Below are 72,089 nucleotides of genomic sequence, written 5' to 3' on the forward strand. Positions count from 1 at the left end.
GATAATATCATCTACATACACAACAAGTATTAGCAATTTGTCATTTTCAATTTTTATATAAAGATTGTTATCTGTTGATCCTTTTGAAAAACCTTGTTGATGAAGATATTTGTCCAAATGATAGTACCAAGCCCTTGGAGCCTGTTTAAGACCATAGAGAGCCTTTTTCAGTCTGCATACAAGATTTGGATCATTTCCAAGAATGAACCCATCTGGCTGCTCAATGTATACTTCTTCTTCTAAGTCTCCCTTCAGAAAGGCTGATTTTACGTCCATTTGAAATACTTTGAACTTTTGAAAGCTTGAGAGAGCAAGGAACATTCAGATGGCCTCAAGTCTTGCAATAGGAGCAAAAGTTTCTTCAAAATCTATTCCTTCTTGCAGGGCATACCCTTTACAAACAAGTCTGGCCTTGTTTCTAATTACTTCCCCATTTTCATTCAACTTATTTTTGAAGATCCATTTTGTCCCTATAACATTCTTATCCTTTGGTCTAGGAACCAACTCCCAAGTGTTGTTCTTTTCGATCTGCTCAAGTTCTTCATCCATTGCTTTGACCCAACATTCATCTTTGCATGCCTATCTTACATTTTGTGGTTCAATGGAGGAGAGTAATGCCAAATAGCTTGAAGCTTCTGCAATTTTTCTTCTTGTTTGAACACCTGCTTCCTTCTGCCCAAAAATCTGAGATTCTGGATGATTCTTCTGAACGTACCTGGATGGAGTCTTCTCTTCTATCCTTATCTGTTCCTCTGGTGCTTCTTGAGGTTCTTCTTCATCATCAGTCTGTTTTTGAGAGTAGTCTTCATCTTCTTCAATATTTTCATGATTTACTTGCCTAGGAATGTATCCTTTTTCATCAACCACTACATCAATGTTGGGAAGTCCTGGTTACCGGGTGCAAGCCCCGGAAGTGATGATTGATGCTATGTGATTCGTTCTCCACATTTCACTAGTTTCAATCCCACTTCTTCACCCCTGTGAGCATCACCTGATGCAATGAGTGCTAAGTGAACTTTTCAAAAATCATGAGAAATTAGTCAGTTACGACTACCTCTCATGGAAATGGTCATACGTTTGAATGACTTACTTAACACAGTTGAATCCCAAAAATGATATCTAATATAATACACTATGTAAATCCCCCATACTTAAATTCAAAAAGAGTCAAGGGATCTCTACTTGAATGGTTCATGAGGCACAATACTTGCTAAGGTTTTGCAAATGGGGTAGCAAGCTAAGTGGGCTTGATTGTGGGGAAAACTCCACAGTTAAGCGCGCTTGAGCCAGAGGAGTTCTGGGATGGGTGACCTCCTGGGAAGTCCTGGTTACCGGGTGCAAGCCCCGGAAGTGATGATTGATGCTATGTGATTCGTTCTCCACATTTCACTAGTTTCAATCCCACTTCTTCACCCCTGTGAGCATCACCCGATGCAATGAGTGCTAAGTGAACTTTTCAAAAATCATGAGAAATTAGTCAGTTACGACTACCTCTCATGGAAATGGTCATACGTTTGAATGACTTACTTAACGCAGTTGAATCCCAAAAATGATATCTAATATAATACACTGCGTAAATCCCCCATACTTAAATTCAAAAAGAGTCAAGGGATCTCTACTTGAATGGTTCATGAGGCACAATACTTGCTAAGGTTTTGCAAATGGGGTAGCAAGCTAAGTGGGCTTGATTGTGGGGAAAACTCCACAGTTAAGCGCGCTTGAGCCAGAGGAGTTCTGGGATGGGTGACCTCCTGGGAAGTCCTGGTTACCGGGTGCAAGCCCCAGAAGTGATGATTGATGCTATGTGATTCGTTCTCCACATTTCACTAGTTTCAATCCCACTTCTTCACCCCTGTGAGCATCACCCGATGCAATGAGTGCTAAGTGAACTTTTCAAAAATCATGAGAAATTAGTCAGTTACGACTACCTCTCATGGAAATGGTCATACGTTTGAATGACTTACTTAACGCAGTTGAATCCCAAAAATGATATCTAATACATCAATGCTGTCAACAATTCTTCCAAGACTTTTATTGTAACACTTATATGCTTTGCTGTGGGGAGAGTAACCAAGGAGAATGCCTTCATCTGCTCTAGGTTCAAGTTTGCCTAGCTGTTCATCAGTATTATTAATATAGCATTTTCTCCCAAAAATTTTAAAATGCTTTACCGAAGGAGTCTCACCATACGAGAGCTCATGCGAAGTTTGAGTGCTGTTCACTCGGACATTTGTTTTGTTGAGAATAACAACTGCAACAAATGCAGCTTCTCCCCAGAAGGTTGCGGGAGTTCCAGACTCATCAAGCATAGCACGAGCCATTTGTTGAACCGTTCTGTTCATCCTTTCCACCACTCCATTTTGCTGAGGAGTCCTAGCTGTAGAGAATTCCCTTCTTATTCCATGTTCTTCACAGAAATCGAAAAATTCATTTGAGTTGAACTCCCCTCCTCTGTCAGACCTGAGGCACTTAATTTTGTAATCTGATTCGTTTTCGACCAAGGCTTTGAAAGATTTGAATTTTTCGAATGCTTCATCCTTGTGTTTCATAAGTCCCAACCAAACCATCCTGGAGAAATCGTCAATGAATAATATGAAGTATTCTTCTCCTTGAGGTGACCTTGTCCTGAACAGACCACATACATTTGTATGGACTAGTTCAAGAGGCCTGCTGGCTGATCCTTCCTTCTCAGGGAAGTTGGTTCTGGTTTGCTTACCAAACTGGCATGATTTGCATATGGTGTTGTCTGGAATTTTGATTTCTGGAAGACCACGAACTGCCTGATATTTGCATGCCTTCCTTATTTGTGAAAAGCTTAGATGCCCCAACCTCCAGTGCCATAACCAATGTTCATCATCCTTGCTCAAATAGCATTGTTGTTGTCCTTCTTCAAATATGTATAGATTATTTGGAGTTCTTCTGCCTTTGATCACTGTTTTCCCTGTATCAATATCACGAACACTACATCCATTTGATCGAAATATTACCTCGGTTCCTTGATCGCACATCTAACTGACACTCAGTAGATTATGCTTCAAGCCATCAACATACAAAACATTTCCATCTTTGACCTTTTCTTTCAACTGAGCAGTGCCTTTTCCTTTTATAGCTGCAGAAGTATCATTTCCAAAAGAAACTTTCTTTCCCTTTTCTAAAGCAGAGTATGATTCAAGGTTTTCTTTATCACCTGTCATATGCTTCGAACATCCATTGTCGATGTACCATAGATTTTCCTGTCTCTCTGCATAAAAGGCTATCCCACAACTTTCTGTTTGTGGTTCCTTTATTCTCCATGTTTTGGTGCTTGAGGCTTGTTCCTTTGTCTGCTGAAACCTGCTCCTGCATTCAGAATCTTCATGACCGAAGTTATTACAAATAGAACATTCAATTTCATTTTCAAGAGCCGAAAAGTTGTTATAGGTCCTTTTTGTAATCCCAGTCATACTTATTTGTTTTTGAGCTTCTCTAGTCATGATTGTTTTATAGGCAACACATTGAGCTGCTTTGTGACCAAAGTTATGGCAAGAGAAACATTGGCCATTGAAGAAACTTCTGCGGTTATCAAATCTACTGGCCAAATTATTGTAATTTCTATTGTCATCCATTCTTTAAGCAAATTGAGAATATTTTACCTTTGGCTGGTTGTAGCTTTTGTTCACCCTTAAGACGGATTGCCCTCTTTGTTTGTTCTTGATGTAATTCGTCCCTGCTTTACCTGGTGATCTCCATTGTGCTTTTGGACATTCCTTCTTGCTGCATCAAGATACCTCTTTGAGGTGGATGCTTGAGATGTTTCGCCATTATACCCCAGACCTGTCTTAATTAGCGGAGAACGTTGTACATTGATGATCTCATCCAGAGTTTCAGATCCTTTGACAAACTTGAGATTAAGAGTCTTTGTTTTCTCAATTTCTTTTCTAAGGCCAACAATTTCACATTCTAACTTTTCAAGAAATTTTTCTTTTTCATCAAGTTGAAATTGCAGAGTATCAATGATCATATTCGTTTCTTCTATACATGTCTTGAGTCTAGAAATTTCTTCATAAAAGCTATCCACATATATAGCATCCATGTAATCATCATCTTCAAAGGCCATTAAAAGTTTATAGTCATTACCTCGTTCATCTTTATCACTATTTGATAGTCCATCACTGTCTTCATGAGTGTAATAGCTTTTCTTATTTTCATTTTGTTTCTTGTTCCATCTAATAGGTTCCTTTCCCTTGTCGATCTTATCCTTATGAGGAAATTTGGTAGCATAGTGACCTACTCTTCCACAAGCAAAGCATTTGAAGGGTAGCTTACCTCTGAATCGTCCAACACCCCGTTGAAGATTTATGACAAAATTTGATTCTTCTTCTTCTTCTGACACGTGTCCTGATTCATAGTACTCTCCTTTGCCGGAAGCCTTGAAGGCAGCTTCTCTCCTGTCTGATGGACCTCCTTTCCTCATTTCATAAGCAGTTAGAATTCCATGCAGCTGTGACATTTTAAGATGTTGTAGATTCTCCTTTTCTTCTATAGCAGAAACTTTAGATTCAAACCTAGGTGACAAAGATCTTAGAACTTTTTCAACCACAACAGCCTCTTTTATTTCTTCACCCAAATTTTTCATACAATTAAAAATCTCATCCACACGAAGAAAATAGTTCGCCACACTTTCATCATTATACACCTTGAGATTTTCATATTGAATCCTAAGGGTTTGAATTTTTGCACGTTTTACCTGATCATCTCCTTCAGAGCTCAGAACAATCTTGTCCCATATTTCTTTTGTGGATTTATACTGCATAACTTTCACAAATTTTGATTGAGATAGACATCCTAGAAGAGTATTGACCGCCTTTGCATTTGTTTCATATTTCTTCTTCTCAGCTGGATCTGTAGGAGTAGCTGCTGGAAAAGTATACCCTATTTTTATGATGTTCTAGACATCTGTACCCAGAGATTGAAGATAGGCAGTAACTCTTACCTTCCAATATACGAAGTTTGTCCCATCAAAAATCGGTGGCCTGATTGATGCTTCCCTCTCGTAGTTGCTCATGATGATAGATCTTCCTTCAAGCGATCAAGCTTCTTCAGAAGGACCTGCTCTGATACCAATTGTTGGAAATAATACTAAAAGGGGGGGGGGGTGAATCAGTATTATCAAATTCTTTTCAATATATCTTTCTTATTTATCCTTCAGATCTTGATCATTAATTTGTATGTCAGTACCATATAATAATGAGCATGAACTAGAAAAACAGATAATCACATCAAAGAACACCAGATATAAGGTGGAAACCCAATGTGGGTGAAAACCACCTGCTGCAATATGTCTCTATCTTCTTTCAATTAGAAACTTCTTTTACAATGATTTTGTACTGGTCCAGTCCTTTACCAGTACGCAGGCTACAACCTGCAAAGAGCTATAACTCTCTCTCATTTTCCAGTCTCTCTTGGAAGGGAGCTACAACCCCCTTAGCTCTTTTACTTCTTTAAGGACCAAGTTTCATTAATTCTCAGACTGGATCCAAGAACATCAAATAAACATCAAGTACATGTGAATCAACCAATCTCCTTATACAATCAATCCAATGAGCCACCCAAACTTCTCAGAATGCTGTAAACATAAAACCAATACCAGTAACCTAAACCCAGAACACAACAGCAAATAGAAAACAGGTAGCCAACAAATATTTCAAAACAGGTCCGCAACTTCACCAATATAAACCTGCGGATATCCGCAGTATCTCTGTGCCTGAACTGCGTATACTCACTGCGCCTTCTTTTGTACTGCATACCACGCACTGCGCCTTCTGCTGCGTTGCGTGTACCCGCACAGCGCTTTCCTCTGTGCTGCATACCCTCGCACTCATGCCGTAGATCGCCTGCAAACCTCTGATTAGGGCCAAATTAATAGTCCTCCAATGTGCCACAGACAGTCAGATCCACAGATCTGATCATGCGCCCGAGAGATCACGACTTAGCAATAGATTCGCCTTTAAATTTTACCTTGATTTATATCTAGCTTTTAAAACCGATAACCCAAAATTCAGATCTTAAGATATTTAAATTTCAAAGATGTCTTAGCCAAGTGATCTCTTTCCCTATTTATAGTCAAGTCCTTATTCACACCATGGGACAAAACCATCAAAAACCAATACAAGGGATCCAAACCGGGGTTCAATAATTTAGATCCTATACCACGAGCCAAAACCATAGGATCATGAACGACGGGATAAATACCACAGGACAAACATAGGAAACCCCACGTGAGTGCGCTTCTCTGCCTTGAAGTGAGTGAACTGGGGGACCGCACCTTCTGAACGATAACCTGTGGGTATGACCGCACTTCCTTGATGAAGAACCTGCGGGTCTATACCTTTTGAACCATTCACCTGTGGACCTCTTAATTTCCATCATTTTGAGAGCCTAAACAGAGTTTTGCCACTTGAGTGAGTTGCCATCAAGTACAACACCTGTACCATAGAGCCAAACCAGAATCATAATGCCAACACAGGCCCTCGTTGCAATGGTTTCCTATTGAATTGCGAATGGTAAACCAACAAAATATCCTCGCGATGGGAAGATTGCAGGGAATAACGGTAGATATCGAAGGTGCGAGCGCGCTTGCAGATTTTGAAGTGATAGAGCTTGTTGATGACAACAATCCCTATCCCATGGTACTGGGGATAGATTGGGACACTGACATGAATGGAGTAATAAATCTAAAGAAGCGCAAGATGATTTTTGAGAAAAAGTCACTACGCATAGTGGTACCTTTAGACCCACTTGGGAGCAGGACTGGGTGAATCCAACAGTGGATGGCAGGATTTCATGGGAGCGCGAAAGCTCCTGCACATCAGATTCAGATGAGGAAGTAGAACGATGCCAGAATCGGTTACACGAGGTAACCACACTCAATTGCAACATGATGGTAAGATCACTGCGTTGCGTGACAACAAAGGTAATAGATATGCCTATGTATGACGGGTTGAGCGAAGTGGATGATTTCCTGAACAAATTTGAAAAAGAGTTGCCAGAACAACAGCGTTTCGATGCTTTGAAATGGGTATTGCGCGCTATGCCCGCAAGATGGTGGGGTACGCATCAAAGGAGTTTTCAGGACTGGCACAAAAGCAGAAGGATGATGCTCATACAGTTTGGAAAGACTCATATGCGGATGAAAGCCAGATATAATGGATGAAACAGCCTACACACCCACCTCTCCAGATAGGTATAGGCGTATGGTACGCAACCTTCACGAACACACACCGTCCTCCCGATCGAAAAAAGGACCAACAAGCAGGAGCGGGCAAGACGAGGGTGTGAACGACGAAGTGTGATAAGACCAAGCGCGCCAAAGATTATCTACGTGGAAGCCTTTGACAAAGTGTGTGAAGTACTGAACGCAGTCAACCAGGTGGGATGCACTGATTGGGACCTGCGCGTACCAACGGTTTTATGGGCTTATATGACCATGTGAAAAACCCTGACTGCACGAGCACTTCCGACACCGAAGTATGAAACAGAGGTTATAATCCCTATGGAGCATGCAAAGCCTAGTCCGCGCATAGTAGCACCCGTAAATACGACGGTTTGCGAAGCCCAGAAAGAAAGAATCACACAGCCGCAAGAAACAGAACACATAGGACATGAGGAAGAAATCCAACGGGGAAACTTTAGACTCCACGAACTTGAAAAAGAAAGGGTACGATTAAGGAAGAAAAGCGCTTTGATGGACGCGGAGGTCAAGAAGCTGGAGGATGAGATAAATGAAGCAGTTCTCGTCGAAAAACCTAGGATGGTAAGGCAAGGTGCGTACGATCATATTGACAAGTTTCAAAACTATCGTCGTGAATTGGTTAGTCTACTACGTTGGCTTGGACCGCATATCGCCAAGTGTAGTGACCAGGGTAGCGCGTTGCAAATGATGAAGTGCGCAATGTCAACCACAACAATGGAAGGTGGGGATTCTCCACGAACCATGGTAGAGAACGGGGTGAAGCCCCACACGGGTGGTGTGACCACCTAACTAGCTGCGGGAAGGACAGTCTTAGCGCTCCAAGCAGTTGGAAGGGAGCACGGGACTATAAACTATTTTACCTAGGAGCTGCATAGTATTGGGGATGCGCGCAGAAGTAGAGAGTCACAAGGTCCGCGACCGTGCATGGGGGGTTGCGCTGTCGCGCGAATTGGTCAAAAAGTGACCGTTGAGGTCACTATTCACGATGGGATGTGCGACTTGAGGCTAAATGGAGCAGGCGACGGGCATTTAAGACATGATTTATGGGCAAGATTTGGGAAAATCTGCCGCCAAGAAAGCATTAATGGACCAGAATTGGGGGGAATGATCGAATTTGAAATCAAAAGGCGCTATAAAACACAAAGGGCTGCCCAACAAACAACACTTGGTCATTTGAGAATCGGGCGATTGAGCAAAGCACCAAGCATTGAGAGCCAAGAGATAATTGACCCCCTGAGTTTGCGACTGACAGAATATAGCCTAAATATGATGACAACAACCAAGGATGGTTTGGGAATTGAAGAGGTAACCACCGGCGAGGCCATGCAGACCCCAATGGTGGAGGATGTTCCAGAAGGTGCGGGATTGTGGCAGAAATCCCCAAATCACTGCGTATGCCACGACCCGAGAATGATAAACAAGGAATGTCCCCCGTACGTGTGTCCCTGAGGAACCCATTATGTGGCAAACTATCGATGGCAAAGAAAGGGAAATTTATCACGATAGAAACAAATGAGGAAGAAGAAGATTTGCAGGCCCTTATCATCGTTGAGGAAGAAGATGAAGGCATGGAGGAGGATATTCAACCTACATGCTTTGTGACAAAATTTCCCGCATATGTCCCCCCACAAAAGGGGAAGGCCAAAGTGCCCAAGGACTTGGACGAGACCAAGAGTTCACTCTAGACCCCGCTCCTCCCAGACGACATTGTGTTTGAAGGCACACACTTGGGTGCGTGACAACCATGAAGTTTGAAGATTGGGACCTCACTGATTGCAAGAAGTTCCCCCACCTGGAGACCGGGAATCTAATGAAGCAAAATAGCACGGGGGTGGTGACAACCTTAGAGCCGCGGAAGTGGCTGCGTGGAGTGGAAAAGGCCAGGCTACTGAACCTGCAATGGGTGCCGCATTTCCACTGCACCCCAATAACCATTTTCATCATGAGGCAGCTGCTCTGCCTGGTGCATGATGGATATCTATGGCTGGAGGAGCCGATCCCCATCACAGCAGACCTAATCCATCGCATTTCCTAGCTACCATACAAAGGAAAGGACCCTGCGACCATATCAGAAGGGAAGGGTAGTGATTTGGCCCTCACGGAGGCCATGAAGACAAAGTACAAGCTGGAGAAGAAGAAGAGGGGCTACGCTATCTCCAACATTAAGGACAAAGCAGTATGCGTAGCTACCCAAATCCTGGCTGGAAAAGTCATGTGAAAGTGTCGTGCATACGAGTTCCTTGCACCGGTGATCACACTGGCCGAGCAGTGCGCGGAGGGGATCCAGTTTAACTGGGCTGAATTCCTCTGTACTGAATTCCTCTGTACTGAATTCTTGAAGAATTGTCGTGAAGCCTAGGAACAGGTAAAACCTTCCACTACACATGGTTGTTGCTATCCATAGTGCTCGTAGCGGGGGAACTACTGGAGGACAGTCAATTCCCCCAATTGACAGAGATTTACTAGAGGCCGCGAAGTACGCTTCGCTCTAGGCCACGAAGGATGCGAAAAGAATATGCGACAACAAGATCTTCTTGGTTCTCATAGAGATGAACATCCGGATGTGGATCAATCGGAGGTCGTGCTTGTCGCCCCCGGTGTACAACAGTCTGTAGAGTTTTGCAAAATTCAAAGCCGACATGCATAATATATACATCAGGGCACGCAAGGACACAATGAGGCAATGGATGAAGCTACCTTTTATAGCCACTGACGACACCATTTTCAGTGTCTTGGAGGCATGCCCTCAAGAATGGTGCACCCTAGATCTTGCAGAACTCGAGAGGGCGGTAGCACAGAAGAAGAAGGAAGATGCCAAGTTGCGCGTCACATAGCTGGCCGAGAAAAGGCGGAAGGAAACAGTAGAAGCTGAGGCATGGGCAGCGCGGGAAGCAGTGCAGAAAGCCGCCGAGTAGAAAAAGGCTGTAGAAGCAGCAGCAGCAACACAAGAGGCAGAGGAAGTGACTGAGAAGGTGGACGAGGGCCAAGCAATGCCCTTGCAGGAGTAGGAGGTAGAGGAAGTAGAAACAGTAGAAGGGAGCGTGGACCCAGGGACCACATCCACACAGTTAAAGTGCCCACACATGGCAGAGAAAGCAGGACCGAGGAAGAAGGTCAAGGTCTCGAAATTGGCCATTGACCCGATCACCTTAACTGAAGGTGATCTCCATGACATCGGCGAGACGGTTCGCGATGTCACAAATGAGGCTCTTCAGGATTTTATGCAAGAGCACCAGATTGTGTTGGGGGCCCTCAAAGCGCAGTTGCAGGAGTTACAGGTGCATCCCCCTCAGGTGGGTACCCTTTCCACCCACATCGCAGTAGGATCCTCGGCAACAGAGCAGATGCTACGCGCACGGATGGAAAACACAATAGTGTCACTGGAAGGAGCCCTAGTAGCAACGAATGAGGCTGATAAATTTTTGGTTAACATGATGAATGGCCTTGGCCTTAATCTGGCTACCCTTCTGCATCAGACACTGTATCTACTACAGGATGGGATAACAACAGAACTGCGCGCTAGGGAGAGCCGCGCGATCCAAGTTCTTAGCGAGCAAAAGATAAACATGGAACAACTCAGTTTGCAGCGTGACGAATTGGTGTCGCAGAATCAATAGTTGGTGTAGGTGGTAGATGACGCTTGCTGATGCATCCCGGAGCTGGCCATCCCAACAGATCTACTAGTAGAGGTGTGGATCCATACGTTATCAACCAGAGTCCATGAGGCTAGGGAAGAAATGACCAAGGTTTAGCTAGAGCTGAATCTTCAGATTGCTGAGTTGCAGTTAAAGGCGCAGCCCTCCACTCCCCTGGAAGTCAAAGAACAACGTTCTAGCACTATCACAACGGGATTGGAGGAAATGGGAAGTGTAGTGCGAGACTACACTAGCATGCTGGAAGACACACTTGAGGTTCTCACGACTCTACAGGAGGACCCCAACATCCAGCGCTTGGAAACAGAAGCGCGAGAACTCTAGCAGCAATATGACAGTGTCCGAGGAACTGCGCAAACAGTGGTCCTCACCCAGCGGCTTGCCAGGATGCAACAGGCTAAGGCACTAAAGGAGCAGGTGGACACGGCATGACACAAGGAGGCAGTTCTCAAAGCGCGCGTTCAGCCTTGGATTGATGAGGCCTTCACTATCATGACAAATATCGAGGGGAAGCTCGCGCACATACAGGGGATGCACGCGCAGATGCAGAGAAGCACGTCGGATACAGAGGTCTCAGAATAGCGGATGTAGCAGATTTAATAAGCAGCAGCTCAGTGCGCTGCAGATCTCAGTACAGTTAGAGAACAGTTGGAGGGACTTCGTCCCAACATCGTCACGCTGACCGAGTGACTCGAGGGTGAGCCATGATGTTTGTGTTGGGGGACCTGTTGCGCATCGAATCCCCCCACGGAATGTTTTAGGGCTCAAAGACCAAGTTTTGACCTAATCTTGTTGTAAAGACTCCACGAATTGCGGGTGCAGAGCGCGAAATGTATGATAGAGTCACAGGGTTGTCCGCCCTAGTATTGTAATGTAATGTCGGCCTACCCATGGTCTGCGGACCATGGGATTGTATAAATAGAGCGAGGCTCTAAGTGTAAAAAGGAGAGAAGTAATAGATAGTGAAGTAGAAGTGAAGAGCAAGAGTCTAAGTGTGTCATGGGTCATGGGGTAGGAAAAGGTTCTACAGTTGAGTGCGTAAAGGCCTAGTATTCCGCAACTGAGTGCACAGACCCCTGCAGCTAAGTGCGCAGGGTGGAGTCGAGTCTGTAATCGGGGAAGAAAATAATAAAGATAAGTTTTATCTTAATTCTGTGTATCTGTTCTTGGATTAATGCATGGTTAATGTGAATCGCAAATATATTGTTTATTTTTTGCGTGCACATGTATGACTGGTTTATATTGCTAAATATAAATTAGTGCATACAAATAAGCTAATTTAATCAACTTACAGTGGAATACTAGTAAGGACTCGGATAATAAAAGTGTTTAGCCTTCGATTAGGATTGCGCAAAGGCAACATCTCAGGCTGCGAGGTACGGGTAGGTGCGCGTAGCGACATGCGCGCAGGGTCAAACCACGGACCACTTGAACTCATTAGACATCTCCAAGGTGTGGAAACGTGGTTCTAGCACCCTCCCATACTACTTCAGGTGCGACCTGAGTCCGTGCTCCACGGACTATTGCCGAAAGGGCCAGTAGTACCGGGATTTGCTTGGCTAAATCACCTCTGAACCTAGGTCAGGCCCCAACAAGCCAACACCCTACAAGGTTAATTTCTCTTCCTCTGGTTCCTCTATTAATGGTATGTGGGAGAGAGGTTCTAGTTCTTCTTGACTAGATATTCTTAATTCTTCAACTAAAATATGTTCCCCTGTGGAGGTGGAAAAGGCTACTCCTTCTGTTGGAGATCCAAGATTTTCCTCCTCTAGGACTGCCTCAGTAGATGAAGTAGGATATCCTCTTGATTGAATTTCTGACCTTAGAACTTCAGGAGGTCTATGACTAGGAATATGAGCTTGAGATGGAGGTGTATCTCTTCTTAGTCTTGGTGGAGTAGATGGTGTTGTAGGAATTGAACTCCTGCCTCTAGCTATAAATCTACCCCTAGAGTCTCTTTCTCTACGCATATCATTTTTTTGAATGTAAGAGATAAGGTTACCTAATTACACTTCCCCGACAATGGTGCCAAAATTTTTAGTCAATTTAGTGTCCTAAATTTCTTGCATGAATTATCAACCGAGGTTTGTAGACTAATGAAGTGTGATGCACTACATGTGCTTAGTTAACTTTTCTCTTACTTCGTTGTTTGTATTTTATGTTTGTTTTTGGGGGTTCCTGTTCTTTGATGTCTAAGGATATACAGTCTATGAGAGACTTACATGGATCTAATGAGTTTTTAAAGAAAGGATAGGTTCCTAAGTTAGTCTAAACTCCTAAAAATGGACCAAGAATCATTTTTAACTAGTTAAGACCTAATCAGAGAAACAGAGCATCTATCTTGTCTACCATTTAATCCTAATCCATGGATCTAATTCTTAAAACCAAAAGTAATACTAATGCAGAAGGCAATTCAATAGTTGCATTCATTAGCCATTCAACCATTAAATTTTGGAACATGATAGAATCAATCTCCTTGAAATGATATTTTGGAATGTCAAGTGATGCAACTGAGTAATGACTTGAAAACAGAAAAGAAAAGATGACGGTTTGTAAAACTAACAATGTGCTGAGTAAGATCAATCATTGCATGCATTAGATATTCAACCAATTAAGTTAGAATTGTCATCATTTTGAAATAGTTTTGAGAACATCTATTAATACAACTAATTGACAATTCTCTACTAAAATAAGTAACCAAAAACAGTAAGAAGCTAAGCAACTGTGTATTCTCATTTCTCCATTTTTGATTCAGTCATTTCTCATACAATATCTCAGAAGAATAAGACTTGCATAGTTGTGATTTTACCCTTACACTATTGGTTACAAAACTAAAATGAAACAAAACTAAAGAAAATGGACTTGCAAGAAAAAATAGAGTAGTAGAAATTAAAATGAAAACGACAAGTGAAAAACCTCCTTCAGTGCAGGGGCCCTTTGCAACTGATGTGGCTAGATAACAGCTAATTAAAGATGCACTTTTAAACCACCATTGACAAAACAGAGTTTGTATTATCAACAAAACGAAGTCTGAACAGAGTTTTTAACAAAAAGCCTATAATCCTTCCTTAACTTCTAACTACTTCTCGGTCTCATTTAATCGATATTTATAGAAAAACAACATAACTGTCTAAGAGAAAATCTTGTTACAGGTGGCTTAATCCGAATCTATCATGACTGTTTATAGAAAGACATGCTACAAATGGCTTAATTTGAATTGTAATGAGACTGTTAAACTTCTAAATAGCTACAGGTGGCCTGATATGCATTAACTCCTCAACTCCTGATCAGCTACAAGTGGCTTACTCCGCATTAACTCTTCAATAGAACCGTTAGACTCTTGATCAACTACGAAATATCAAGAGTCCTACTACTACTAGATAATGTATTTGACTCCATCTTTGAACAAGACTTTAGGCATGCTTTTCTGTCGATCTGGGTCGAGTGAGTAGGATAGAATCCATGTAGAGATGATTCTAGAGATGCCTGTGTGGCCCAGTTCTTCATTTGACACTTGTAACCTGCCAAACCATGGGAGTAGCTACGGAACCCATAGTTAGCTATAAAATATGTAACGTTCTATAGATAATTTGAAAAAATTTATTAAAATAGCAAGAACATGAAAATATAATATGGTGATCATTTTAATGCTTTCCTAAGACAAAATCTAGCATTTATCATTGATTGGATCTGTATTCTTGTGAGAAATCAAGAGAAAAAGGTGAGAAAAAATGTCAAGGGGAAGGTAATTCTGAGGTTCAACAAAAGTCAAGCCAAAGCATGCAAGAGTACACCATAGAATTCAGAAATATGGCTATAATGTTGGGCATCTCTCCAAAAAACCTAGATGTACTTCTCAAGTATTTGGGGGTCTACACTGCCATCTACATGAGCAAGTGATGTTGTTCAAGCCCAAATCGGTGGATGAGGCTTGTGTATAGGAAGAATACCTAGAAAACATAGGCCTAAAAAGAGCACAATCAAGTGGATCGAAGCAAAGGAGCAACAAGAAGCTTCTAAGGAGGGGAAGAAGAATAAAAAAAGGGGAAATATAAAAAGATGACTGCCACAAGACACCAGTGCAAAGATCTTAGCAACCACTACAACATTGATGGCCATATAGAGGAGAAGTGTTGGAAGTTGTGTCCAGAGCTAAACTCGAAGAACAAGAATACAGATAATAAGAAGAATAATCTCATGGCTATGGATTCGAGAAACCAAGTGGAAAGAAACTCAGACGTGGATGAGAAGATCGTATGCATGTTAGTGAAGAAGGAGGTGAACCTAAGTAGCCTTTATCAATAGGAAGAGAAATAAATGATCAAACTCTTCCATATAAAGATATAGGTCAAGAAGACAAAGATTGATGCTCTGTTTGACTCAAGATCGTAGGTGAATCTCATTGCAACATCGTTGGTCAAAAAGTTGGGGTTGGAAGTTCATGATCATCCAAACCCATATCTATTGGGATGGGTAAATAAGGATGTAGAGTTGAAGGTAACTACACAATGAAAAATTAGATTTGTTATTAGTGTTGATTTTATTGATGAAGTAGATCTAATTGTGGTTCCCCTTGATGTATGTGGAGTTGTGTTTGGGACCTCATACATGTACATGCGAGATGCAATATTCATAAGGAGAGACAACAATTATCGGCTTTTCAAGGATGGAAAATCATTCATCATCAATGCACACAAAGGAAAGTAAAAAATTTCACTAGTAAGCGCCACCCAAACCAAGGGATTGATCAATTCTAGAAAGAAGTATGATTTATTGTTTTTAAGAGTAAGATAGTCTGAAGAGGAGTCAATAAGAGGCAAGGCATCCCTAGAGGGGTGTACTAAGAAACATACACAACAATTGGAGGAGTTTTTATAGGAATACAAGGATGTGTTTCGAGAGCCTAAACGGTTACCACTTAAGAGAGAAGTGGAACATGAGATCCAGCTATTGCTAGACTCTCCATTGCCAAATATTGGGTTGTACAGGAAGTCTGTTATAGAATCAAGTGAGGTGAAGAAACAATTGCAGTAGCTTCTAGAACAAAGTGTCCTTTGACCACGTACATCGCCATGTGGGTCACCCATCATCATTGTGCCAAAGAAGGATGAGACTTGGTGAATGCGTATATATTATAGGGCATTGAACAAAATCACGCTCAAGAAAAAATAACCCCTGCCTAGGATATATGATCTGATAGATTGGTTGTAGCAAGAAAAGTACTTCACCAAGTTGGACTTGAATTCTGTATCTTAGCAGGTTTGAGTCAAAGAAGAAGATACATGGAAAACCATCTTCAAAACCAGGCGAGGTTTATATCAGTAGTTAGTCATTCCATTTAACCTATGTAACACACCAAATACATTTATGAGATTAATGAATGATGTACTTCACCCTTTATATATTCATTTGTTATTGTCTGTTTGGATGATATACTGGTATATAGTGCCACCTGGGAGGAGCATATGTCACATTTGACGCAAGTGCTAAAAGCATTGAAGAGGCACCAACTGCTAGAAAATCTCAAGAAGTGTGATTTTGCACAATAGTCTTTGGTGTATCTGGGGTATGTGATCAGTGGAGGAGCACTGAAGATATATCCTTCTAAGATGGAGGCCATCATGAAATGGTCGGTGCCTACTAATGTTTCTGAGGTCAGGAGTTTCATTGGGGAAGCAAATTACCTGAGGAAGTTCATAGCCTCATTTTCAACAGTAGGAGCATCACTCCATGCCATAACAACAAGTGGAAAGAGTTTCCAGTTGGGGAAAGGTCAGCAAAGGGCTTTCAAAGAGCTAAAGAAGAATATTATCCAAGCACCAATTCTAGCATTAACAATCTTACAGCGACCCTTTGAAGTGGAGATAGATGCGAGTGGGTATGTTATGGGAGTTGTCTTGATGCGAAGAGGAAGGCCTGTATGCTACCATTATGAAGTATTTCATGGGGCAGTTCTTAATTACCCTACCTACGACAAGGAGTTATATTCCATGGTAAAAGTTGTGAAGAAGTGGAAGAACTATCTAATGGGAAAGGAGATAGTAATCCACATAGATCACTAGCAGTTACAGTACTTTCTGGCCTAGAGTAAGCTACAATAGACCATGCATTACAAGTGGATGGGGTTCTTTCAACAGTTTCATTTGGTGATCAAGTATAAGAAGGGAAGGAAAAATAAGCAAGGCCACCCACATCAAAGATCACAACTTTGGGGACTCTTATGCACTTGGAGCCATTCACCCATGATGCATACAAAGAGGCATATTCAGAAGATGAGGACTTCAAGGAGGTGTATCAACAGTCGCAGAGTCAGAGTCATGCGCATGCTGGTGATAACATGATTGACTACCATCTCCAGGATGGGTTACTCTAGAGGTTGGATAAGTTATGTGTTCCTAAAGGTGAGCGATTAAAACGGATTAGAGAGGCTCACACTTCCAAGGTTCCAATCACTTTGGTTTAGGTAATACCATGGCTTACTTCCAAAGGTATGTTCATTGGCCCAAGATGCAAGAGCAGATAGCTAGGCTCATAATAGGATGCATGATTTGTTTTACCAACAAGCCTAGAAATAGGAAACAGGGTCTATATCATCCCTTACTTGTACCTATTCGTCCTTAGGATAAAATTTCCATGGACTTTGCGGGATGGTTTACCAACAACTTTAAGGGGACATGACTACTTGTTCGTGGTAGTTGACAGGTTCAACAAGATGTATGTTTTGATACCCTATAAAAAGACCATCATTGGACAAGAAGCAACAAACTTTCTCTTTAGACAGGTTTGGATTCACTTTGGGATACCAAGGAGCATCATTTCAGATAGGGATACAATATTTCTCAGTGCATTCTGAACTACATTATGGGATAAGATGGACACGAAGTTGAAGAGATCTACAACATTCCATCCACAGACAAATGGGCAGATAGAAGTAGTCAATAGGACTTTGGTGCCTCTTCTAAGGGGATACTGTTGGTACCATTCCATTACCATCTTTTTCTTCTAGAAACACCATCATTTGTCTATCTTTTTCTTCCATAGACCCCTTATATCCATCGAAATTGATTAATTAATAGCATTATAGCTGTTAGTTTGCATTAAAGTTAATTTATGAATTTTTATGTTAGAAATTAGGAATTTTCAATAAAAAGATTACAGGAAGTCATAACATCCTGTAAATGGTTTATCATCTGACACGTGGCATGACAGGCAAGCCAAAGAAATGGATAGGAACGAGACTTGGAATGTACATGCATGGTGAAAAATCGATTCTACAGCAAATCAAAAGCTCTTGGTTATGCAGTCAACGCTGGTCAAACCCCCAACCTTTTGGTTACAAAGGCAGTAAAAGCCATGGTTTCCCAAACTGGTTTCGTTTTGTTTTTTTTGGAAATCGGTTTAGATTAGAAATGACCAAAAATCATTCCATTGTAAAAGCAGAAACATCTGCTTAATGAATGTACATTCGATTCAGATAGGGACAAGCAGATAAAGACTGCGTATTGTTTTGTTTCAAGGACGATTATGATTACAGTTACGATTATTATCTCTGTGTATTGTTCCAGAACATAACTCTTGTATGTGATTGCAATCTTCAGCGCTTAAATATAGTCACGGTTTTACTCCAGCAGTGTTTATTCGTTAATACTCTCGTTGCTTGAGTTTACTTCAGTGTACCATTGAAACGTGGACGGGCCCTGCGTGGATTGGTATACTGTTAATTTCATTTCCTTAGCAGTTTTTGAATTTGAATAGAACGCATAGTGTTTAGTGTTATTTCCATGTTTATGATTTTGTCAATTGTGGAGCTGTAACAAGGGTCTTTTTCACCTCTAGTTATCTCACATTACAAGTCAATCCGAGAGCGTTTTGTTATTGCAAAGGATATCTCAATTTGAGGCTATTTGTCAGGATAATGATTCGTAGTATAGATCTAAAAAATACAAGAGTAAACGGATGCTAATGCTAAATTACTTTTGCATAAAGAAATCACACACGCAGCAACTTCGTCGGTCGAGGGTATGGAATTAGTAACCTATCCCCCTAGCAACTGATGAAGGAGTATGGATCATGATCTGGGAGCATTATAGCGTCCGCTGTATCTCACAACAGCCTTGACCCTCCTCTCATGCCACTTCAATAAATGCAAGCGAAAGGAACAGCAAGAAAACAGAATGGAACAGCAACTTCAGAAATGGAACAGCAATAAAAAGAACAGCAGTAAATGGAACGGCAGTAAAGAAACTAAGTCTCGCGAGGTCAACACTCCCAATCCTTGGCACACACTTACATACAAAAAGGAAAGCAATCATTTATACAGGTTTGCAGCTTAATAAAATGGAACAGCAAATTATTAAAGACAGGAAACGTCAATCATATATATATCAATTGGAACAGCAAATCATTAAAGACAGGAAACGTCAATCATATATACACGATCTGCAATAGTCACCAACAATCCATTACCCCCAATCACCTGTAGCTGAAATATTCTACTTATGAATTCTGTAATTGATGCAAACAACTCAGATCAACAGTATGCGAAGAATCCTGAAAGTATGATATGAACTTGTTACAGAGATTTATAACAGGAAAGCTACAGATGAATAAATATGAAACAACATGCAACCATAACAGATTATGAGAAACAAACCACACAAAGCAGAATTGTAATGGTACAATCAGCCAGTGTCCGTTGGAGCCGGGCCCGAAGCTTCCAATGGCGCACTGCCGTAAACTACTTCAGACGCACGGAGAAATTAACACCAAAGATATTATATTAACGCATCAATGAGAGTACAAAACTAAGTCTCAGAGAGACTCAATAGTCTGAGTTCAACTGACAATAAAATTCGTGAACAGAAAGTTAAAGATAAAAAATATATCTCTCCTTCATTTCCAATGCTGCCCCCCTTTTATACAATTAACGGCGGAGTTCTCCAGACAACAAAACAATTGAACATAGCGATCCCTCAGGATCGAAGATCCTGAGTGATCCGCTAAACTGTTAGCGCCTTCCTTTACTTGGCCTGTATTTCCGAACTGGCAGTCCTTCATCTCGTTCCGGACTGATCTTCCTTGATTTACTCGACCTGGTCTGAACCTTATTTAGAATCGGAGGGACAGCCATTATCTTCTCATCAAATTCCCGTTTTGCGTTGCGCTTTCCTGCTTTTACCTTTCCCTGCGTAGAGAAGACAACTATTAGTGATTGGATCATTTTGGACTCATTCTTATTGTGTTTACCCTACTCTATAATAAAGAAAAGATTACAACTATTGCTTAAAACATCACTAAATTATTTATTAAAACATACCTTCCCAATGCTCTACACACCCCCCGACTTACTCTGTTTCATGGCCTCATGAAACCGTTATAATTAACATGGAGAGCAGTAAGAGAATAGGCTGGAGAGGGTACTTCATGAGGGGGTCTGCAACCATGATAGGCAACCAGATTATCAAAGAAGTAATGCAACTGATCTGCAGGCATATTATACAAGGCCTGGTACCCCGGAGCAGGGTGCCAGATAATTGGGCTACGGAAACGATATCCTAACCATGATGGTCCAGCTTGCAGAATGCACTGGCCATAAAAGGGCAATCGTTCAGCAGCCAGCTCAAAGTTCTCATATTTGAAGGGCTCCCTGAGCTGGACGCTTGGGGTGGAAATCCGATAACGGAATTTGGCAGCCTCCAAGGCGGAATCTTTAATAACCAGGAAGTATTCTAAGCTATTTCGGATCAACTCCTCATGCATGGGTCCTAGTAGTTTTATAACGCCAGGGTTTCTCATAAGGCTTTTGTGTGATTGCCATAGGCGAACTGGATCTTGAGGCTCAGCCCTGACCCATAGATCTAGGCTGTGCTCCTGCCTCTGAAAGGCATTGTAAGCCCTGAGCCACTTTAACTGATTGACCCCGAATGAAACAAAGGCTTGCAGCTGTATATCCCCCACAAAGGGACCAGGGTTTAGGTCAGTTTCCTGCTCAAGCACCATATTGTGCAAATAAAATTCGCATAATAATCGTTGGACCTTAACCCCATAATGTTTGCAACAATCAATGAAATCATTAACAGAATTAATCTGAATGGGGGCACCTGCCCTGACAGCTTTTATTTTCAATCTTAAGTATCTTTCAAGGAGGAATAAAGCATAATTCTTCGCGGGGGCCCTGCAAGTCAAAACATCATCATACAACGAACATACAGTGTCCAATTGTTTAATAACAGCATCTAGTCGACGTGTTACCTTAGCAACCTTTTCCTGTTCCTTCTGCCATCCTTCAAAAGCCTGACTCTCCGATTGACTCATGTTTCTCAGCTGCTGTTGCAGTTCTTCATGTTTTTCCAGAGGGATCCTTTGTTCCTCTAACTGCTCAGCCCTCTGCTGCAATTCTTCATATTTTTCTCGAGGAATCCTCTGCTCAACTTCCTGCTGCAGCTCCTCATATTTCTCTCGAGGGATCATTTGTTCCCGTAGCTGATCAGCCTCTTGTTGGGCCTGTCTTATCTCGCGGCGCAAGGCCTTGGTTTTTGGATCCCTTTCCCATGATTCCTTGGAGGCAGGAAATTTCGCTTGGACCTTTACATTTCGTCGCTTAATTTTCCCTGAAGGTGGTGTCTCAGTGTGAACTACTCTATTTTCCCCTTCCTTCTTGACATGTATAAAGGGGTACGGTGGTCCTTCTGTAACTGGGATGTCGTCTTGTGGCTCAGTTTTAATTGGAACGGCAGTTGGTTCTAATGGGTTGTTTGGAATATCAGCCTGCTCCTCTATGTCAATAGGAACGGCATTCTGGTGCTCTGTTCCAGATGGAACAACATTTTGTTCCTCAGTATTAATTGGAACAGCTGCAGGTTTGTTAGCAGAGTATCGACCTACTAGATGTCTATAGGTGCTCTGTCTTCCTCTCTGAGAGGACCTAGCTGTATTTGTCCTTCTTTTTCTTCTTACAGTCCTCTTTATTCTCAAACTGGCTTTCAGACTTCGAATTTTCTGCCGAAGCTGGGCTATAATATTCAGCAATTTCTGCTGTTTTCTTCTCAACTTCTTAATTTCTCTTGCCTCGGCTGTGGGCACATGGGCGGCCCTCAGTTCTGCTCCTCTTTCATCGAGGGTTTCTTCTATCATTCGGGGAACGTCCTGTTCCCGACAAACATTTTCATCCCCCCCGCCATCAGCGGGTGGATTTCCTTGTGGTGTTTTGGGAACGGCTTGTTCCTGATTGGTATTCACATTTTCTTTGTCAATGACAGGGGGGTTTTCTTCCCCTGCCATTCCATCATGCAATTCGTCACGCGTCTCTTCCTCAGAAGGTCCTTCGGGAGGCTTTGCCGGACTGGAGGGTGAAGGATAACCTCTAAGGCTGGCCAAGATGGTGGCCAGCTCTTCTTCCTCCACAGGGGTTTGTGGATGGCTACCCCCCAATTGTTCCATCTCCTTCTCCCGAATTGGCTGCTCAGTAGCTGCCTCTGGATAGCTGGTCTCGGCCGCAGAGTCGTCATCCCTATCTCCTTCTTCAGCTCCTACTTCAATCTCTGTTTGTTCCAGGTTTTCCCCAGGTATTTGTTCTGGAGGGTCCTCTATTATTTCAATCGGCTGGCCAATGTTTGGCTGGATTTTTTCCAGCCTACCTCTTATATTTGCCAACCGAGTTGACTTTCTAGGCCTCTCGGGCTGTTTGGGTGTGCTGGCCACCTGTTCTTCCACCTCCACCTTTCTGCGTTTTTCAAACTGTTCTGGCGTGCCAGAGGAATACCTTCGCTTTAAGGTAGCACGTCTTTCTTCGGGCAATTCCTTACGTTTTTCTGCATGTCTGGTTGCGTTAGGGGTACATTTTTGTTTCCCCAGCTCTATGCGTTTCTTCATTTGCTCGGTTGTGCCCGAGGGTTGCTTAGGTTTTGGCGATTCTCTGGGTTTTTTAGGTGTTTCAAAGGTGCTAGCGGGGTGCTTCGCCTTTGGGGATGGTGATGCTGCTTCCCCTCCAATTGCTGTAATAAGTTCCCGCCAGCTAGTCTGCTGCTGAGCGAGACTGTATGTCACTATCAGGCGGATCAACCCGTGGTGGCTAACCACTGCGTCTTCATGGTGTGCCTTTTTCAGGCTCCGAGAGGCATCATACAACAATGAATTTAACAATGCAGGGAGATTCACAGCACATTTTCCTTTTAACACAGCTAAGAGCTTAAGGTGACGCGGCCTTACCACATCTTTTCGTCCTTCGCAGGTGATGTAGCTCTGTACTACCTTTGCCAGTTCGCTCCAAGGTTCTCCCAGTGTTGCCGGCAGCACTCCTTTTCCCTTCACCGTCAGCTTCTGCCCTTCATCTTGGAAGATTTCTACGATCTTTTGCAGTCTTTCTTTCTTTGTCGTCCATATTGGACCTGAGTCTGGTAATCCAGTTACTTCCGTGATTATTTCCTTCGTGACTGCTATCTGCTTCCCATCTACCACTGAGTGTTCTTCCTGCAAATTCTGCAGGAATTCCATGGCCACTATTTCGTTTGATTTGCGCAGGCGGCCAAAATAAGTTAACCACCCTGCCTTTTCTAAGATCTTCCGAGCGGCTTCGGAGACTATGAGCTCGCTCGACTCGCTTCTGATAGACTTTCCCCCCATGGTTCTGTTTCAGGGTCTAGATGGAACAGCAATGCAAAGAACGTAATTGCGGCAAAAAAAGAAAAGACACAGAGCATGCATGAATAATTGATCATAAATAACAACTTTTGCAAAAAATAGCATTGTCATGCCGTTAACGCATATCGTACCTTCGTATCATATCATTTCCGAATGATGTGTTAACACGTGGCCGGCGGAGTAATGAAGTCACCTCCCCCCCGCGCGAAATGATAGGCTGCCTCAGCCGTCAAATAGAAGAAGGCGGTCATCCCATCACCGAGTCATAATGGAACAGCTTATAAAGTTTTGCCATGTTTCAGATTAGACAAAGAAATACCGAGATCGATGCGACAGATAGATCGCGTTTAACATAAGCCTTCGTGATGTGATGCAGAACATAAGGATAGGATGTCTAGCACTCATGGAAAGTCTGAGATAGTCATAGTCAATACCTTTGCCATAATTGGTAATGATAAATGTTCATGTGACGTATCCATTAAGGTGTAAGATATAATTATTACGAGGATAGAAAGAAATATTTAATAAGATCCAAATTGGTGTATATGTTTTGACTCCGATACCATTAACAGAGCTCTGCTGCCGACCGGTGTTTATAACCGTGGCAGAGTTGTTTATTTCACCCCGGAACCATAGTCCTTTGTGTAGTTTTGAAGAGAAATTCTTGTCAACATGCAGGCCATCATGCTGGCTTGGTAACCAGATAACCATGACGCCATTCACCAGAGAGGCGCGAAACATGGGCAGGCTGGCTCGTGATGAGACCTCCTGTTCCAAGGTTTGTTTATATAATGAACCTGTTGGACCATATCCCTGGTGTGGTGGCCATGATGGGAATGCCACTTCGCTTCCAATCTTATGATCATAGTAGGCTGGTTCTTTAATGAAACCCCCTATCCTGCATTTGACAAATAATTTCTTTTGGTTCTGCTTTTTCTTTTTTTTCTTTTGAGATGGACTTTTGCTCTTGTATAGTTACACATAAGGGTGGTTCAGCCCTCCTTAAGAGTGGGAATGGCGGAAGAAGTCTTGTTATCCCAATAGGAAGATATAAATTTTCTATTCTTATTTCCAAGTAATAATAAAGAAAATTGTAGGAACGTAACATGATGAAATTTTCCAACAAGGCAGAGGAGGTAAGACTTATGGCTGAAAAAAAATGATGAGTGTATGGATCCTTCCTTTGTTGCATCAATACTAGGGCTGTTATAGATAGCGATTTTTGATGTGCTGATCTCGATATATCATGCCTTTTATATTTGTTGCATAAATATATAGCTGCTACTTATGGCCTCGGGACAATGTTTTCTTCTTATAGAAAGGACGAGGGCATACTATTTCTTTCTTACAAGGGAGGGTGGGAGAGTTCTTTTGATGCAATGTCCTAAGATAACAAAAGCACTCAAATGCTGCTTGCTAAAAAAAGAATTGAAAAAAACACACAAATGTTGCTCCTTCTAAAAAGAAATAAAAAAAATTCAAAAGTGTTGTTCCTTTTGAAAAGGAACAGCAAAAATTCAAAAGTGTTGTTCCTTTTGGAAAGGAACAGCAAAAATTCGAGAGTACTGTTCCTTTTGAAAAGGAACAGCAAAACACGCAAGTGCTGTTCCTTTTCAAAGTGCTGTTCCTTTTGAAAAGGAATAGCAAAACACACAAGTGTTGTTCCTTTTGAAAAGGAACAGCAAAACACACAAGTGTTGTTCCTTTTGAAAAGGAACAGCAAAACACACAAGTGCTGTTCCTTTTTAAAAAGGAACAGCAAAACACACAAGTGTTGTTCCTTTTGAAAAGGAACAGCAAAACACACAAGTGCTGTTCCTTTTGAAAAGGAACAGCAAAACACACAAGTGCTGTTCCTTTTGAAAAGGAACAGCAAAACACACAAGTGCTGTTCCTTTTGAAAAGGAACAGCAAAACACACACTCGAAACATATATACAAAATTTACAATCTTATATACAAAATGTGGTAATAAAGAATGAACTGCTTACCAATCTATAGGGGAGGAAGTGTTTGCTTCCTCTCCCATCATCTTGATGTTAGTATCTTGGCGTAACTGCTGGAAAAATGATTCCCGAGTGAGCGGTTTGCGATACAGACGAACTCGGTGGCCGTTTACCTTAAATGTATATCCAGATCCATCGATTGTAATCAAAGTAAGGGTCCCATTGTCATGGACTTTTTGAATCTCGTATGGTCCCAACCATCGAGTCTGAAGCTTCCCCGGGAAATCTTGAAATCTCGAATCATATAACAGAGCCCAGTCTCCTTCGTGAAATATCTTGTTTTTGATGAGCGCATCATGCCATTTGGCTCGCTGCTGCTGGATGAGTGCTGTATTCTGTAATGCAGCGAGCCTTGTTTCGTCCAACTCATTAATTTGCTGTAATCGATTTTTCTGTGCTTCACTTAAATCCAATCCGACTTCTTGGGCAGTTCGCAGGGTTTGGATCTCAAACTCTATAGGAAAAATGGGTTGCTTTCCAAACACTAAGTGATATGGTGAATAGCCAGTGGTACTTCTCCATGTGGTTCGATAAGCCCACAGTGCCTCCGGTAGTCGGGCGGCCCAATCGCGGCGGTGTGAGGCAACAGTTTTTGTCAAAATTGACTCTATTATCTTATTACTGTTCTCGACTTGCCCATTTGCCTGCGGATGGTATGGGGTAGTAATTTTGTGGTGGATGTGATGGTTATTGAGTGTTGCAGCTAATTTATGTCCCACAAATTGTGGTCCTCCATCTGTAACCACTTCCCTTGGAAGACCATAACGTACAAACAAATGGAACAAGAACTGAATTACCGACTCCTCTGTAACTCTGGGTAATGCCTCCGCCTCAACCCATTTGGTAACATATTCAGTTGCCACCAAAATGTAGGTTTTTTGGTTTGATGGGGGGTTGATGGGTCTGACAAAGTCCAGAGCCCAGCGTTCGAAAGGTTCGATCACTAATTGAGGCCGCAAAGGCATTTCGTCTGCTGGGCCAGGTCGTCCTACATGCTGACAACTATCACAGGCCTGGACAAATTTTTTAGCATCTTTGAAAATTGTAGGCCAGTAATATCCCGTTTGTAATACTTTGTGTGCTGTTCTGCGTTCAACGAAATGTCCTCCACATGGCCCGTCATGGCAGGCTTTCAAGATATCAAAGATTTCGTCTTCTCGAATACATCTTCTGATTTCCATATCTGCGCCTGTGTGAAACAGATAGCCCCCAACCCACGAAAATCGATTGCTTTTCTAGACGATCTGTTTCCATTCATTGGGAGTTAAATGTTTTGGAAGTTTACCTACTGCGAGATAATTAGCCACATCGGCGTACCAGGGAGTCTGAACAGCGACAACAAATAAGTGTTCATATGGGAATTGGTCCTCAACTGCTGCTGTTTCAACTGATTTTGGTATTCGTGAAAGAAAATCAGCTACAGGGTTCTCCTTCCCTGGTCGGTCTCTGATTGTAATGTCGAATTCCTGCAACAAGATCAACCACCTGGTTATTCTTCCATTTGTAACAGGCTTGTTTGCTAAATACCTAATAGCAGAATGGTCTGTATACAAAATAACGGGATAGCCTGTAATATAGTGTCTAAATTTATTAATAGCATGTATCACAGCTAAAAATTCTTTTTCGGTGACAGTGTAATTTAATTCAGCCGGAGCCAAATTTTTGCTGATGTAATAGATAGCGTATGGTCTTTTCTCTTCTTCTTGGCCCAAAACTGCACCGATTGCTGTGTCTGAGGCGTCGGTTGAAATTTGGAATGGTAAGTTCCAATTAGGTCCTCTGAGAACTGGAGCTGTAGATAGCAACTTCTTTAATTCTGTGAAGGCTCGATCACATTTTTCTGTCCACAAAAAATCAACATTTCCAGTTAATGCATGTAGAGGTGCGGCAATACGTGAGTAATGTTGTATAAATCGTCTATAATACCTAGAAAAACCAAGAAAACTGCGTACCTCTGTTTGATTAGTGGGGGTTGGGATAAACATGAGTATTTGAATTTTAGCCGGGTCTACCTGAATGCCAGCTGCTGAGATGTAATGTCCCAGAATGAGTCCTTCTGTCATCATCATGTAACATTTTTCGTGACTCAAGCAAAGCCTGGTAGCGATGCAACACTCTAGAACTTTTTCGAGAGTGTCCAGGGCTGGATCAAAGTCATCTCCATATGGTGTGAAATCATCCATATAGACTTCCAATCCATCATTAATTAAATCTGCGAAGATGCTGAGAACAGCCCGTTGGAATGTGGCTGGAGCATTACATAATCCAAAGGGTAAGACTCGGTAGGCGAACGTTCCCCAGGGGCAAGTAAAGGTAGTCTTGTCCTGGTCTTCAGGGGCAATCTGGATCTGGTTATATCCACTGAAGCCATCCAAGAAAGAAAAGAATTTCTTGCCTGCTAAGGTGTCCAGTACCTGGTCTATGAAAGGGAGAGGGAAGTGATCTTTTTGTGTAGCTTTGTTTAATTCTCTGTAATCGACACAGATCCTCCATTTCCCGTTCTTTTTAGGTACTACCACAAGTGGGGAGACCCATTTGCTGTCAGAAATAGGATAAATAAAATTAACGTCTAATAATTTCTGCAGCTCATCTTTTACAACATCTTTTAAATGGGGATTGAGTCTTCTCTGTGGTTGGCGAACCGGTCTTGCATCTTTCTCGATATAGATACGATGTGTACATAGCTGGGGATCAATCCCCTTCATATCGGGATAGTCCCAAGCAAATGCCTCCTGATACTTTCGTAGGAGCTGGATGAGTTTGGTCTCTTGCTCAGGTGTCATATTAGCGCTAATGTTTAAAGTTTTGCCCGGTTCAATTTGTATTACTTTGTTGTTAGCAACAGAGGTTACAGGTATATTTGGGTCATTGTCATCTTTTAGAGGATCTTCCTCTAATTCGTTATCAAATGCCGCTTTTATCATAAAGCATTGTGTATACGATGTGGATTCTGTTTGATTAATGAATTTATTGATGGCGTCATCTTTCGTTTGATCTTTAAAATCTAGCGCTTCCTGGACTGTTAATGGTGGTCTAATATTATCAGTAATATATGAGGCAGGGCGCAGATTGGTCAGTGATATATGAGGTGTGATGCTTGGCTGGGCTGGCGGGTACAAGATTAAATTTTTGATATCCGGTCCTCTGGTTATGGTCATGTTTCCCTGCCGGCATCCAATGTAGGCGTCAGCAGTAGCGAGCCATGGTCTACCTAGAATTAGCGGATGTCCATCTAGTCGGGTTTTTGGATTAATCACCAGAAAATCGGTCGGGTATTCCCAAGAGTCCACTGAAACCATGACATCATACAAGGTGCCTTCTGGTCTTATTACTGATCGGTCAGCTAGCTCTAGTAAAGTGGAAGTAGGCTCTACCGATGTGATTCCAAGCTTCTGGCAGGTTGATGTTGTCAGGATATTAATCGCAGCCCCTAGATCTACTAAAACGTTGGTCAGGGTCTGCCCACGGACTTGAACAGTGACAATTGGGTTTCCAGGATCCTCATATTTAATTGGTGTTTCTTTCCCTGATAAGAGGTCGGATAAGGTGCCGACTACCTGGAATCTAGGGTTAGGGGTTATATTTCTTTTTGTTTTTCTGCTACACAGGTCTTTTATGGTTTTTGCATATATGGGGATATCCTGTATAGCCTGAAGGAATGGAATTCTTATATACAAGGTTTGGAGTTCTCCCAGAATATCAAAATCCGGATATTGCATTTGTCTCGGAATGGCCAGTCGTTCTGGGAAAGGTGGAGAAGATGTAATTACTTGCTGATGAACCTGGTCTTTACTTACATCTTCTTGTTGTGACGGCTGTTCTATCGGTAACTGGTTTTCAATATGAGCGGTTCTATGTCCCTCAGTTTCTATTATTCGCCCAGATCTCAACTGAAGATCATTGCACTCCTGCAGAGCAGATTCAATCTCGGAAGATTCTATAATTTGAAGAGATTGAACTGGTCGATTATTTGGGTTAGGGTTGGGTTGGGCTGGGAGCTGCGGTCTTAGGTTGGGCTGGGGATTTTGTTGCAAGGCTGGCAGAGTTGGTTGAGGGAGCGGAATTGATCCTGGTGTTTGATATGTCGATCTTGGCCAGTTGCTCTGCCAGGGTGAACTTTGCGAAGTGGAAGGGGTCCACTGCGGAGGATATGAATTATTTGGCCAATATGGCGGAGGATAAGGAAAGTTTGGCCAACCAGCTTGGTTCATCCAAGGGTTCGGAGTAGGAAACATTTGAGGCGACCAATTTGAAAACGGGTGCTGAGACTGATTTTGCCACATATTCTGTTGCTGAGCATTAAATTGCGGAGATTGAAAAGAAGAGGAGGGATCTTGAAACATACCAGATTGCCTAGGCTGCCATTGACGACGCTGGTTAATAAAATATGCCGATTCTGGTTCCTCTTCTGCTTCTTTGTACACCGCCTTCAAACCAGGAAGCGAGGGACAGCTTTCAGTCGGATGGTCCTTGGTGCAAATAGCACATATTTGAACTGTATCGAGCGGACATTCTTTCTGGCTATGTTTCTTTCTGCACCGAGGGCAGAAAATTGCCAGATTCTGTTCCACCTCTGCTTGCTTTTGTTTAGCCTGCACAATATCAAGCTGTGTAGTTAATGTCCCCATGATATCAGTTTTAAAATTCTCTAGCAGATTTCCAAGTTCTACTCGTGATACTCCTTCTATTGATGTTCTATTGTCTCTAGTGAAGCGATCATATTCTGCTGGTTTGATCCTTGTGCTGCCTCTTGAGCTCCTGATACACAGATTAATGATTCAACAAAATTTTCCTGATAAATGTCTCCTTTTCCCATAATATTCAACGTTTCAATCCATTGCTCTTTCATACCTCTAATCAATGCAGTTTTCAACACGTTATCGGGCAGAGGTAATGATGCATAGGGAGATCTTTGCAAGTTATATTGGAAACGTTCTACATATTCTTCTAAAGTTTCGTTTGGTCTGGCTGACATTTGAAAGATTTCATCCTTTAGTTCTCTTGATCTACAGTAATCCTGATATTTTTTTAAGAAGGCCACTTTCATTTCTTCCCAATTGTTTATGACTCCACCACCTAGACCCATGAACCATCTCAGAGCTGCTCCCTTCAAAGTAGAGGGAAACAGCTTTAGCTTCTGGGGGTCGGTGGTGTAATCGTATCCCCTGCATAACACATCAAATTCGAATAAAAACGCATCAGGGTCTTCTGATGTGAGTCCATGAAACGTTGGGATATGTTGAAGCGGAATTGCCTTCATCGGTGCATTCACAGCGGAATCTACTATGGGATATTGCAAAGTAGAGGTTTGGGTATTTGGCTGATTCTACGCCATGGAATCAAATATATGCCAGTAACCTTCAGGAATTTCTAAGAGAGTATCCCTTGGTTGAGGAGGGGTAATCTTAGCGGGAACTATTTTCACAGCACTCCCTTTATCAGGGATAATGATGGCCCCTACTGTCTGAGGTGAATGAATTCCTTCAACAAGGATTTTTGCAGCGCTTCCTTTATCCAGACTATTTAAAGGCTGGTTTGGTTCAATAGGAGATCTAGGTTGCTCGATTTCCCCTGTTTCTCCTTCTCCTTCGCAAAGGTTGCTAAAATTTCCTTCGTGCACTGGTCCAGGAGTCGAATTGTCAAGTTCTTGAAAGTCCTGCTCCTCTGTCTGACTGTGCACATCAGCAAAGGCTTCAGATGGTGATTCTGAGGCCTGAAGGGAACTAGCAGGTTGTTTAGAGTTTACTTTCCTATAACCTACTGATGGCTGAGAGTCGGCTTTCTTATAAATTTCGTCTATAAAGGTCTTTCGTCCAAGGGTCGCCGACCCCTTGGCTTTTTCGGTTTTGGATGGAGGCTTTTGATTCTTTTCTGGCTTTTTCTGCTTAGTCATGCACTCCAATTAAATTACTAAATCAATTCTGCTAGGAAAGCGGACGGTGGAGCAGGGCTTTTACATGCTCCGCACGCAGGTTCTTACCTTCCGTTTTTAAGATCCAGTTCTCCCCTAACAGATTCGCACACTACCCTGTTAAAAGACAAATGGCTATACCCTTCCCCGGCAACGGCGCCAAAATGTGGAGTTGTAACAAGGGTCTTTTTCACCTCTAGTTATCTCACATTACAAGTCAATCCGGGAGCGTTTTGTTATTGCAAAGGATATCTCAATTTGAGGCTATTTGTCAGGATAATGATTCGTAGTATAGATCTAAAGAATACAAGAGTAAACGGATGCTAATGCTAAATTACTTTTGCATAAAGAAATCACACACGCAGCAACTTCGTCGGTCGAGGGTATGGAATTAGTAACCTATCCCCCTAGCAACTGATGAAGGAGTATGGATCATGATCTGGGAGCATTATAGCGTCTGCTGTATCTCACAACAGCCTTGACCCTCCTCTCATGCCACTTCAATAAATGCAAGCGAAAGGAACAGCAAGAAAACAGAATGGAACAGCAACTTCAGAAATGGAACAGCAATAAAAAGAACGGCAGTAAAGAAACTAAGTCTCGCGAGGTCAACACTCCCAATCCTTGGCACACACTTACACACAAAAAGGAAAGCAATCATTTATACAGGTTTGCAGCTTAATAAAATGGAACAGCAAATTATTAAAGACAGGAAACGTCAATCATATATATATCAAATGGAACAGCAAATCATTAAAGACAGGAAACGTCAATCATATATACACGATCTGCAATAGTCACCAACAATCCATTACCCCCAATCACCTGTAGCTGAAATATTCTACTTATGAATTATGTAATTGATGCAAACAACTCAGATCAACAGTATGCGAAGAATCCTGAAAGTATGATATGAACTTGTTACAGAGATTTATAACAGGAAAGCTACAGATGAATAAATATGAAACAACATGCAACCATAACAGATTATGAGAAACAAACCACACAAAGCAGAATTGTAATGGTACAATCAGCCAGTGTCCGTTGGAGCCGGGCCCGAAGCTTCCAATGGCGCACTGCCGTAAACTACTTCAGACGCACGGAGAAATTAACACCAAAGATATTATATTAACGCATCAATGAGAGTACAAAACTAAGTCTCAGAGAGACTCAATAGTCTGAGTTCAACTGACAATAAAATTCGTGAACAGAAAGTTAAAGATAAAAAATATATCTCTCCTTCATTTCCAATGCTGCCCCCCTTTTATACAATTAACGGCGGAGTTCTCCAGACGACAAAACGATTGAACATAGCGATCCCTCAGGATCGAAGATCCTGAGTGATCCACTAAACTGTTAGCGCCTTCCTTTACTTGGCCTGTATTTCCGAACTGGCAGTCCTTCATCTCGTTCCGGACTGATCTTCCTTGATTTACTCGACCTGGTCTGAACCTTATTTAGAATCGGAGGGACAGCCGTTATCTTCTCATCAAATTCCCGTTTTGCGTTGCGCTTTCCTGCTTTTACCTTTCCCTGCGTAGAGAAGACAACTATTAGTGATTGGATCATTTTGGACTCGTTCTTATTGCGTTTACCCTACTCTATAATAAAGAAAAGATTACAACTATTGCTTAAAACATCACTAAATTATTTATTAAAACATACCTTCCCAATGCTCTACATCAATTTGATTAGAAATTCTCACAAATGGTATTTATGGTGATAGCTTGAAGATTTTATCGTTAGATCATTGAACCATATCTTGTAAGAGATTTGACCCATCATTATATTTTAAAGCATCTCCATAGACTTTGTTTTCATGCATTTAAACTTTAGTGTGCTTTTGATTTTTCATTAATGCTTAAGTGTTAACTAGACAGAGATTTTGTGCATAGCATCCTTGTAAGAGGATTAAAATCTCAATCTATCAATACGCTGTATCCTTAGGACAGTTAGATAAGTTAGGTGATCTGAGTGTTAAGGTGAGAGGAAACATACCTTAACCTTCTATAAAGGAGTATTGTAACCTATCACAATAAACACTTAGTTAGGAAACCTTTATGTCTATAGACTGTAGACACATGACTCGAAGTTTACTTACCCTGGTTGATAATAAATCTAGTCTAATCTAGCACCCTAGATTGGCCACTACATTTTGGCGCTGTTGCCGGGGAGGCGTAGTTAGAGGATTTCGAAAAAAATCAAAATATAAAAAAAAATTAAATAAACAAAAACAAACAAAAAAAAACACAACATAGATTTGATTGTCACTTTAGAAGTCATGTTTGCTTATGCCTAGATCTAGAGATAATAGGTAGATTCACAAAAACCCCCCCCATCCAAAAACTAACCTACCATCAGGAGCAGACCCTTTGGGAAAAAATGAACACACAACATCAGCTGAGGAAACCACCATACAAACATTAGAGGATAAACAGAAATCAGGACAAAGACTTACACTCATCGAGAGGCAAATTCTATTAGCACACAAATCACAAAAGAAACATTTCCCTAAATCCACTATAAAAAGAGAAAGTAGCACAGTAACTCAACAATCTTTCCTTGAACTTCTCTTTGAAACAAGTGACATTGAACAAGAAATTAAATCAACAGAGGAACCTATCAAAATGGCTGAGGAAGGAGATGGATTAGCACCAAATCAAGGTCGAAGAGACGAGGAAGAGTCAACCTTTAAATTTCCTATTCAAGAACCACAAGAAGATGTTGAAATAAAAATGAAAAAGATACCTCCATCTGTGCTACCAAACTTTTATGGCATGGCTTCAGAAGACCCAGATTCATTCTTGTTTGAGTTTGACATTGTATGTCGAACACATGGTTACACAGATGATGCCCATAGGCTTAGACTCTTTCCAGCAACATTAAAAGCATCAGCATTAAGATGGTTCATGGGGCTTGGTGAACATGCAATAACTGATTGGGATGGCATGAGAAGAATATTCCTAAAGAAATACCAACCTTATTTTAGATCGAAAGATTCCAAAGATGATATCTTTAGGATGAACCAATAAGAGGATGAAAATTTAGAGGAGTACTTAGAGCGGTTTGTTTACAATTTACAAAAATCAAAACACAGAACCATGTCTCTTGATCTGATTCGAACAGTATTTTTGAAGGGCATTCAAGAGGAATACTTAGATGATCTTAATTTGATGGGCAAAGGTGATATTTCCACTTTACCTTTTGAAGAAATTGCTGAGTTATGTGAAAAGTATTCTAGGAGCAAAGCCAAAATTGGAAAAAGAACCATATCATCCAAAGCCACAAAATCTGCTTCAGCAAGTGTCACAAGAGCTAAAATAGGAAATATGTTAGAGGAATTCAAAATAGATCTATTGAGTACCTTAGGAACTCAAATTGAAACTCTCAAAGCTAAGAAAAGACAAGAAGAGGAAGATCAAATGATGGCTATCTTTTGTCCAAAATGTCGGAACAAACATGCCTTAAAAGACTGCCCATTAGAAAACATTCAAGTTTGTGCCTTTTGTACTGAAAATTATGATATATTTCATTGCTCTAAAGTCAAGGTTTTGCAGAATTGTAATGTGGCAGCTAATACAGATATGGAAAATGTGTATTTCATGGGCGCAAAGAGACCATGGCAGCCAAGGCCTCCACCTCAAGGTATGTTCCCAAACCAGAATTTACACTTTCCTGCACATGATCAGATGTATGCTCAAAATTCGTGGAATGTACCCATGCCATGGCAGCACCAAATTTACCCACAACAACAATGGAGACCATCTCAGCAATACTCTCAACAATATCAACCATATCCTCAATCATATCAGCCATATTTGCAGCCATATCAACAATATCATCAGCCATATTTGCCATATCCTCAACCATATCAGCAATATCCTCAACAGCAAGTTGTTCACCCACATCAACCCCAACCCACTCAACAAGCATTGCCTGCTCCTCCACCAATAAATCCACCACAATTACAACTTCCATCTAACCAACAACCTCCTAGACCCACTCAAATTCCTGCTCAGCCTGTACCAAATCCAAATAACAGAGCAGAGAGACCAGCTTATAATGTAGATGAGGGACCATCATATCCCACATTACCTTTGCAAAATATCAATTTGAGGTCTGGTAAGGTACTTCACAAAGAATCTCCAATAGCTGATAAACAAGAAGAAAACGAAGAAAATGAAAATGAAACTCCAACTCAAAGGAAACAAAATGATGACATCAAAAATAAACAAATGCAACCGTTGCATCCACCACCTTTTCCAGACAGACTGGTCCAAATAAAACTTCCCATGTCTATACCACAGTTTGATGTTTTAGATGGGCTAAAGAATGCCTATATAAAAATTCCACTACTACAAGCCATAAAAGACATTCCCATATATACTAAAGCCATCAAAGAATTGTGCCTTAAGAAGCCTACTAGGAAAAGAGTTGATCCACAAACCATTCATGTTATCGGACATTTAGCTGGCCTTATGAAAAACACCATCTCAATGGAAAAGTATGTTGATCCTGGTATTCCCAGAGTCACTACAATAATTAAAAACATACATATTCCAAACACTTTAATTGATCTTGGGGTCGCAATAAATGTGATGACTCTTGAAACCATGAAAACACTCCAGCTCACAAACTTGCAGCACACAACAATTGTTCTAGAACTCGCTAATAGGTCTAAAGTGATTCCTGAAGGGATTTTGGAGGACATAATTGTTTCACTGGACTCTTGGGAGTATCTAGTGTACTTTTTAGTTCTTCAGCCAAAGTCCAATTTAGGAGGACACCCTATCATCCTTGGTAGACCATGGTTAGCAACCGCTGATGCATTCATAGGATGTAGATCGGGTAATATGATTATTTCACGAGGAACTAAAAGAAAGCAACTCACTCTTTACCCATCAGCACAATCACTAGCAGTAGCACACAATTTATGGCTTGACGATAAATACAATGACAAGGAAGAAGTTCAATCTGTTTTTAGCATCAACCAAATCTATGATTTTCAAGAACATAATAATAATGATTTGGTAGAATTGTTCCTTTCTCAACTTGATGTTTCCGAAGAATTGAGAAATGGCCAATACCATGCTACAGATGAAATTTTGGCACAAAATTTTCAGGAAACATGCACCATTCATTCTTTGAAAACAACATTTCACAACATTTTTCCTATCCAATCTATCACAAACACACAGAGAAAGACCATAGAGATTAGTCCAGAAAAAACTTTGAATATTGGCACTCACCTAGACTCATCTCAGGAGGAAGAATTGATTCAATTATTGAGAAAATACCAGAAAGCATTTGCTTGGGACTACACCAATATGCACAGAATTCACCCTGAAACATGCACTCACCATATTTATACCGATAGTAATATCAAACCAGTGAGGCAACTACAGAGACGAATGAATCCCATGCTTCAGGATATTGTTAGAGAGGAATTACAAAAACTGTTGAAAGTCAATTTTATCTATCCTATCTCTGACAGTCAGTGGGTATCCCCATTGGTAGTAGTGCCTAAGAAAAATGATAAGTGGAGGATTTGTGTTGATTACAGACAATTAAACAAAGCAACCCTCAAAGATTATTTCCCACTACCATTTATTGACCAAGTGCTAGACACATTAGCTGGGAAATCATCATTCTCTTTTCTTGATGGTTTCAGTGGCTACAACCAGATCAGGATAGCCTTAGAGGACCAGGACAAAACCACTTTTACTTGTCCTTGGGGCACTTATGCTTATAATTTTTTACCATTTGGACTTTGCAATTCTCCAGCTATATTTCAGAGAGCTGTATTAGCTATTTTTGCTTATTTAGTTCATGATTGTGTTGAAGTTTACATGGATGATTTTTTAGTGTATGGTAATTCATTTGAGCATGCATTAGAGAATCTTGAAAAAGTTTTGAAGAGATGTATTGAAGCTAATCTGTCCCTGAGCAATGAAAAGTGTTTTATGATGTTAAATGAAGGGATAGTATTAGGCCACTATATTTCTTTTCAAGGCATTAAAGTTGATCCATCAAAAATCCAGATCATTGTCAATTTGCCAATTCCGAAGACTCAAAAAGAGGTAAGAAGTTTCCTTGGGTATGCAAGCTATTACAGAAGGTTTATTGAACATTTTAGTAAAAGAGCTTCACCTCCATTTAAACTTCTAGCAAAAGATACACCTTTCAACTGGAATGAGAATTGTCAGCAAGCATTTGAAACACTCAAAGAAAAGTTATCAACCACACCAGTCTTAAAAGGACCTAACTGGAACCTACCATTTCACATCTTTACAAATGCATCTGATACTACAGTAGGTGCCTCATTAGGCCAAAAAGAGGAGTCTTTTCATTATGCCATCTATTTCATTAGCAAAAATCTAACACCTGCAGAATTAAACTACACAGTCACAGAAAAAGAAATGCTTGCCATCATACATGTTGTGAATAAATTCCGACATTATATAACTGGTTATGAGGTTTTTGTACATACTGACCATTCTGCCATTAAGAATTTAATGAATAAACCAGTAACTAGTGGCAGAGTTACCAGATGGTTGTTATTATTACAGGAATTTAACATCACAGTGTTAGATAGACCAGGTAAGGAGAATCAGGTGGCAGATTTTCTTTCTAGACTGCAAAATCAAGGTGAGGTTGTTCCGGTTGAAGATTCTTTTCCAGATGAAAATTTATTTGCAATTTCAATAGTGAATCCTTGGTATGCTGACTTGGCCAATTATTTTTCCACAGGAAGAATACCTCCATACTTTACTCCAAAGGAAAAGAAGAGGCTAGTCAAACAAAGTGCTCGATACTCATGGGTTAATGGCGATTTATTTTACACTGGTTAGGATATGATTATTAGAAGATGTGTAAGAAATGATGAAATAATTGATATTTTAAAATCTTGCCATGATGAACCGTGTGGTGGGCATTTTGCAGCTAAACGAACAACATTCAAGATTCTTAGTCTTGGATACTACTGGCCATCTATTTTTAAGGATTCCAAGAAGTACGTGAAGAGTTGTGATAGTTGTCAAAGAATGGGTAGGCCAACAGCTACAGATGAGATGCCACTTCAGCCTCAAGTACACTTAGATCCATTTGAAAAATGGGCTCTAGATTTCATAGGACCCATTAATCCAACTTCCAATGGTAAGAAGTACATCCTAGTATGTACTGATTACGTAACAAAATGGGCTGAAGCCAAAGCACTAGTCTGGGCAACTAAACAAACAGTGGTAAACTTCCTTTTTGAAGAGATTTTTGTAAGGTATGGAGTACCAAGGGAGAGAGTGACTGATCAAGGTACTCAGTTTACTTCAAAGTTAGTTAAGGACATCACAGAAAAATATCAAATCAAGCACAGAAGAAGTACACCTTACCATTCACAGGCCAATGGCTAGGTGGAATCCAAAAATAAAACATTGGAAGGAATTATCACTAAGACCGTAGCAATGAACAGAAAGAATTGGGAGGAGAAGCTCAAAGATGCACTCTGGGCTTATAGAATCACGTGGAAGAATACTACAGGATTTACACCATATCAGTTGGTGTATGGAAAAGAGGTAATGCTTCTTATTGAGTTTCAAATACATACTTTTAAGATGGCTGCAGATTTGGGAATTGATCTTAATGAAGCACAACAAGAAAGAATTCAGTAGTTGAACCAGCTGGATGAAATGAGGCAGCAAGCAGAGGAGACAACACTCCTCATGCAGAAACAAAGGAAGCAGTGGCATGATGCACATATAAAAAAGAAACAGTTCAAAGAAGGAGACTGGGCTTTACTCTTTGACTCTAAATTCAGAGATCATAAAGCCAAATTTACCACACATTGGATCAGCCCATATGAAATAGTTCAAGTTTATGAGAATGGATCAGTCCAGCTTATTACCATTGATGGAGAAGGTCACCCCTTTCTTGTCAATGGCCATAGGTTGAAACTCTATCATAAGCCCATCACCAAGGAGGATTTTCTTCAAACTGTATCTCAGCAAAGGGAGGTTGAGATATTGCAGCCTTCAGCTGTAGTATCTCTACCTTAGTTCATTTCATTTCAATTTAGAAATTAAAAAAAAAAAACTTAAAAAAAAATTAATTAAAAAAATAAAATAAATAAATAAATAAAATAATAATAATAATAATAATGGTTTAGATGTGAAAACCAGAATCTGGCACAATCTAACCCGGAATTCTTACTTGAAAACCAATTCTTTGGCTGCTAATAATTCCTTTTCTTTTTGTTTCCTGTTTGATTCATTGATTCAATAATGACTTGAGGACAAGTCAAAGCTTTAGTGGGGGAGAAGCATCAACATTTTTGTTTTTATCTCATCTCCTCATTGTAAATTCTCAAAGAGTTTGTTTCAGCACTTCAATATTTCAATAAAGAAGTTGTTTTTGTCTTTGTTCTAATCAGAGGGACCTGTTTAAGCACTATGCAGTGGGACCTGTTCAGAAGACCATGTTACCAACACCAACATTAGAGGGACCTGTTCAACAAACATAAAAGGGACCTGTTAGAGATTGCTATCTCAAGCTACTTCAGCAAAGCTTCAACAAAGATTCGAAGGTTGCTCGTCACCGAGGCTCCATCAAACACCAAAGATCAAGGAAGCTGCACACATATAGTTCTTTTCCAGATTTCAAAGAAGCTGCACAAACATTCTCCAGATATTAGAGGGACCTGTTGTATCCAAATTCATCTCAGAGGGACCTGTTATGGACAACAAATATTAGTCATATTTGAACAAGAAAGACCAGTCCTACCTATGCATGCCAACTCAACTCTTGATCAACCAACATAGTGTAATGTATTGTTGTAATTTCTATTTTTAACATTTAAATTCTTAGATTATTTTAGTGTTAAATGTGATGACTATGACTGCTTATGATCAATTTCAAAAAAAACACCCACATATCCATCACCCTTGTCATATTCCAAATTCCTATCATTTCCCAACACTCTAGCCTATCCCCATACTCCTCCTACGATTTTTAAATCCTCTATTATACCACCATCCCAGCCTTGTTATTAACTCCTTATCGGCCATCAAACCTTACTATCGGTCCAACATCTCCCTATTCGGCCAAGTACCAATGAGCAAGGGGCAGGTGGTGAACTATTGGAAATCCAAATGTTACACGGTTTCATTCATTGTTTTTGAATCGGCTAAGTTATAACATGATTGTTCGACCAAGTCGACTCATGCAAACAATTATCCGTTATTATACTCCAGTACTCCATACATGCTTACGGCGTTCTCATGATGGTACTCATACAACCCAGTACAGCTACTCCTCTATCATTGAAATATGAATATGCTCTGTTATTATTATAGTGAATTGGGTCAAGTCGGTTGTTAAAATTCCATTTCATTCTCAGTTGTAAAAAGGGCATTCCATACTAGCAATTCAAGTGCTATGATTTCAAAAACAAAGGCCGAGAACAGCAAGTGCTACGAAAGGAAAGCACAGTAATTGGGCTCACAAGTTTCCACCTCCGCCATAATTCAAGGACAGTCATCCGGTCATTGCTTAAGCCATTGAAGGAGCTGATCTCAAAGAACAGAGGGCGCCACCAGGTCAGTTGTGTGGAGCGAAAAGCAAAGGTAACAAACCAAAATACCCTTGTTAAATTAGTAATCATAAACAAAGAGGGTTAGAGCAGGAGTTTCTCTGTCAAAATGACTAATAGAGTAGAGCCAAACACATTTGATAGTTCTCAGTACCACGATGAATGTATTGCAGTTTTAAGAGAAAAACAATGGCTACCCTTCTTGGAGAAGTTTAATGGGAGCAATGAGGAAGTAACTAAACAGTTTGCCTTTACATTTAATGGGGAGAAAGCATTGATAGGCAATTTCTCATTTAGGATCTCAGAAGACACCATAACACAATCCTTGGGGATCAGCCCAGAAGGAGAAAAATACTTCAAAACAAAAAAATTCAAAGAAAAATCATGGACCCAATTCATCTCCAGGTCGAGGGTTTCATCTGTTAACTGGAAGAAGGGTGTCCCTAGGAGCTGGTTGATGCATCCATGGGACAAAATGGTGTATATCATTCAAAAATTTGTTACGTGTGAGGGTCGTTACAACATAGTCTTTTTATACCACATCAAACTCTTGTTACATTTAAAAGGGCAATGCACCATTAGTTTACCATATTTCCTCTTGCAAAGCTTGACTAAGATGTCAAAAACCATTCAAAAGCACAAGGGTAATGAAGATAAAAGCTTGTGTCATTTTGGGTTAATTAAAATTCTCATTGAATTTGAAGTGCAGAAAAGGGGAAAGACATGGAAGGAATTTCTGGTTTCCAATCAAATAAAAGATGGAGAGGATGAGAAAGAATAGCAAGAGCACTCAGGATTTATGCTTGACATTGATGAAGAGATCCCTCTGTGCAAATCAAGCAATGTCCCTCCACCCAGTAGTAGTGTGAGGACGAGAAAGATGAGACAAGAGGCTGCCCAGAAAATGGAGCAAGATAAAATTTTCACTACATATACAAGAAGATCCAGGAGAGCACAAAAGACCCAGCCATAAGAAGATCAACCAGAATCAAATTCACATGCACCGATGGACATCGAGAGAAGTGCTCACTCACAGCCTGGACCAGAAGCCGAAATGGAGGTTGAGAGCAATAATAGGCAAGGAAAAGAGTCACCACCTGCAATCAAGAAACAAAGGAGGCTGGAAAAGAAAATTGAAAAGTTAAAAGAAGAACTGATGGAGGTCAACATGCTGGAGAAAGTCATTAAGAGGGAGAACGAAATGTTGAGAACTCAGAGTAAGGAAACCCAACAGAAGAATGAGAAGCTTAAGGAGCAAATCAAAGAACTCGAGGTTGAACAAACCGACATTTGCAAGTGGGCAACCAAATGGTATACTCAAAAGAAAGCCCTCAAGGAGAAATACAAGAGTTTGAAACATGAGCTCCACATTCAGAAAGATGCCCAAGCTAAGAAAAACATAGATGCATTGTTAAAAGCAGCAGAGGTACAGGCAGGAACAGAGTATAGAGGCAGCACATCAGGATTAGCATGAGGACATGCTAAGTCATTGAGCTTGGGGGAGATGTTGGTACCATTCCATTACCATCTTTTTCTTCTAGAAACACCATCATTTTTCTATCTTTTTCTTCCATAGACCCCTTATATCCATCAAAATTGATTAATTAATAGCATTATAGTTGTTAGTTTGCATTAAAGTTAATTTATGAATTTTTATGTTAGAAATTAGGAATTTTCAATAAAAAGATTACAGGAAGTCATAACATCCTATAAATGGTTTATCATATGACACGTGGCATGACAGGCAAGCCAAAGCAATGGATAGGAACGAGACCTGGAATGTACATGCATGGTGAAAAATCGATTCTACAGCAAATCAAAAGCTCCTGGTTATGCGGTCAACGCTAGTCAAACCCCCAGCCTTTTGGTTACAAAGGCAGTAAAAGCCATGGTCTCCCAAACCGGTTTCGTTTTGTTTTTTTTGGAAATCGATTTAGATTAGAAATGACCAAAAATCATTCCATTGTAAAATCAGAAACATCTGCTTAATGAATGTACATTCGATTCAGATAGGGACAAGCAGATAAAGACTGCGTATTGTTTTGTTTCAAGGATAATTAAGATTACAGTTATGATTATTATCTCTGTATATTGTTCCAGAACAGAACTCTTGTATGTGATTGCAATCTTCAGCACTTAAATATAGTCACGGTTTTACTCCAGCAGTGTTTATGCGATAATACTCTCGTTTCTTGAGTTTACTTCAGTGTACCATTGAAACGTGGACGGGCCTTGCGTGGATTGGTATACTGTTAATTTCATTTCCTTAACAGTTTTTGAATTTGAATAGAACGCATAGTGTTTAGTGTTATTTCCATGTTTATGATTTTGTCGATTTGATTAGAAATTCTCACAAATGGTATTTATGGTGATAGCTTGAAGATTTTATCGTTAGATCATTGAACCATATCTTGTAAGAGATTTGATCCATCGTTATATTTTAAAGCATCTCCATAGACTCTGTTTTCATGCATTTAAACTTTAGTGTTCTTTTGATTTTTCATGAATGCTTAAGTGTTAACTAGACAGAGCTTTTGTGCATCGCATCCTTGTAAGAGGATTAAAATCTCAGTCTAGCAATACGCTGTATCCTTAGGACAGTTAGATAAGTTAGGTGATCTGAGTGTTAAGGTGAGAGGAAACATATCTTAACCTTCTGTAAAGGAGTATTGTAACCTATCACAATAAACACTTAGTTAGGAATCCTTTATGTCTATAGACTGTAGACACATGCCTCGAAGTTTACTTACCCTGGTTGATAATAAATCTAGTCTAATCTAGCACCCTAGATTGGCCACTATAGATACAACCAGAAGCATCTGAAGACCTAGGATGAAAATCTGGTATATATACAACGTTCTTACAACAGATAAGTCCACACTTCTACATGAAAGTCCCCATTTGAGACTTGTTTTGGATGTTTTCCACTTTCACCTTTGGATATTTCATATGGGCAACATGGAGGAGTGAGGGAAGATCTTAGAGGAGATGCTTTGAGGGCTGAAAATTTTATAGAGAATATCAGGTAGATCCATCTAGATGTACAAGAAAGACTGCAAAAATCACAACAGAAGTATAAGGCTAGGCATGATCAAAAGATAACAAAGAATTCATTCAAGGTGGGAGACAAAGTATGGTTACAGTTGAACAAGGAGAGGCTACAAAGACTTGGGAAGAAATTAAAGGCTCTAAAGTATGGTCCCTTTGAGATAATGGAAAAGGTGGGTGATAATGCCTATTGACCATTAGAGGAAATTTTAGCCTATAAGTGCCCATGAAATTTTCATGTAATTTCCATGTCATAATATGTAAACCAATCAAAATCCTTTAAATTTAAAAAGAGGTGCATATAAATATTTTGGGAGGGAGAAGATTTTTTTTTTTTTTTTAATTGTATTTTTGGCTTATCTCCTTATAGGTCTACTCAAATTGCAAGTGTAGGCACTCATTGGATGTGGAAATAAATTCCACATCCAAAGAGTACCCATTATGCATACTTTGAGAAGACCCACATTGATAAAAAAAATGAAGATACATTTAAAAATAATGTTGAACACACTTTTTTAATGTATCTTAATTTTTTAGCAGTGTGGGTCTTATCAAAAGTATGCATAAAGGGTACTTGTTGGATATGGAATTTAATTTTTCATCCAACTAGTGTCTACACTTGAAATTCGAGTAACCCTATAAGGAGATAAGTTAGAGATACAATTAAAAAAAAGTAGTTTTCTTCTTTTCCCTCCAAAATTCATAACTCTTATTTTACTATTTTAACTATTATTTTATTATTTTCCCTTAGGAGGCCACTTTTAGGCTGAAATTTTCTCTAATTTTATTTTACCACCATATATGTGCATTTACTCAATTGTGAATGTAGAGAATTTGAAACTCTATGAGCCTTCCATGCTAGATCAGGGAGAGGAACAAGTTCTACCTTCTGTGGAGGATTTGGCACGAAATGCTCAAATAGAGTTGATAGAAGATATAGTTTTACAGAAGAGGTCCAAAACTACAAGACAGGGGTAGCATAACCTTTGGTAGATTGGGTTGAAGTGACAACTTCTAGGCAAATCTAAATGGTACACTAGAAAGAAGGTGGAGGAAAAATTTCCTCACCTCATTCAGTAGAAGATTTTGGGGACCAAAAGCCTCCCAAAATGGGGAGGTGTGATATGTATTGGATCATTATATTGTTTGGAATCCATCTCAATGCATTTGGAGTGCAAAAAGTGGAGGAATAAGCTCATGGGACCACTTTTACTGACGGGACCCAGTTTGGCAAATCGGGGTCTAAAACCTTTCGAGAGCGTTTTGAGGCATCAAACGACATTTTCTGAGGGTACAAATTTGTCGCTTTATTGTGGAACCATTTCATATTATTATACACACATAGATATTTCAAACGGCACAAGAAGAATGTCAATCGGAGTCTGTATGTAAAATTTATGCCACTCAAAACTAACCTTCCTATTTTCACACCTATAGTTCGAGAGGATGCCATGTCAACCCCTATTATTCATGGAAAATGGGCTAGCCACGTGATTATGATGTAAATGAATTTATAAGATTCTATATTGTAAATCTAGTTAAGAGTTTATGTAGTCAAAATTAATCACTAGTAGGCTATCGGGTTGTGTTATAATCGGGCCACTACGAGGAAGAGGCATTCCATTCTTTCGAAAGAATTTTGTTCCATAGCTGAGAAAATATAGCCAGGAGAGATAGGAGATAGAGCACATGGAGAGGATCTATGCATTGTAGCATCCAACAGGCCACATACATCACTTCTTTGTACCTGCAACTATATTTCCAGACAAAGAAAGATAGCGAAGCGACCTCACCTTCCAGTTGTGTTTTCTCCTGAAAGGGTTTCCTAGAGAGCATATATTGTGTCTTATGTGTGCGTGTGAGCTTATTTTTTCATTATGTACTTTTCTGTATAATTTCCATTCACATGCATGCAATAATTACAATTAAATCTACAAATATTAAACTTTAATAAAACTGTAATAGTGTAAAATCTCATATTTTTAATATAATATTATCATATTTGTTGTGATGAATTGTCAAGTGGAATATCCATGACAGTTTACGAATCACAAGGACAAGAGAATTAAGGTCTTACAAAGAGATCATCAACCCCAATATAAATATTGGCAATATTTGTATAACTAACTTAAAGAAGAAAATTGATATTGCTAAAGAAAGAATGAACTCTTATGAGTTCCATAATGAAATACGATGTTAAACAATTCCTAAAACACATTAAAGTGAAAAAATTAACATCTTTGTATACTAAAAGGTGGAATATCAAAAATGATTTCTTAAAATGTTGTGTATACCTACAATGGATCTCGATTTCAAATACTTGTAACACTACCAACCTTCCTAACACATTAACTAATCAAAACTATAGAAATGTAAGAAAACGTTTCTCGAATCTTTTAGAACATAAAAATAAAATATTAAAATAAAGCAATATATTTTTCTTTTTTCTTTTTTAATTTTAAATTCTATAAACCAAAATTAATATTTATAGATGTTAATTATCATCATAATAACCCAACAATAAAATCTTTACTCCACATATTTCACAACAACACAAATATGTGTTTGCCCCGCCCCTGACAAACACATAAAGGCAAACATGATAGTTAATGTCTATTTCTATTTTTTGTATTTGTTGATAGTTTTGTTATTTCATTTTAAATGTTATCTCATTTTTTAACCCTAATGGGGGTGTAATATTTGATGGCCATCAGTGAGGAACAACGTTACGGGCTCCCACTTGTTTGTTTCCGGACATGGCGTGGCACAAAATGGTAACCGGGCTCGGGTTCATCAACTTATGTCCTATCGCTTTAAATACATGAATGCAACATAACTAGGGTGGCGAAATTTCGTGGTGAAGCACAATGGAGGTGAGGAATCCTCCTCACCTTGCTACCTTTGGTTTCTTGGTGTAGAGAGTCTAGTGGGATCAGGTGTGAAAACCATTCTTATGTTTGTTGTTGGTAGAAGTCATTGCTGCTTCAGGGATTTTGGTGGAGTAAATCTTGAGGGATTGGGAGTGACTAACCTTTACTTTGTGGTTGATGGTCACATTTCACGCTTTGGTGTTATAAGGGTACCCTCATCAAGAATTTTAGTTATGTTATTGACTATGCTCAATCAATGTTCTTTGTTTTATTTGTCCGCACTACAAAATGCAAGTCGTTCTTTGAAATGGTGGTGGTTCTTTCCAGCTCGACTCTCTAGGTTCATGATTCTGCAGGTATCTCATTTCCATGTCTCGTATTGGTATGTGGTTGTTGGTATCTAATGAGCCCCAAATTTTGGTAACATTTTGGGCTCATTTGGCCTACTTACCTTGCTCAACCCTTCATTTTTTATGACTTATGCATCATTTCTTAGTACATTCATGTTATTTGTAGGAAGGAGGGCAGTCATTATGCCTATGTGGCTAATACATGTTTATTTCAGGTTTTTTGACATTAAATGGAGCAAAAACCACGCAGATGGAGGCAAGGAGACAACCAAGGTGGCATTGTGGGTTTATAGGAAGGTTTTCCACAGCCTTGAATGACCTTCCTCGTGATCTCCGCCCCAACTCCGAGCTCCAACAGCTATCACCACCGAGCTAGAAGGCAGCCAACGGATTCTACAGGAACAGTAGTTTACTTTTAGTTGGACAGCCAAGCCCCACTAATTTAGGAGGCCAGCTTGGCCCTCATAATGTATAAATATTGAGGCTGTAGCCTTCGATGGGGACTTTTGAACCTTTTTTGCAGATTTTGAATCATGAGCTATAGCTCTGTTTTGCTCTTTGTAAGCCATTTTTGGCATGTTGTTAGACTTATGATTATGATGTTTTAATAAAAGGCAGGCAAATTTGAGTTCAATCCTGAGTTCTTAGAGGAGTTATAGCTCTCAGGTTTGGGCCCAACCTGGGAGCAATAGGCCTCCTTTCTTTGTATTGTTACTTGTCTTTCCATTCAACATTTCATTTCTTTGCCTTGACATGCATTTGGAAAACACAGTCTGCTGATTCGAATTTCTTGATGTGATTAAGTAGGTTAGTTTTATGGATAAAGTGCTCTCAGCAGCTTCGATTAGAGTAGGAGGATTAGAATTCATCAGAGTTCCAAGAAAAGGTTCATCGTACACTCACTTCCACCTCTGTTTAGAGATTGGGAGTGTAGACCGTGCCAACCACCAAAAAAAACACAATTTTACATGTTCATGCAAGCTTTAGAGTCATATTTCCATTGGTAGAAGTGTCCATGCATTTAGATCTTGAGCAATAACTCCTTGTTTCAGCACCATGCACGATTTCTATCTTAACTTCCATCGTTGTTCTTTGGTTTTTAATAAAACAGTTAGAATAGGTTGATGAATTCTCGGTTTTGTGCAAGACAGAGGTGATTTGTTTCATTTACATTGCGCAGCACCACTTTATCACTTCCTTATCCTCCTCAACCGTGCCTAATCCATCTCCTTACCTCCCAGCTAGATCCTTTGCCCACCAACTCTTCTATTATCCACGTTGTTTTATCTTTTCGGCCTTCCATTGCCTCTACCCTTCTATCGACCAACCAGCTTTACACACCCTCTCTCCATCTCATCTCTCTATCCATAAGCCATCACAAGTTCCCCTCTCATCCTACCTATTCACCCATATAGCTCATTCACTCCTCCATCACCCAAAACTCCGACTGTAGAACATCCTGTAGAAGTTAGCAGACTTCCTGTAGAAATCCCGAGCTTCCTGTAGGATCCTCTGCAAACATCCTGTAGAAGCTTGCAAACACGGTTGCCAGGCACCTGAACGTTGTGAACTTCTGTGGAATGATGTTAGGGATCCCCTGGAACCTCTCAGAGTCCTCCTGACCTTTCCCAAGCCTTCCTCCCCTTGAACTACCCCTGCACATTCAAGACCCAGTAAGAAGCACAGTCATAATAACTCCACCCACTTGAGCAAAAATACAAAAACATGTTCTCTTCAGATGAAAGTAGTTTAAACTCATGCATCTCATCTCACTAGAAGTAATGACATCATTTTTCAGAAGTTGCACTTCCACCATTGCATCGTAAGGATTAAGCTGGTCAGATTAGGGTTTACTAGGGTTTCCATGTTTGGTTGGATTTCAGTTCATTCTTGCAAAGTAGGTTAATTTCCTTTGAGATAGCTTTCGTTCATCACTTAAAAAGCTTCTTCTGAGAACATATAGAAGTTGGCTTGAGCCCTAGCGGACTTGTGCCAGCTGACCAAGTGACAACTGCGACAAGAGCTAGTACTTGTGCATACAGCACCTTCGCTTCCAAGTTTGTTACGAACTACCGGGTTGATAAAATTAGAGAAGGAAGCTCCAGGAGTTGTAGCATTATTGCTACAATATTGGAGCCCACCATCTTTTTGGCGCCGTTGCCGGGGAAGCGTCAGAGTATTAGTAATTGTTGCTTTTCTTCTATTTTCCTACTCTCGCCTTCTGCAAAGTAGTTTATTTCATTTCCATTCTGCAAAAGTAGCATAGACATTTCCTGCTTTCATAGATTAGCATTTCAATTCCGCAATTTCAATTTTGCAAGCATAGATTAGCATTTCAATTCTGCAAGCGTAGACTAGCATTTCCATTCCTGCAATTCCATTTGAGCAAAGTAGATTAGTTCTTTCTTGCTTTCATTTCAATTCTGCGTTTTTATTTCAGCAAAATAGTTAGTTGTAGATCAATCTGTTTCAGTTTTGCAGGTACCAAAGAAAAGAAAACAAAAGCAATCAAAAAAGTCTTTCCATTTCATGCCTCGTAGGAATCGAGATAAAACAGGCAAATTCTTACCCAACACCCCTACCACATCACTGAGTCACCCTTCTCTCTTCTTCGGTGACAGTGATCCAGAAGAACCTATAGGTGAACCTCCTGAGATATACGAAGATCCTATAGCAGAAGAAGAATTAGAGACCATCCCATCTGAAGCTATGGCTGACAATAGAGGAGAAGATGAGAGAATAGAAGGTGCCTTCGCCATCTGAGAAACCAATGGAGATATGAAAATGAAAAACATTAGTCCCTCCGCTCTACCTCACTTCCATGGACTGACTACTGAAGATCCTGATACCTTCTTGTTTGAGTTTGTTGTCCTTTGTCGAACCTATGACTATACTGAAGATGAGCAGAAGCTGAAACTCTTCCCTTCAACTCTTAAGGATGCAGAATTACGCTGGTTCATGGGCTTACCTGGGAATAGTATCACCACTTGGGCTCAGATGCAGCAAGCTTTCAATACCAAGTACCGGGACTACTGTAGGTCCAAGGAAACCAAGGGAGAAATCTTTTGGATGACCATGGGAAATGATGATTCCTTAGAGGATTATGAGGATAGGTTCCAACTTAGCTATAAACGGGCCAGGTGCACACTTGACCCTGAATCCCTCAAGTTGGTCCTGCTCCGAGGAGTCCCTGAAGACCTCTTAGATACCCTTCACATGTTAGCTGGGGGGGATATTTACCAACTGCCTTATGAGGACATCAAGACTGTGTTTAGAAACCACTCTAGGGCAGCCCGGAAACGAGGTAGAGGAAACCTCCTCTCAGATGGTATTCCTTTCTCCAAGCATGAGTTTTCAAATCAATTAGAAGATCTTAAGAGTGAGGTGAGACTGACCATTTCCATGCAACTTGATACATTCAGGATCCAGCAGAAAAAGGAAGAAGCTAAGAGGTCCTTGGCTATCTTCTGCCCTAGATGTATAAGGAGACACCCTAAGAACGAATGCCCATTGCATTCGGTTGAAGTGTGCTTCGTTTGTGAGGAGGACCATCCCACAAATCAATGTCCAACCTTACCTGGGCTTAAAGCCATGTACCAAGGGACAGAACCCCCCACTGAACCTCTCTATTTCCTCAACCAAAGGAGTCCACAAGGACCTAGACCTTACCAGTAGGGGATGCAAGGGGCACCCCAAGCTTATTACAGCCCCAACCAATCGACTCCTATGCCTTCCTGGGGTCCCCCTGCTCATCCTTCCTGGTCTATGCCTCCTCCATGGTCTTATCCACCTCAGTACCCTACTCAGCCCACTACTCATTCATATCACTCACATGCCCATCCACAGCCTCAGTGGAATGCACCTCAGTCGGGGTGGAGGCCCCAGTACAAAACTCCTCCCGCCATTCTGCCTCCACCACCAGTTCAACCTCAACCATTACCTCCTACTCCTCCAAGGCAACCTCAAATGCCTGCTCAACCGAACCCGAACCCCAACAATAGACAGGCCCAGCAGGTATACACTGGGGAAACATCATGCCCTACCTATGTTGTGGAGATCCAGGAGATCAATCTTCGATCTGGAAAGACTCTTCCGGATCGCCAACCTCCTCCCCCAGAGGACGAGGAAGACAAACAGGAAAGTGAACCAAAGGCTATTCCACCCTTTCCTGAGAGACTAACAGCCACCACACAACCCAACCCAGAGGAGGATGAGCTTCTGGGAGAGCTCAAGCAGTTGTGTGTGAAAATACCACTTCTCCAAGCCATCAAGGACGTGCCAATATACAACAAATTGGTTAAGGAAAAGTGTTTCAAACACCCAAGCAGGCGAAAGAGAGATGCTTCGACCATCAATGTCTTAGGACAACTGTCTAACCTTATGTTAGGACAAGTCATCTGCCCAAAGTACCTAGATCCTGGAAGTCCTGTAGTAGATGTCCACATCAATGGCACCATCATACCTCACACCTTGATTGATCTGGGGGCTGCCATTAATGCGATGACCAGGGATACCATGCTCAAACTCAATCTTCAGGGTTCCTTGAGGAAGACCTCGATAGTCCTGCAACTAGCAGATCGCTCCACCGTGACTCCCGAAGGGATTGTGGAGGATGTCTTGGTCTTTGTCGACTCTTGGGAATACCCTGCAGATTTCTTGGTTCTGCAACCCAAGGCAAAGCTTACTGGATATCCTCTTATTTTGGGAAGGCCTTGGTTAGCCACTGCAGATGCTTACATAAGTTGCCGTGCAGGAAACATGACCATCAACAATGGTCTTATGTCCAAGCAGATAGTCCTATACCCTCCTGCCCAACCCTCCTTAGAGCATGACTTACCACTATGGTTGGAGGAAGGAGAAGAGGATGAGGTGTACTCAACACCTTTGTGCACCCTAGACACCACTAGAAGAGACCCCCCAACCGAGGATGACTTGATTGAGACCTTGATCCAGAATCCACCTCCCAGTGCACTATCCTTAGAGAAATTGATGGAGGATGCCCAAGCCAGCACCTTAGTGGACCTTTGTGCCACCAACCCTGTCACTCCCAGAGTCAAGAATGTGGAGTTCGGCCCTAAGAGAACGTTAAAGATCAACTCCTCCCTATCTCCTTCCCAGGAAAAGGAGCTGTGTAGCCTGTTGGCCAGTCATCTAGATGCTTTTGCTTGGAGCTATAAGGAGATGAAAGGAGTCCATCCTTCAGTCTGTACCCATCACATATACATCAAAGAGGATTGTAACCCGGTTAGGCAACCTCAGAGGAGAATGAACCCAGCCCTTAAGGACATTGTCAAGGAAGAATTGCAAAAACTGTTGGATGCCGGATTCATTTACCCCATCTCAGATAATGAATGGGTGTCCCCTCTGGTGTTGGTTCCCAAGAAAAATGGGAAGTGGAGAATCTGTGTGGACTACCGAGAACTGAACAAAGCTACCAAGAAAGACCATTTCCCTCTACCTTTCATAGATCAAGTGTTGGATGGACTGGCAGGAAAGAAGTTCTTCTCTTTCCTGGATGGGTTTAGCGGGTACAACCAAATCCAAATCAGCCCGGAAGACCAAGATAAGACCACCTTCACTTGTCCTTGGGGTACCTTTGCCTACCGAGTTCTTCCCTTTGGGCTATACAATGCTCCTGCTACCTTCCAAAGAGCTGTCTTGAGCATCTTCTCGGAGCTGGTCCATGATGCGGTGGAAATCTATATGGATGACTTCACTCCTTATGGGTCCAACTTCCAGGAAGCATTGTCCAATCTGGGAAAGGTCCTAACCAAATGCATTGAGATGAACCTGTCCCTTAGTCCTGAAAAATGTGAATTCCTGATGACTGAAGGGACCGTGCTAGGCCATACCATTTCTTGCCAAGGGTTACAAGTGGATCCTAATAAAATTGCTCTCATCAAGAAGGTTCCACCTCCCCAAAAGGTAAGGGATGTTAGGAGTTTTTTAGGATTAGCAGGGTATTACAGGAGATTCATTAAAGACTTTAGCAAGCTAGCCTCGCCATTATTTGGCCTGTTGGAAAAAGATGTGGAGTTTAAATGGACTGACGATTGTCAGAGGGCTTTGAATGAATTAAAGGACAAGTTGGTGTCAGCCCCAATCTTGAGAGGTCCAAACTGGGCCCTACCTTTCCACATCCACATTGATGCCTCGAACAAAGCCATAGGGGCAGCTTTATGACAAGTTGAACAAAAACTTCCATATTCCATTTACTTTGTTAGCAAGAACTTGTCCAAAGCTAAACTGAATTACACTGTAACGAGAAAGAATTCTTGGTTGTAGTCCATGCACTGAACAAGTTCCGACATTATATTACTGGCTATCAAACCTTTGTACATACGGATCATGCTGCAATTAGATATTTAATGAATAAACCAGATGTGAATGCTCATATTATTAGATGGTTACTTTTGTTGCAGCAGTTTGACTTGACCATTGTTGACAAACCAGGTAAAGAAAATGTTGTTGCTGACTTTTTATCTAGATTGGATTTGTCTGCAGATGAGGATGGAACAGTGGATGACCAGATTCCCGATGAACATCTGTTTTCTATCTCAGTACTCTCTCCATGGTTTGCTGATATAGAAAACTACCTTGTTTCAGCACAGTTCCCTCCGCACCTATCTTCAAGAGAGAAGAGCAGAATCATCAGAAAAAGTGCCTCATTTACTTGGATCGGGGGCAATTTGTTCAAGCTTGGACCTGATCAGATCTTAAGGCATTGTGTAAGGGAGGAGGAAGTCTTTGATATCCTCCTCACCTGTCATGATGGGCCTTGTGGAGGACATTTTGCAACAAAGAGGACTGCCTTCAAAATCCTGCAGGCGGGCTACTATTGGCCCACACTTCATCAAGATGTCAGAAGGTATATCAGCCAATGTGACCGATGCCAAAGAATGGGGAAACCGACTCAAAGGGATGACATGCCTCTCCAACCTCAAGTGACTCTTGAGCCATTTGAGAAGTGGGGTATGGATTTTGTGGGTCCAATAAACCCTCCTTCGAGGCAAAGGTCTTACATCATTGTGTGCACTGACTACCTGACAAAGTGGGCAGAGACTAAAGCAATCAAGGCAGCAACAGAAGAAAAGGTGGCTGAGTTCTTAAGGGAGAACATCTTCTACAAATTTGGCTACCCAAGAGAGCTGGTCACCGATCAAGGGAGCCAGTTCACATCCAACTTAATTGAAGACCTACTAGCTCATCACAAAATCAAGCATAGGACTTCCACCCCCTATCATCCATAGGCAAATGGGCAAGTGGAAGTCACCAACAGAGCATTGGAAGGGATTTTGACTAAGGTGGTGAGCAGCAGTAGGAAAGATTGGGCAGATCGCCTGGTTGAGGCCACATGGGCTTACAACACCACCGGGAAGACCACCACCGGCTTCACACCTTATGAGCTGGTCTATGGGAAGAAAGCTCTGTTGTCCATTGAATTTGAATACAACACTTTGAGGATGGCAGCTCAGCTAGACCTGGATCTCAGTCATGCACAACAAGAAAGGTTATTGCAGCTGAATGGACTGGACGAGCACCGGATGCAGGCCCTCCTTCACTCAGAAGTGGTTCAACTTCAGAGAAAGGTGTGGCATGACCAACACCTCAATGACAAGCAATTCCATCCAGGAGATTGGGCACTGTTGTATGACTCCAAGCACAAAGACTTCAAGGGGAAGCTGAGAATCAGATGGCTGGGACCATATGCAGTGGAAAAATGTCATGACAATGGATCTGTTCTTATTCGGACCATTGATGAGGAAGCCATCCCCATGCTTGTCAATGGGCATCGATTGAAGATCTACAGGAAACCTCTCTCAAGACAAGAGTTCATCAAAACTATGGAGAAATCAGTGTTGGTCATAGAGAAGGGTTCTGCCTCTGCTTTGGGCATACCCTGAAAGATCTAAAATAATAATAATAATAATAAAGATCCTTGGGTGAAAACCTTTCTGAGGCTCCCAAGGCAAGTGGTAGGGGTGAAAACCTCATTGAGGCACCTCTATTATCTTTCAAAAAAAAAAAAAGGGATTTGACAAAAGATCCTTGAGTGAAAACCTCTCTGAGGCGCTTAAGGCAGATGGCAAGGGTGAAAACCTCATTGAGGCGCCCCTGCTATCTTTAAAAAAAAAAAAAAAATATGCAAAAAAGACAGGGACAACAAGTTTATAATGTGGAAATGCATGCAGGTTGCAGGTGTTCAATGAAGGAGAGGAGGTCTCTCAGCTCAAAGCCAAGGATCCTTAACATGCTGGCAGGAGACCTCACCAGCACCTCCTCCAAGAATACTCATCTTCTCCAAGGTATGGGCACGATTTCATCACAGCTTAAGTCTTCTACAGGAAGATGCAGACTTTCTACAGGAAGGTGCAGACTTTCTACAGGAAATGCAAACTTTCTACAGGAAGTTTTGTATTTCTACAGGAAACTTCCTGTAGAAGTTCGGGACGGCCCAGAATTCATTGTATGAAGAGATCTAACGACCAAGGATCGGTTTGGACGCATGCAAGCTACTATTGTCACCCTTATACACTGTTGTCACCTCTTTCTACCATCCCTGTCGACATGCAATGAAGTTACCTACACCATCAAAGCAGATCATTGAGTTATCAAGAGAAAGCAATTTTTAAGATGAAAAAAAACGCTGAGATGTCATACCATATCCATCCCAGCCATCCATGAGCTCTGTGAGCGTGATCGTGGGGCCACTGCCTTCATCGTGCAACATGCACCCGAGGAGGAAAAACTGCTACAGGACATCTTGCGGGAGTCCCGTAACAGTTAAGCCCGCTAGAGTGTACACCATTCACAGCACTTGCCACATGCAATGAAAACGCGGGCGCATGCAGCCGAAGCATCAAATTCATCGTCAGCGGCCTGTGAATATGAACCTCCGGGCCTGTGCAAATCCACCAGCAGCAAATAAATCCACTCATCGTCGTCCAAGAACCGAAAAATCGTGTTGCGGCCGCACAGGTAAGTGCCTCAACCCTTTCTTCCGTCGAATCGCATGAATTTTACTTTGAAAATGTTTGCAAGTGTGAAGTGAATGGGTTGAGCAGTTGTATGGCCATTCGACTGGCCACGTCGACCAGTTGGTGGTCTAGTCGGATGTCTGGGCGGTGATCGTGGCAAAAGAAACGGGAAGTGCACACGTGAGAGCCATCCCGTCGGGAAAAATGAGTTTTAACAGAAGTGACAGCGGCGGATCTGCGGGGAATGATGCGGCAGTAAGGGAACTCGCAGACGAATGATGGAGTGACGTCGTCCAATGGTTCGGCAGGGACAACTCACCCCCACGCCACGGATTCTGCCGAATTCAAATCTACTCGGCTAGATTGCCACCCCATGCATTTATCATTCACCATTTGAGACTCGAGTGATCATCTGGATCCCTCTGTAGCTCGACACTCCAAGTCTTTGGCCATTCGAACGCCTGTGAAGCAACACCAAGAGTGCAGACCCACTGCAGTATCCTCCAGAATTCACGCGCTGCTCCTACAGGAAAGCTGTTTCTACAAGAAATCGGGTTCCTCACGTCAAAAGGTGGCAGATTAAAAGGTAAGCCTGAACTCTCCATGCAATTGGTTTTGAGGGTGGCAGAATCGACGTCTACAGTCTGGTCGTAGAAAATTTTTGCAAATATTGTCTGCCGTTGCATGAATTGTCATCCTACAGGATGTCAGTGTAATTAAGCTGTGTTAAGGTCCTCGTGAGATAAGATTCATGAATTATATGCATGACAGAGGCGTAATTCTACGCTTTGTCCCAGTAGGCTAAATTTCTTCCATATTCGCCACCTCCAGCTAAAGCAGCAGTTTTTCACCATGCCGGGTGGGTTCATCAGAAGGGAACCAACTGATTCAACAAAGTTAAGAGAAAATCCCGAGGTGGTGGAGCTCTTCACGCGAGCACAATGGATATCCTTCTGTGACAAATTGCAGGGCTATGACGACGAGGTGGCAGAGGAGTTTTTGCAAGCTCTGAGGCCGAAATCCAAAACATTGGCCACCGTTAACTTCAGGGGTTTGAGTCTCCGACTCACCCCACAATTCATCAGCCGAGTTACTGAGCTCCCAATGGGATTACCATGGGATAAAGAAGAAAGGAAATTGGGCCAACAGGCTAAGAAAGAATTCTTTCCACCAGAGGAGGAATTCTCAGAAGATAAAAATGGGGTTCGTAGAACCAGTTTACTACCACCGTGGAATGAAGTTAGCCTGCAGATTATGAAGTACATCACCTGCGAAGGCTGTTTTAGCATTGTATATGGGTACCATTTTCGGTTACTCACTGAATTAAGGCACCAGATGGATCTACCTGTAGAAAACAAACTCAGTCTCCCCTACTTTCTACTACTGTCTTTGATTGAGTGTGCCACCAAGTTGAAAGAAGGCACACCAGACCAGGTAGCCCACCATGGACTCATCAAACTCCTCGTGGAGGATGCGCTCCACACATACAAGGTTCCTCTCTCATGGGAAGCCTTCAGAAATTTGACCAAGGATGGTGATATAAAGATGCTAACCGAAGAGCTCGGTTCATCTAGCAGTGAGGAGAAAGAGTCAGTGCCCGCAGCGAAGAAAGAAAAAGGCCAGAAGACCCCGACCACGGAGCAGAAGAAAAAGCAAGAGAAGAAACAAGAGAAAAAGGGTACCAAAGAGAAATATGACACACCCATTTTGATGGCAAGAGAGAAAAGATTGCAAAGCAGAGTGGACAAGGCTGAGAAGGTCCACATCAGCAAAAGTGCCTCAACAGCAACCGTAACCAAGTCAAAAAGTAAAACTCATGCAGCAAAACAAACCAAAGCGGTGACACCTGTTTCTACAGGAAAACCGAAACCGGCTTCTACAGGAAGCCCGAAATTAGCTGAAAAAGGGTCTTCTACAGGAAGCCCGAAATTAACTAAAACAGGGTCTTCTACAGGAAGCCCTGAAAAAGTGAAACCCAAGGAGAAGAAAGCTGACATTCTTGCAAGGGAGGCAGCAGCTGTGCTAGCCGCCCTTAGCACACCTCCTAAGCCAAAGGAGAAGAGAAAGAGGGAGACCCCTCTATATTTTAAAGCTAGAAGAAGCGTGAGAATAAAGACGGGCAAGCCACAGCCTCCGTCCAGCAGCCCAATCATTATTGAAGATGCCCCTGCTTCGCCCAAGGAAAGGTCCCCCTCGAGGATACCAGTCACCTATGAGAGGGGGAGCCCGAAGAAAACTACGTGGCAAGAAAGGTTAGACCAATTGACTACAAAAGCTCGGCTACAGGATGCTGAAGATGCTCTATAGGAAACCTTAGCCAGGCTTAAAGAGACTGAGAGAATGGAAGGAGAAGCACCCTTATCACCACCGAGGGAGGGCGAAGTAGAACCACCAAAGGAAGTGGAGAAAGAGCATATACCAGAGCCCAGCCCTCAGCCAAGTCTGAGTTCATATTACAACTTTTTAGAGGCTGGCAAAATTATACCTCAGAAATTTACTGTGCCACTGTTTTTTACATTGGAGGAAGAAAGAGTCCGTACACACACGTGGATGAAAATGGCCAAGTCAAAGGGTGTAGCAAACATAGGTCCCTTGCAGGAGCAGCTCAAGGAAGCCAGAAGTGAATTGTCCATGGCTAAACACATGGCAAATTGCCAATGAGTGTTCCTACAGGAAGAGAACCAAAAGCTGAGATTGCAGCTACAGGAGCTGAGGGCAGGGACAGGTACATCCTCCAAGGACATCACAGCAGAACAGCAAGGCAAAAAGGAATTGAACACCGGTCTTGGGGAGCCAACTACACATCTACAGGAAGCAGAACAGCAAGCACAAATTGAGGTGCAAGCTCTCAGAGAACAGCTGCAGCAGAAAGAGGCACAATTGGCCTGCATGGCCAGCCGGGCCATGGATGCTATCCAATGCAGACAGTCAGCCAAATCCTATGGCCTGTACTTGAAAGACCAATGGATGCAATTCCAAATCAATACCTTGGCGCAAAGAGGTATCTCTCAGCTCCAAGACCCGCAGCAATTCACTGAAGTATGCAGTACTAGTTCATCAGAGGATAAGGCCAAATTAGCGGAGTTCTACCTCCATAATCTGGCCATGCCTAATGTAGTTTCATGGGATCCCAATATGGCCTTGGGAGATATGCAATTAATGGCATTTGCCTCATGGCTGAACCATGAGGACAAAAGAGCAGCAGAAGCCAAAGCGGTCATGAACCGAGAGCTGAACGAGCCATTGCTCATCAGACCAGAACCAGGGGATCCAGTTTCACTAATCTCGGCACAACAACATTTGTCCACTGACCCTCAAGCTTCATTAAGATATATGGATCAACAGGCCCAAGGCATAGCCCATTTTGAGGACATGGAGAGACTGTTAGGAGACAACGCTGTCCAAGCATGCACCCGCAGATGGAATACATTGGCTCACAGTCTGAAAATCCGAGAGTACCATACCCCGACTCGGATGAGGGAAGCTCTGGTATGGGTGGCCCTCTATAAGAAATCCATGCAAAACCTCCAGGCTAGCTGGATTGGCCTGAAACTAAGCCCACCACTGCTGCTAGGATTTATGGAAGGCAGCACAGAGATAGAAGACAGATGATAATGAACAGTGGGAAGAGGTAAACAGAAGGGCTGGGTTTCATATCAGCAAGGAGGACACTACTACAGAGGCTTGGGATGTAAGGGTATCAGTAAAGGCAATGAAGGATGAAGAGTTGGACTAGTTGCTCAAGGATGAGCAAATATTTTAGCTCGGGGGTGATGATGAGCCCCAAATTTTGGTAACATTTTGGGCTCATTTGGCCTACTTACCTTGCTCAACCCTTCATTTTTTATGACTTATGCATCATTTCTTAGTATATTCATGTTATTTGTAGGAAGGAGGGCAGTCATTATGCCTATGTGGCTAATACATGTTTATTTCAGGTTTTTTGACATTAAATGGAGCAAAAACCACGCAGATGGAGGCAAGGAGACAACCAAGGTGGCATTGTGGGTTTATAGGAAGGTTGTCCACAGCCTTGAATGACCTTCCTCGTGATCTCCACCCCAACTTCGAGCTCCAACAACTATCACCACCGAGCTAGAAGGCAGCCAACGGATTCTCCAGGAACATCAGTTTACTTTTAGTTGGACAGCCAAGCCCCACTAATTTAGGAGGCCAGCATGGCCCTCATAATGTATAAATATTGAGGTTGTAGCCTTCGATGGGGACTTTTGAACCTTTGTTGCAGATTTTGAATCACGAGCTATAGCTCTATTTTGCTCTTTGTAAGCCATTTTTGGCATGTTGTTAGACTTATGATTATGATCTTTTAATAAAAGGCAGGCAGATTTGAGTTCAATCCTGAGTTCTTAGAGGAGCTATAGCTCTCAGGTTTTGGCTCAACCTGAGAGCAATAGGCCTCCTTTCTTTGTATTGTTACTTGTCTTTCCTTTTAGCATTTCATTTCTTTGCCTTGACATGCATTTGGAAAACACAGTCTGCTGATTCGAATTTCTTGATGTGATTAAGTAGGTTAGTTTTATGGATAAAGTGGTTTCAGCAGCTTAGATTAGAGTAGGAGGATTAGAATTCATCAGAGTTCCAAGAAAAGGTTGATCGTACACTCACTTCCACCTCTGTTTAGAGATTGGGAGTGTAGACCGTGCCAACCACCAAAAAAAACACAGTTTTACATGTTCATGCAAGCTTTAAAGTCATATTTCCATTGGTAGAAGTGTCCATGCATTTAGATCTTGAGCAATAACTCCTTGTTTCAGCACCATGCACGATTTCTATCTTAACTTCCATCGTTGTTCTTTGGTTTTTAATAAAACAGTTAGAATAGGTTGATGAATTCTTGGTTTTGTGTAAGACAGAGGTGATTTGTTTCATTTACACTGCACAACACCACTTTATCACTTCCTTATCCTCCTCAGCCGTGCCTAAGCCATCTCCTTACCTCCCAGCTAGATCCTTTGCCCACCAACTCTTCTATTATCCACGTTGTTTTATCTTTTCGGCCTTCCATTGCCTCTACCCTTCTATCGACCAACCAGCTTTACACACCCCCTCTCCATCTCATCTCTCTGTCCATAAGCCATCACAAGCTCCCCTCTCATCCTACCTATCCACCCATACAGCTCATTCACTCCTCCATCACCCAAAACTCCGACTGCAGAACATCCTGTAGAAGTTAGCAGACTTCCTGTAGAAATCCCGAGCTTCCTGTAGGATCCCCTGCAGACATCCTGTAGAAGCTTGCAAACACGGTTGCCAGGCACCTGAACGTTGTGAACTTCTGTGGAATGATGTTAGGGATCCCCTGGAACCTCTCAGAGTCCTCCTGACCTTTCCCAAGCCTTCCTCCCCTTGAACTACCCCTGCACAGTCAAGACCTAGTAAGAAGCACAGTCATAATAACTCCACCCACTTGAGCAAACATACAAAAACATGTTCTCTTCAGATGAAAGTAGTTTAAACTCAAGCATCTCATCTCACTAGAAGTAATGACATCATTTTTCAGAAGTTGCACTTCCACCATTGCATCGTAAGGATTAAGCTGGTCAGATTAGGGTTTACTAGGGTTTCCATGTTTGGTTGGCTTTCAGTTCATTCTTGCAAAGTAGGTTAATTTCCTTTGAGATAGCTTTCGTTCATCACTTAAAAAGCTTCTTCTGAGAACATATAGAAGTTGGCTTGAGCCCTAGCGGACTTGTGCCAGCTGACCAAGTGACAGCTGCGACAAGAGCTAGTACTTGTGCATACAGCACCGTCGCTTCCAAGTTTGTTATGAACTACCGGGTTGATAAAATTAGAGAAGGAAGCTCCAGGAGTTGTAGCATTATTGCTACAATACTGGAGCCCACTAGTATCATTATAATTTCTCTATCTTGGTACTAGTGTGAGGGTTTTACAGTTATACGTAGAGGTGTTCAATCAGTTCTAGGTATTAGGCTATGTCCCCTTCTACAAGTCTAGGTTATTTATTGTTTTTGGGAATTGAGATTTCGCACTCTCAATTGGTATTTCCTTCTGTTTTTCTTCATTTCGATATACTGATTCAACGCCTCTGTTGGTTATTTTCTTTGAGTGTTGGTTACTGGATAGGTGGAGTCTGTGGAATTTAAGCATTGTGCATCGTGAGTGTGGTTTTAAAAGTGTCACCAGGGTTATGCCCTTATTGTGTAGTGAAGTCTCCATTTCATTTGATATTTAACTTTGTTTGGGGTGTTGGGGGGATGACTTGTTAGTATTCTACCTTGTCAGTCCTGATTTAGTATGTAATCTATATGCTTTTTTAGTTAGCTTGGGCCCTATTTTGGGTGGTTGGAATTACCCTCTAGCTTCAACTACCATGCCTCCTCATCAAAGGCAGGCAAGTCGAAGAGGGGGAGCTATCCATGTTGGTCCTCAACATCAGAGACTCTTCGCTTGGGAATCTATTGCATCATATTTTGATTTTGTCCCTTTGGAAATACGAAAGGAAATTCGCCAATTGGAATCACAGTAGTTTGAAGAAAATCCTTACTTTTTCATTTCAGAAATTGGAGGCAATGGTTTACAATGGCTCCTAGACTCAGGAAGGTTCGGGAAGAGGAGATTGTATTTTCTACATTCTCTCTTGGTTCACCAACAATTGGATACTCTTCTTCACATGATTTTAAGAGACAAACAAGTGGACAATTATAAAATATTTGTTGGGAAGAAGGATATTAAACGACATCTAAGGAATATTTGTTATTGACTTGATGATATTGATGTTCGTCTAAGTAGGGTGGAAGGTTATGTGGTGTCAGACTCAACTTCATGGGACCTATCAAACCCTCCTAGAGGCACTATTGATCCTCCTATTGATAATCCTCAAAATTTTACAGTTATCTCTTTAGATAAACCATGATGAATGCTTTTGAAGTTTTTTGTCTTCTCTCCAGGAGTATTTATAGTATCAGTTGTTCTTCATGTTTATGGTCAAGAAATACAATGATGGTACTGTGGGATAATACTTGGTTGGTCTTCAATGCCTCTCTGGCCATAATGACTCTCGCTCATGGATTTAGTTGATTGGTTCTCATCACCTCTCTTCTCACAATGGTTTTGATTCATGGTTATTGCGTGACACTTGCTGGTTACGGGAAACGACTTGGACAAATTGCTTTATCCATTATTTTTGTTGGTTTCAAGTAAAGTCTAGTGGATTGATTCATGGTGCTCTCGTCTACAAGTTTCTTGTTTGGGTTTTGGAATTACTAACTTGTGGTGTTGGTCTTTTTGGTTCTCACTTACACGTATGCCTTATGTTTTGTTCGACACTTAAGTTATTATGATCTAGTTTGTGGAAGAGCCAACGCTCTATGCCTTGCATGTTGATGATCACTGCAAGCTTGACATTGCTATCTCTTGCAAGGCTTGTATATTGGATATCAATGTACAATCTTTTATATTAATGGAAATCTCTTGTATTAGTTCGAAAAAAATAAATTGATTAACTTTCATAAAACAAGATTTGAAACCTACAATGTTTGATGATATATTAATGCATTTTTTTAATATTTATAATACTTTTTCCTGATAATTTTTTTAAATAAATTATTTATATGTATATAAAAGATGGGAGAATATTTATTGAAAAAATATTATCACTCACAAAAAATACATGTGAATTTCAAGAAAGTTTGTGACCGAAGTATGGAGTATGTCCTAAAATTGTTTTTGCATCCGATGTAACGAAATAGGTTAACGACCCAAGAGTTAGAGGCATCTAGTTGGAGTGAAATCCTGTTCCCTTACGGACCACCAATATTTAATTACAAATGGTGTGATTTTCATTAAATAAAAGCGATATTTAATTTACATTAGTGAATAGCAACAAATAATAAATGTTACAATTGTTAATTTGACAACTAAATTATTATCAATTTTCCCAATATTTGGAAAAAAATATATTATTATCAATTTTCCCTATATTTGAAAAAAAAATATATATGAAACAATAACAAAACTTTTAAAATGAAAAAAAATATTACTACCAACAGACACCAAACATAGAGATGGTCGTATGCTTTGATATTTGCATTTTCCATTATGCTATAGAAAATCAGTGTATTGTGAAGGATGATGCGAAATCTACGAGGAAATACAGAAACAAACCCCAAAATACTAGAAAATCCTATCTTTCGCTTCCGCTACGTAGCCAAACATAGCGTAAACAGACAATAGCAGTTAGACGGAAATGGCAAATTTGACTATTTATTTACTAGATCGAGAAGAAGAGAATATATTAAATTAAGTAGATGCGGTAGAGTAGATTTGTTGCTTTTGGCCGAGTGGTTAAGGGGTGTGCCTGCTAAGTACGTGGGGTTTCCCCGCGAGAGTTCGAATCTCTCACGCGACGCTTTCTTCTCATTTGTTTATCACGTCCATGAGTTTGAATCTCCCAAGGCGACCAGTGTTTCCAGAGTTTAAACTGGTGTGAAGGTTTTGTTGAAACCACTTAAAGTTTTTGTGCAGGATTATAATTAACACAATGCTAAATGGATTTTCCTTTCTCTTAATTAAGAGAGACAATGGAAGTTTATTTTCTTAACAATCTTAAGAGTATTGTTGTAGGGTTTATATTGGTGTTGGTTTTTTCGTTAACTAGTTTATATATATTGTGAAAACTTTATGAATTTAGTGTAAAGATATTTATGCATTTAAATGTGTAATATTTTATTTATGCCTTTATATTTTACTTAGAATTTGATGGGATATTGAATTAGATAGACTTCCTATTTTAGAATGGGTGGGATGGAAAACTTTATGAATTTAGTGTAAAGATATTTATATTTATATTTATGTATTTAAACGTCTAATATTTTTATTTATGACTTCGTATCTTACTAAGAATTTGGTGGGATATTGAATTAGTTAGACTTCATATCTTACTTGGTGGGATATTGAATTAGTTATGATCAAGTTACTGTGTTTTAAAAATTTTAAAAAAATGTATTTTATTTTAAGAATTTACAAATTATTAATACCTTTTAAAAAATTGTATTTTATTTTAAGGGTTGGATTAGGTGATTAGTTAAACATAAGATTTGTTTTTTAAAATTTGGGGAAGTGATTAATTTGAATCTTTGATTAGGCTCTATAATTAGGGTTGATAATTTACTCCATTTATTATTCATAAATCACGAGGAAATAATTGAAAAGGTTTATCATAAATAAATTAAATTAAAGAGAAGTACTTAAAGAGGTTTTTGATAAGTTTGTTATTCCATTTAAGACATAATGTTTGCTCTCTCAATATCTACAAAACAAAAATATAAATGATTTGCATATTCTTCCTTTATTATGAATTAAATCAAAATATCATAAATATATGTAAGTAAAACGAGATACTATTCGAATTTGAAATCAATTTTGAGGATGACTACCACTTTTTTCATTTCATGAAACAAATATAGTTGATACATAATCTCAATCGCTTACCACATCGATCACGATCACCTCCTTTTAGAGTGACATTTGTGCCTTCACATAGTTATCTTCACATTTATTTTCTTATATTTTATTATTTTCAAGAAGGGACAATCTAAATGTAAATTTGTTTAGGGACTTGCAATTTATTTATTTAAGTAACCAAATACTCATAGCCACATACTACAATGGAAGCAACCCAGTTATTTTTTGATAACTTATGTGACACTTTTAATACACTGGTATGGTGAATTATTATTTGCATATCATGTTTCCTCCTCATTTCTCCTCACAAATCTTCGTCTCTTCATGTTTGCCTTTTTATTCCCTTATACGATGTAGACATTATATTGTGTTGGGCCCTCATTTTAAAGATTCATAGTGAAATTTCCTTATGCCCTTTGTTTTTTTAGTGCACAAAGAGATATCCATGGTTCACATTTTGCAAACTTTGATTAAGTTTTCTCTTACAAAAACTTGATATTGTGATTATGTTTTATCGCTCACAACACTTCTATTTACAATTTATTAATTTAAAATTTCAACTCCATATATTCTTAACTTTGATTTTTACCATTAACTCATTTAAAAATAATAATAATAAGTTAAACCTTATTTAGATAACCATGGGTTGTGTTACCTTCAATTTATGTGTTTTCCTCTTACAACTTCATATTCTTCTTTTGTACTTACATCCATTGATCTCATACACATAAGAACATGGATATATTACTATGTTTTCATGAGATTTGAAAATATGAAGGAAAAATTGCAGTGCTTTAATCATTGTTTTATTAACTATTACCTTTTTCCCCAAAGAAAAATCGTAATTTTATTAATGAAAACAAAATTACATGTTGTAGATGCTCACAGAGCATTCTGTCATACTAGTCGAAATTGGTGTTCATAGAGACAATACATTTAAAATAAACTACTCAAAAAGGAAGAAAATTGGTTACCCTATTTTCCCTTTCTTCTTTTCTACCTGCTGTCATCCTTCTTGATCTGGAGTGGTCATTACAAGTGCTAGTTGGTTCTCTTTAGCCATCCTTGGGTTTTCTTTATCAGAATACGAACTCTCGGAAACATTGTCATTTGAAACTTCCCTTCTCCTTTTCTTCAGGGACCTTCTTCGGCTGCATTTTTGGAACTGGGGTACTTTATGCCTCATGATTAGCTCCCCCATTTTCTACACTTTCTTTTGGATTCTGGGTTGCTTCATTAGTAGGGGGGGCCTATTTCCTCCTCATCCTCTTCTTCTTCAAACTGCTGCTATGGAAATTTTCATCCCTTCAGTTTCTTTCATGGTTTGTTTTTCCTTCTTGGCTCTTTCTTGGCCCGAGACATGTATTTTGTAGATATCATGTTTTTCGACATATTCAGCACCTAAAAGTTGTGTTTTCAAAGTCTAAGAACAAATTCCAACACTTCTCGTTATGTGTCAAGAGGATTCAATATGATAATCCTTTACTAAGATCCACCTCAAATTCTAGCGAAAGTGTAGATTTGTTCATCAACTCTTTGTGTATATGTCTTGATGTATCGCCCTATGAAGTTCTCAATTCCTTCTAGTACTTTATGGTGCTAGAAATGAAGAGGCAAGTTATGCAATCTAACCCAAATCGGAATTCTTGATACCACCATTGTATTGGCATCAAATTCTAGGAAACGTGAGGTGAAAAAAAGACTTGCATTACCCTAGAACCATGGTCCCTCTCATAATATATACTCTCGTGCCTCCAATGATTCAAACTTTACTATGAAGAAACCCATGGAACATAGATGAATCTCACAATTAATTGTCCAAGTTGTGAAGATCCACTCGTTTTGGCTAGAAACTGTTGAATATGCATCTGACTACTTGGGATTCAAATGTTGTACGTAGATCATTTGTTTTTGAGATATCTACGGTCAAAGCTGGGACTTGATTCAGTTGCTCGACAATATAGGGGCTAGGTATATTGAGAAACTGATATATTTTGGTTGATGCAACAAATATCCCTTTAAGGACATCTTTGAATGAAGTACCTTCATTTACTGGTCCCTTATTTGACTTTGATCCTTTGGGGAAACTGGATCCAAGAAAACCCCCCTCAACCTCAAATTGACAAAGATTGAGGAATTTCGATCAACTCCTTGGTATGGGAGCAACATTTCATCTTGAAGAGATCTGCCTACACATATCTTACTTTGCATCTCCATTGGGATATTTGTTCTTTTATAGATCTCTTGTTTCAGATCCAATACCAAAAAATCCTTTTGAACCCCTATAAGGAGAGATCTACCATCTAGAGTCTTTGCAAAAATTTGAAAGGAGACCTCTTCTTCCAATTCTGCTGTAAGACTATTATTCGCACATGTCTTTGTCATATCTGGGGATATATAAGGAGGATTTGTAGGTATTGGAGCTTCAACAAGCCTGCTCATGTCCCGATCCATGTATATGAAGGGTGAAAACCATGCAGGAAATAGGTTGAGGAATATGATCAAGAGATGTCTTGAGAATCATCGTACCCAAAGTAGATCTGCAAGAAAAAACACTTTATTGTGATCCCCATAAACCTGATCTATAGAAGTTGCATCAGATCTCTAAAGATCAACCCCTGCATGAGGTAAGAGATCCAAATTGGTGTTGTAGAGACCCATCTCTCTGACCTCAATCTCGTCTATCAAGCATCTTTGCATGCATAAGCTTGTGTTTTTTTACAGTATTCCTATTGAAACCCTTGCCACTGGTGCTGCTCATCCACTACTCGGCTTCAACATAACCTTCTAATCCAACTAGATCCCTTCCAATATTGATCCCTCCTTTGACGCCCACCGAGACAAAGGATCCCCAATACGCAACATGATCTGATCACCTGAGGCATGCAAACACGTCATGGTTCTGCCTTCTGCTTCACAAACAAGGACTAGAACCCTAGCACTCGACTCGGCCATTGCTCGTCTCATTTGAACCTTGCACGTTTTATATCCTTTATGTGTTTGTTAACCATTACTTGTTTACATAATAATCATAATTATTTTCAACTACTTATTTTGGTAATTGACACAATCATTGATCTAAAAATAATAAGATATTACAATGATATTATTGCATTATCCCTCCTTTGTGAACAATTTGATAAATTTGTGCAAAAATGTGGAATATTAACAAGATCTAAAGCATAAGAATAACAATGGCATATTCATGCAATATACATAAGATTTACCATGGAAAAATTTCATTAGACAAAAAAAAACTTATCTAAGAGTTGCATCTTTTCTATCTCAATTTATTAACTTCGCCATCAATAATACAATATTTATATCTTGGACCAGTTCCAAAAATCCATAATTTATTAACTCAAATTTTATTACAAGCCTAATTCCTTAACCAAAATTAGTTTACAATGGGCCAACACTATCAGTTTAAATAATATATAATTGACCCTGAAAAAAATCTCAAGGGTCTGCTAGCCCCTTACTACCTCTTAAGTCCTCGTTTGTGAAAAATCTAAATCACAAGTGTGAAACCCTAAAGGCAAGTTAGGCAAGTTATCCACTATCACCTCAATGGCCTTTCCTTTCTCACTTTAGGTTAGAAGGGTTCTAGTCAAGGAGTGTTTCCCTATGCTTAGCTAAACTCATCGTGTAATAGAATGGAAGCAAGAAAGAGATTAGAAAACATAAGTGATTTTAGGAGAATTTTATAAGTTTTGGTGGTGGATGAAGGGAATATCAATGCCTTTCTTTGGTTGGCCTATGGGCTTAAGATGTGATCTCAATGGGGTGATTTTTGAAGGATATAAAGAACTAAGGAGGTTGTCCAAAAAAATTCATGAAATACTAGATTTAGCAACTCAAATATCTAAATATATGTATTATTAATAAATAAATTTAATGTATTTTAAATAGTGAATTTTATATATATATATATATATATATATATATATATAATCTATTTTAAATAGTGGTCCATTTTTGTTTTTTTTAATAATTACTTCTAAGATAAATTACTTTTTAATTCATTTTAAATTATGGTTAAAATCTTTTTAATAAATATATCTTATTTTATTTTTTTTAATCTCTCTATTTGATTTTAATTTATTCTATTTTATTGTGGTTAAATCTTTTAAATTATGGTTAAATTTTATTAATAAATACATTAATTTAGTTTAATCTATTTTAAATTGGGGTCAAAACCTTATTATTTATATTTTAAATAATTTGTTTTGAATTATGGTTAAAATTTTAATAGATATATTTTATTTTTATTTTATTTTTATTGTAAATTATGGTGAAACCTTTTAAATTATGCTCCAATCTTTTTAATAAATAAATATGTTTTATTTTATTTTAGATTGTGGTCAATTTGTTTTCATAAACATATTTTATTTCCTAGAAATATGTTTAACAATCATATTAACATTCATATTAATGGTCACTGGTTTATTCTTTCTTTATAAATACCCTGACAATCTTTTCCAATCTATCATTCTTTACTTGATTCTCTGATGATGGGTGGTGAGGCCACTCAAAACGTATGACATCAATAAACTCACACACAACATATATCAAAAAACGTATATCAACATGACTACGGGTTGTGGAAATATAAACTCGCAAAACTCAAGTATCACAAAATCTAGAAGGGAGGGGTCTTCAAAAAGCATACCACCTCCAATTTTATTAGGGAATGTTCTTTTTCTAAAAAGGAAATTGAATGTGGCTTTTGTTCACAAGGAATAATATAAAAATTATTCTCACTTTAAACAATGAAATAAATGGCTTGCCTCTTTGTTGTGGGGAAAAATGCCTATGCAGGACGATCCTATCCACCTAAGGTGTGACAGTGCCTTAGCAACAAACGAGTACAGCTATACTGGTTTCTTCCTTTATGAAATGTGAAAGAAGAGAGATCAATAGACTTACCGGTGTCTTCTGTTTGTCCCTCGATCCGGTCTCTCTTCTCTTTGGGTGTTCACAACTACTTGCCTTCTTGCTTATCCAGCTTCAACTTCCTGCAAGATCACAAGAGAACAGCTACTTGCGACAAGAGAAGAACACTACACAAAGACAGATTTTCACATTCATAACTAGTTTAGGATTAGAAATAAACCAAATACACTAATACATTCACACATCAAAATACATCAGCATATAGGAGAAACCAAGATAGCTTTATTGATGAATAACAAGGTTCAGGAAGAGATACAACCCAGAGGGCTCCAATCCAGCATCTCCTTCCCAGCAAATAGAATTCCTATCTTCAGCCCCTTCAAAGCATTAAGCACCCAATGATTCCAGTCTCAAACCAACAGCAATTCTTTGCAATAACAAAATTCCAGCCTCTAGATCTCATGGAGGAGAGATCCATATATAGATGTTTGGAGAGAGGATGAATCAGCTTGAGATCTGACTAGTGTCCTCTCCCTCTGTCAGTTCTTGAGTCCACTTGGAGGTTCTTGCTTCCACTTGGAGATTTGGAACCTCTTACTCATCACCAGTCGAATTCCCTGAGGCAAGTGTCATTTTGGAAGCTTCCTGGGTTTTGACACCTTGAGAAATGAGCCTGCCACTTGTCCACTTTCATTCAACGCAGGTAGCCTTTGTTCCAGTTGACATTCAACGCAGGTAGCCAGTGTTGACTTTGACATTCAGCGCAAACAACTAGTGTAGCCACTGAAATGATCCCGAATTGACTTGTTTTAGAGCAGTTTCAGGTGGAGAACTTCTGTGAATTGCTGTGGTTTTTTAGCCTTGTTCCTCTAGGGGTAGGAACAACATGTTTAGGGACTTTGGATCCCTTATATTATGGACATTTCGTGCTCAATGCTGTAAGGCACAAAAATGTCTATAACAGTTGCCCCCTAAAGTATGAGGTTGTTTATCGGGCGAAATGCTTTATCAGGGGGATCCGAAGTTCATCCAATGCTGGGAGGAGAGCTGTAATAAGATACAATACAATACATTATTTTTCATACTGCTTTCATGATCTAGCTGAGGCGGGCATTCCCATGCTCAGCTTTATAAATTCATTTTTCTGTACATAGAACAGACAATCGTCTGATGGTAGACTAATAATTTTGATGAAATTATCATCCTTTGAGTAGGATGATTATCTGCTGCAATGATGTACATGTCAATGTCTTTATTTTTTCTGAATATATATCGCAGCCCGGATGGATGAAACTAGATCCGGGGTCTTCAAACTCGTTCGATCTCTACTCTAAGTACAAGTCGATCCATGTGAGAAATGTTCTGAAGTCGAACATGGAAAGACATCGCTTGATTACCGGTCAATGATGTAAACCGTTAACAAGCGCGAGAGGAATCACCGATAATGATAATGACCCTCAAGGTACTGCAGTACAATTCACGTG

This window comes from Pinus tabuliformis, chromosome J (assembly GCF_031772625.1).
Source record: "Pinus tabuliformis cultivar Carrire ecotype Pingquan chromosome J, CPIR1, whole genome shotgun sequence".
NCBI classification, from domain to species: Eukaryota; Viridiplantae; Streptophyta; class Pinopsida; order Pinales; family Pinaceae; genus Pinus; species Pinus tabuliformis.